The following is a 70,678-nucleotide window of genomic DNA, read 5'->3' as shown; positions in this document are numbered from 1 at the left end:
TTTTTCATTAAAAAAATTGTTACAAAAATAGCTAAAATTTGAAAAACTTTTTTTTTTTTTTTTGGTCCCGAGGAACTTACCTTAGCAGAGCAGCTGCTTCGAAAAATCGGAGACTGTTCTGGTTGAGTAACTCGGGGTTTTTGATTTTTTTTTCTATCCTGCAAATAAGTAAAAAGAAACACAAAAACGAAATCTAAAAGAATTATTTACACTCACCAGTGGGTTGCCTCCCACCAAACGTTTGGTTTAAGTCACTAGCTTGACTTGGTTTGCATATTAGGCTAAGGAAGGATCGCTTAGGGGAATTTCTTCACCCTCTGCGATTGTTGTCTCAGCAAGGTATGGCTTTATGCGTTGACCGTTGATAACAAATTCTTCCCCTTTGATGTTCAGCAACACAACAGCTCCGTGGGGGCGGACCTCTTTTAAGGTGAATGGTCCGGACCATCTAGATCGCAGCTTTCCAGGGAACAATCGTAACCTTGAGTTGAAAAGGAGAACCTGATTCTTAGGTTGAAAGTTGCGGCTGATGATCCTCTTGTCATGGTAGGCCTTAGTTCGCTCCTTGTAGATCTTAGAGCTTTCATAGGCGAGATGCCTAATTTCCTTCAGCTCGTGAATCTGCATGGATCGTCTCTCTGTCGCTAGTTTGATGTCGAAGTTGAGTAGCTTCACAGCCCAAGCTGCCTTATACTCCAACTCAACCGGCAGGTGACAAGCTTTACCGTACACCAGATTGTAGGGAGTGGTCCCGATAGGTGTTTTATAGGCTGTTCTGTAAGCCCAGAGAGCGTTGTCTAGTTTGAGCGACCAGTCCTTGCGACTCTTGTTAAATCTTTTCTGCAGGATGCTCTTGATTTCTCTGTTTGAAACTTCCACTTGTACACCACTAGTTTGAGGGTGATATGGCGTGGCTACCTTGTGTTTCACGCCGTTTTTTTTTAATAGACCTGCAAAGATCTTGTTGATGAAGTGACTACCCCCATCACTGATGACTACGCGTGGTACCCCAAATCTTGGAAAGATTATGGTTTTGAACATCTTAGTCACCACCTTTGCGTCGTTTGTGGGACTAGCTATTGCTTTCACCCACTTAGAAACGTAGTCAACTGCTACCAATATGTACTCGTTCTTGAAAGATGGTGGGAACGGTCCCATGAAGTTGATTCCCCAACAATCGAATACTTCAACTTCCAAGATGAAGTTCTGAGGCATCTCATTCCGTTTACTGATATTCCCTTGTCGCTGGCATGAGTCGCATCTAGAGAGGTAGGAATGGGCGTCTTGGAACATTGTTGGCCACCAAAAACCGGCTTGAAGGATCTTAGACACGGTTTTAAATGTCATAAAGTGCCCTGCATAAGAGGAACCATGACAGTGATAGAGGATTCCTGGAATCTCAGACTCAGATACACATCGTCGGAATATTCCATCCTTGCAACTTCGGTACAGGTAGGGTTCATCCCAATAGTAGTGTCTTGCTCCTCTTAGAAATTTCTGTTTATCATTGCCAGTGAATTTGACAGGTTCTTTCTCAGCAGCCAAATAGTTAGCGATCTCAGTAAACCATGGAAGACTGGGATATTGCTTTTTTTATTGCACAGACAAGGTATTCCAGAACGCTGGAGGAAACTGGATGGAGCGGTTGTTCTGCGACGCTTCCCAGACTGATCGAGTAGACGTGCTCGACTAGAAGGCTGTCATCAAGTGTTGTGTCTTCATCTATCTTCATTCTGGAGAGGTGATCTGCAACGCCATTCTCAATGCCCTTTTTTTCCTTGATTTCTAAGTCAAATTCTTGGAGCAGTAAGATCCATCGGAGTAGCCTTGGTTTCGCATCCTTCTTTGTCAGCAAATACCTCAATGCTGCATGATCCGTGTGCACTATCACCTTGGAGCCAACTAGGTAGGATCTGAACATTTAAAAGGCGTAAACGATTGCTAGAAGTTCGTTTTTTGTAGTTGCATAGCGACATTGAGCTTCGTCTAGTGTCCTGCTCGTGTAATAGATCATGTGAAGCTTCTTATCCTTTCGTTGGCCTAGCACAGCTCCAACCGCAAAATCGCTTGCGTCTGTCATGATCTTGAAGGGGAGCTCCCAGTCTGGTGGTTGCACGATGGGCGCTCTGACTAGAGCTCCTTTGATCGTGTGGAAGGCTGACAAACAATCGTTATCGAACTCAAATCTTGTCTCCTTGCAGAGCAGGCGAGTGAGTGGTCTTGCGATTTGGAGAAGTCCTTGATGAATCTTCTGTAAAAGCCAGCGTGTCTGAGGAAACTCCTGATTCCTTTGACTGAGTTTGGAGGTTGTAAGCTCATCATCACTTTTATCTTTGCTTTGTCAACTTCGATCCATTTTTCTAAGACTCTGTGACCGAGAACTATCCCATCTCTCACCATGATGTGACACTTCTCCCAATTCAAAACGAGATGTTTTTCCTCACAACGCTGAAGGACCCTGCACAAGTTTGACAAACACACAGAAAAGGAGTTCCAATAGACGCTAAAATCGTCCATGAAAACTTCCATTATGTTCTCAATTAGGTCAGTGAAAATAGACATCATGCAATGCTGGAATGTCGCAGGAGCGTTGCACAAACCAAACGGCATTCTCCTGTAGGCAAAAGTGTCGTAAGAACACGTGAATGTCGTCTTCTCCTGATCGTCTGGGTGTATGGGAACCTGAAAGAAACCTGAATAACCATCTAAAAAGCAGTAATATGGGTGGTTAGCCAATCTCTCAAGCATTTGATCAATGAATGGAAGCGGGAAGTGATCCTTTTGTGTGGCCATATTTAGTTTTCGAAAATCAATACACATACGGTGTCCAGTTACTGTCCTAGTGGGTATCAATTCATTCTTTTCATTAGCAACCACAGTAATCCCACCTTTCTTAGGAACAACATGAACAAGACTAACCCACTTACTATCAGAAATCACATAAATTATACCAGCTTCTAGAAGTTTCATTATCTCTTTCTTGACAACATCTTTTAGATTTGGGTTTAACCGCATCTGATGTTCTACAAAAGTCATCGATTCATCTTCTAGGTGTATTCTATGCATGCATAAATCAGGTGAAATACCGGGAATATCATCTAACGGAGTTCAGAGTTCACAATGACAGGATATGTGGAATTATGTCCAAGAAACGCATACCTGAGTCCCGCTAGAAGGGACTTTAATTCGATCTTTGGAGCCTTGAGTTCGCTCCAGGAATCATCGAGCAGGCTGGTTGGTTTGGTCGGCTTTTTAGGAGCAGTTGCTTCTTCTGGTGAAATCTGATTGCTCATCTCCCCCAGACTTAGAAAAGCGACCGCCTTCTCAATGCTTCCACACGAGTCTAGCATCTTTTCGTACCCGTCAGCATCAACGTTGCATGTGTTCTGCTCAGACTCTACTCGTATCAGGGATACTTCCAAAGGATCATCTGCGAGTATTTCTTCGATCATCCCTTGTTGAGGGGTCAAGGCGGCGTTCTCTTCGCTAATTGTGAAGTTCTGACCATCTAGCATAGGTCGTTTGAGAAGCTCATCCATCTCGAACTTCATCACAATATCTCCCAGTTGGAGATCAATTCTCCCGTTGTGGACATCAATGATTGCACCAGCTGTGCATAGGAAAGGTCGACCCAGAATGAGAGGGTCTTTTGGTTCATCTTCGAGCTCTAGAACCACGAAGTCTGCCGGAACAGTGGTGTCACCAATTTGAACTTGCAGATCTTCGAGAACACCTACTGGTAACTTGACTGATCTGTCTGCGAACACCAAAGAAATCCTAGTTGGCTTGAAATTGGTTAGTCCCATGCGTTTTGCAACTGAGTAGGGCATGAGATTCACACTGGAACCCAGATCGCATAAAAAACAAGCGAAGACTGTTTTTCCAATCTGAACAGATATGACAAATTTTCCAGGATCTTCCAATTTCCTGACTGTTCTGTTTTGAAGGACTGCGCTGCATTCTTTTGAGACCATCATGATGTCGCTGTCTACAGAGGTCTTCCCAGAGATCAGTCATTTCACAAGACTGCGCATTGAAGGAATCATCTGAATAGCATCCATGAGAGAGAACATAACATTCAACTCATCTAGCATCTTCTTGCACTTCATCTCTTCGCAATCTTTGCGTGATTTCTTAGCAGGGACTGGGTAGGGAACTTTTGGAATGTAGACGCGAGTAGGAACAGGTTGATCTTGCGTCGTGGGAGCTACTGGTTCTGCGGCTGTTGGTTGTTCCGGTTCATGATCGTCGTCGTGGACATCCTCAAGCGGAGGTTGTTCTCCATCTTTTTGTTTTCCCTTCTCTTGAGCAGTGAGCTTCTTGGGGACATGATCTGATAGATGTATTCCACTTCTCAGCTCGACTGCGTTACAGTCCTTGGGATTCTTGTATGTTTTCCCTGGGAGTGTTCCATGTTGCCTTTTTATTGTCTCAACAGTTTGAGCAATCTGAACGTCCATCTGCCTTATGTGGCTTGCTACAAAATCGTATTTGGAATTCAATTCCGTGAACATGTTGTCCATCCGAGTGTCTATCTCGGTTGTAACCTGGTTCAGTGCTTTTCCTTGAATCTGTTGCCCCTGCAGAAGTTATTGCATCATTCCCTTCAGCTCATCTGGCGGACCGCTCGCGGTTGCAGGAGCAGCCTGCGGATTATTCTGCCTGTTCTGAAATTGATTATGAGCCTGGCTGAGGATGAACATCTTCCCATTCTGATTCTGATTCTGATTCTGAAGGTATGGCTTCTGATATCCAGTGTTTTGGAAATGATTTCCCTGAGATCTGTCATTACGGTTGTCTGGATTGGTTTTGTATGAGAACAAGTGCGGGTTGTTCCTTACATTAGGGTTTGGGTGGTAGTTTTTGAACTGCCAACCCTGCCCATTGACGTAGCTGACCTCTTGCTGATCTTCTTTTGATGTCTCGGTTTCTGCTGCAGCATATGTAGTACCTGGTTCCAGATTGTCTCTTCCATGACATAGATCTGATTATGATTGTTCTTGAGTAGCATATCGACCTTAGCGGCGAGGTCATCAATCTTCCTAGTGTCCATGCTGTTCACCTTCTTGGAACGGTCAGTCTCCTCGTTTTTGTTGGACGAACTAGCTGCCATGTTCTCTATTAGCGCGTGAGCTCCTTCTGTGGTTTGAGTCATGAAATCTCCATTGCTCGCTGCGTTTAGAGCATTGCGGAACTGCCATTCCACACCATCGTAGAAGATTCCTAGGACATGGTCATCGTCAAACCCGTGATGAGGACACTCTCTGAGGGTATCATTGAACCGTTCCCACGCTTCGTTGAAAGGTTCATTAGCGAGTTGCTTGAAGGAGGAGATCTTGTTCCTTAGGGCAGCTGTTTTGGCTTTCGTGTAGAAGTGTCCCAAGAAAGCTGCTCTGACCTGTTCCCAAGAAGTTAGGGACCCTGTAGGTAATGACTTAAGCCATCGTGAAGCCTTGTCCGCTAGAGAGAATGGAAACATCATGCATTTGATGTAGTCGGGTGGGACGCCGTTTGCACGAGTGAAACTGCATATCTCTTCAAAAGCTTCAATGTGTTCCATCGGTATCTCAGCTGACAGTCCATGAAACATCTTTCTCTGGACAAGATTGATCATGCCGGGTTTTATCTCAAAGTTTTCCCTTTGACATGGTGGTGGAGCGATAGCAGAGCGCGTAGCAGGGATGTTACGCTGTAGGTTTCTCTCACCAATTGGGACAGGTGGTTCCCGCTGTGCAGCTAGTTGCTGGGCTGCGATTGTTTGCTGCAACTCTTGCATCTGTTGCATCTGCTGTTGCATCCGTTGCATAGAAGCGGCCATTTGTTCTGGAGTGCCGAAGTCGGCCATTGTTGCAGTAATTGATTTTTGTTGACGGTTGGTTCTTTCTAAGCTTACGAGTTCCTGATTTGTAAGCGAAATTAAGTCCCCTTGTGTATTGCTCCGAGTATATCTACTGGTCATGCACCTGAGTCATTAACTGCAAAAAGGATTAAACAAGTTAGAAGCTTTAGACTAAATAAATAACCAAAAAATAAAGGTAAAAAGCTGGTCCCCGTCGCAACGGCACCAAAACTTGATACACTAAAATTGGATCTTTACTACTGTCAAGTTAACAGTGTAGTTGTAATATCTTTAGATTCAATTCCAGAGGACCAGTTCACACTTTATTTTTATGGGATTAAAATTTAGCTAAAACAAAGTGGGGCTTTTTAATGAAGTAATAACTTAAATAACAAGTAACAAGATTAGGTTGTTTTGAAATGATTAAAAGGCGCTAGTCTAGGATTTCTTCTTCAGGTAATGAAATCGCAAGCCAAACAATTATTCAAGTCCAGTTTTTAACAAGTCTAAACTCGGATCACTCTGATTGAATCAATCCACTCTCGTGGTGTTGATTCCTTTGCGAGTCGGTCTTGATGCCTAAACTCTCGTTTGGATCAAGACATGATGGCAAGCCTTAGAGATCAAGTCCGATATGTTCACAATACACCCTAATATCTACATCTACTCTCGCTGACTATGGATGCAAGGCTCATTCAAATCGTGTCAAGTTATCAATTAACGGCTAGCTAAATTGATTAACTCTAATTCATGCACTAAGTGATCAGTTCAATGCAAGCAATAAGAACATATATGAATGTAGACAATCTTAAGATGACTTATTTATGCTTCAGCTAACGAATCCAAACCCTAGAACCCTAAACTAACTCGGTGACTACTCAGACATAACACAAGAACAGAGAAACATGATTTCTAAATAATACAGTATATAATTGATAGAGAAATCAGAGGGTTTAGGATAATCTTCTCTATGAGATAGATGAGGTCTTCTTCCTTACAAGTAGCAATCGCTAAAATCAAAGCTCTCTCAGGTCTTTTCTTGCGTAAAAACTAAGGTATGTCTAAAGTAATAAATATGAGACTATATATATAGGAGTCACAGTCGGCTATAGGAAAGAAATAGGAAATCTAGGGCAAATCCCGAAATATTTGGAAACTTCCTTTTTTATCTCTGTCGCTGGAGCAGACACTCAGGCCGCTCCGGTTGACTGTTCTGCGCGAAAAACTCCAAATCATATTTTTCTCTCTTCTTTTCATCTAGTTGGTCCATTTCTCATCCAATGCAACTCTAGACCTGTTATGACTCGAAAATGGACTAAAAAGACTCGATAAAACCTTGAAAACTATTAGTAAGACGTAAATATAATGTGCCATAAAACACAATATATCAAGCTAATATCCAAATTGTATGGAAAAGTTAAACATAGTTGTTATTTAAAACGGATGGTCTAATTACATTGCACCTTCTAGGTCTCTATTTTGTCAAACCCTAAATCTCATAGTTACGGAGACAAAAACTAGCCAGCGTCATTATGTATTTTTGTCATTAGTTGCTGAGTTATCAGAGTTAGTAGATTGTTTATCTATAAAGTCGCACTGATCATGTTTAACAACTTGGATCTAGCTAGTGTGAACGGCAATGCCAAAGGAATTTAAATAATTGACAAATGAAAGACAGAAATATAATATCAATCTTTTTTTATTGTAGTTTTGATATATTAAAAATCCAATGACAACGAATTACCATTCAATTTGTTGAAACATAATTAGAAATTTGTGATTTTAATTAGCCCATTCTTGTTTTTTTCGTTGTTGTTTGGTTCAGTTTTTAGATGAAAATGAACTTCAGTTCGGTTTAAAACGGTGTTAAACCGGATTGGATGACATAGTCGTTTATTGTTTACTCAATAGTCGTTTATAACACTGAATTAAAACAAAAAGTTTCAGTAAATTTGATAGATAAATTTCTTACAAATAGAATACAGATGTTCCGGTAACCAATCTCCTCAGTTGGAATACAAAATTCCAAAATTCGTCTTTCTCTTTTGGTTTTTCGTTTTTTTTTCTTTCGTATTTTCAATAATGTAGCTCATGTAATTGCTAAAAAAGAACCTTCAATGGAATTTTTCTATAATAATTGCATTTATCCACAAAGGTGGCTTCCTTTGTTTGTATTCGGATACTAAATTTTCAAGTTAATAAATTCAAATTTCGTCGAAAAAGGATACATACGTAAAAGATCTGGTCCGTTACATAAATTGCAATAATCAATCATCTTCTAGCTATAACTAACTTGTTTGAAATAAATAATGAGTATATAATATAGAAATATAACTATTCAAAATCTAATTAAATTCCTTGAAAAGAGTCAGTATAATGATCTCTGTTTCCATCCGGTACTAGTGGATTCCATAGATCCCACAAAGCACTGTTTGGAATCGTCCCTGCAGGGATCATGTTCATCGCTAATGCCGCCTGCGTTTGAGGCGTTAGCGCCACTGTAGTTGCCCCCGCCACCAATTGCAACGCGTTTGCATTTACCTCTTGTTGATTATGAAACTGTTGAGCGATTTGATAGTATTGGTGATTGATGTTACTACCTCCATCAGATATTTGGTAGTTAACGAGTCTTTGAAGATCATCAACAATTGCGTTTTCATCATCTTCTTTATTAGTTGTGGAGATCATTGGTGTGTTGCTTACACCATAAGGCATTGGACGATAAATGTTTTGATTGGCTAAAGCTATAGTGACGTCAGAATTACTGTTTGTGGTGGTTATGCTGCTACCGTCGCCAAAATATTCGGTTGAGAGCTTCTCAAGATTGTTGTTGCTGTTAAGGTTGTTGTCTGAATGATTGGATGATGATGAGTGGTGTTGTTGTTGTTGTCTTAAGGCCAAGCGGGAAGATGATGAGGTATGATTATGATGTCTTGTGGATAGAGAGCGTGGTAAGGATAGATGATCTTCTACTCCTGGCCTTTTGTACACTCGGCACAATGATATTTCAGCCTATAGTATATACATGAACACATTGATCAGAGACTTGACATATATATTAGTAACAACGTGTATACAAGACGGTGAGAAAAAAACTTGTTTCAACTATATGGCTATTTCATTGGTATACTGTATATCATTTGACGTACATACTATATTAAATTGATCACATTTTCCAATTTTAGGATTTAAGATTGGTTGATTTATACATTTTTATATTTTTAGCTGTGTGATTTATTAGCACAATATAATTTGATGTGTGAAACATACATACTTAGATTTGTAAACTTATGTCAAGCTTGGTGTTTTAGCTATCTATAATAAGAACTAATTAATTCATACACAGTTTTAGTGGATTCAAATAGCTAGTGACAACTTACAGTAGGCAACATAACGGAAAAAATAAATATTTATCAGTTCGCCATAAATATTTCAAATTTTTTTTTTTTTTTGAGCAAGTTATATAGAATATAAATCATGAATGTGAGAAATAGCAGGAACAATGTGAGGAATTGTAAGAACACTAACTTAGCCCCTGCAAAATTTAAGGTATATATGCATATAGATGTGTGAATGTCGAATGTGATACTTGTATGCCTATGTATAATATATACATGTATGTAGCTATATTATTAATGCCTTCTACTATGCATATGGGCCATGTCTATAGTAATTTAAAGAGTTCATGCGTACGGCATGAAGATACTCAGAATTTAATTAGTTCCTTCACAAGTATTTTGGATCTTATCAATCAATATCAACCCTAAAGATAAATAAACTTAATCAAATTAAGAAATAAATTCAAATTTCATTTCAATTTGTAAGGCATCAAACCTACCTAGGGTTCTCTCTCTATGTATATATATATAAAGAGTTGATGAGAGTATATATATATATATAAAGAGTTGATGAGAGTTTAGACCTTTTGGTATTTCTCGGTTTCATGGTGAGGGAGACGATACTCATTCATTATCCAACTGGTACGAGTGCCTTTAGGGGCTTTACCGGAGTAGAAGACTAGGGTTTTCTTTAACCCGATAGGCCGAGCGCTCTCTGATCTGATCATCCGATCAGCTCCAGTGGCTTTCCAATACCCAGAAGTCGTTACTCGGTTTGGTCTATCTCCATTTCTATACTTTCGATCTCTTGGCACATAGAAGTACCACTCTTTCTCTCCTATAGCCGCCATCGCTGCACATAGTACACATCTATAATCAACATTCAACAATATATAATCTTAAAATGATACCAAATCTACGACTTATTTTATTCACACACACACACACGTATATGAATATCTTATGTAGTTGTTTAGGCTAAACATTTTTATCATCAATCCAAAGATACAAAGTCTTTAAAGAATCACAGAATCAAATTATTACATAAGCATATATTATGTAGTTATGTTTAAAATAAAAAGAGGTTTGAAAGTTGATAGATATTGAAAAAGATCTGAGATTGGCATTGATATAACCTGCAAGAGACGTTAACAGTATATAAATCTTAGTATTTGTATATATGTAGATCTTGTGTTTATATAATTAGATTTCCAAATAGTGTATATCTACACGTGGAATATATATTTACCCGGAAGTTCCCAAGGATCATAGCGATAAAGATCGAGGAATGTGATGAGTTCTACATTGAAGCGTTTGCCTTCGACTTTACGGCGAAGATAAAATTCTATGAGCTCTTCTTCTGTGGGATGGAATCGGAATCCAGGCATGACCATGTCATGATCATGATCATCAGCTTCATCATCATTTTGGGCATGATTCTCGTGTCTATGAGCATCTTCTTGTACACCTTTATCACTGTTGTTGTTGACTTGGTTACTCATGGTCATGGTGCTTGTTGTGGAGGATACCATTGCCATATGTAAAAAGGAAACTATATATGTATATCTGTATGCATTTGGATTATGATGAAGATGAAAAAAAGATTAAGGGTGTGTTGGTTTTTATATCAAACAAGGGAAGAGAAAGATGAATTGAGTGGTGTTGAGTAGAGATAAGAGGAGAGCAAGGAAGATTATATAGGAATGAAACGTTGTCGTTTATATGAGTTGTGACCAAACGAGAGAGAGGGAGACTTGTCATCAAATTGAGGACAGGGTGTCCATGGTTTTGTTTTCTTAGCCATTCCTTTTGGACCTTTCTCCTCTCCAAATTTGCTCTTTCTTTACATAAAAACAAATGTCTCTCAAATTTTTTTCCTGTTAAAAAATTAATGGTTTAACAAGTCTTCGTATGATGTTGTGTTAAAGAACTTAATCGTCCACGCACGCGCACGTAAAACAAAATCACAAAACTAACTTGATTACAAAAAATATGTTATACGCTAATTGCTGTTTTAAATTGTTATTTACCCATAGTTTGAACGTGAACGTATATTGTTATTTATCCGAAGATAAGCTCCATTGCATGTGAACGTATACTGCTATAAATGAAACAAAAAAAACCAAAAATGTAACAAATCCTCCTGATAGACTCATAGTGTCCATTGGTAAAGGATGCATAACAGATCATTGTTATAGCTTGTTTAGACTAATAAAATGTAGGATGATAAACTAGAAAATACCATGTTTTGGATTATTCTTGTTATTTTACTCATTAAATGGGACAAATAATTCTGATTGGTGGCCTATATTACTTATTACTAATAAAATAATAATATTAAGAATGCTCACTATGTCACCCGTCTTAATTAAATATATTTACGCGTTTTTCTTTTGCTTCACGAACGTTCTTTTATTATTGTTTTCCGTTCATTTTCAATTATATTTTTGGCCCACCATATATATCTTCGTTATAAATTCTTTTTTTATTTCTTTTTTATTTCTTACAATTATGATTGCAAAACAGAACTCTCCAAGTTTTTTTGGCCAACAGTCTCCATGTTTCTAAAGTTAGTAAGAAGTTGAACTTACACTTTGTATTATTGTATATTAGAAACCTATATATATCAATTCTTCAAAACTTGTATATATGTTAGCACTTAGCATCTATTAATATTCAACAAAATATACTTTATTGTGCATTCGGCAGTTCGTTAAATAACAATCTTTGCCCTACTATACGTTTTAAAATTGGCTTATACCTTTTCTAAATTGTTATATAATGATTCGCGCACAAATTGTTATAATAATGTCTTTTTTGTCAACGTTTATTATAACTAAGTCTAACGTGGAAAAGTGAATGAAAAATATGAGGTTAAATGACCTTATATTATTTTTTATTTAAACCAAACGAAATACGTGAATGCATGGTTCACAACAAATTTCATAAGCTTAGTATAAATTTATGTACGTGGCGTACCAAAACTTATTCAACTGCGAAAAGATATTCATCAGGCCATATCTAAACAAGCTTCTATTTATTGGATTATTATCATGAATTAGATACGTATCAGACTTTTTGTGTAGTTGGGATCGATTTCAAATGAGGGCATACATTTTAATAATATACTAAACATTGATCCGCGCGGATATTGATTTTTACATTTTTATACATTAATATTTATTTTTCATAATTAGTGTTATATATTTTAGAAATGTCGTAATATAACTAATTATATTCAAAAGACCTGAACCAAATCAGGTAATATAATTATTTTTGGTACAAATATCCGAACCCGTTTCAGATACATTTGTTATTTAGATATTTTTAAGTTTTCTATGCATCAGAACCGAACACATCCAGACCCAAAATGATCCAACTCAAAATCCACACATAAATTTATAATATTCAAGCAGAGTCTTATGTAAAAAAACAATACCTAAAAAGAACAACACGTACCTAAATGGATAATCAATGTGAATGCCTAACTGATTTTATAAACTAATAAAAAAGACTATTTCTATGTGTTTGGCTAAATTAAGTGAAATAGAAAGAGTTTTTTATTTAGTAAAATAATTATATGGAGTAAAAAATTAAGTGACAATAAATGTAATACATTTTTATTATTTTTATTTAAGTTATTATTTTATTCACAAAAACATGCTTTTGAATTATATTTTTGGCTATTTTTCACCGATTGAAACTAAAATAAATAAAAAGTTTTAGTAAAACAAACTAAACCGAACGTTTAACCTTATGAAAAATCCAAGTATTTTACATTTTTGATTTTATAATTGACACAAAGTTAATGTTGATTAACTAATAAATAAAAATCTGCATTATTATTATTATGGTAATATAATTATGTTATGACGTATTGTTAAGATAATATAATTAATAAAATCATGGAAAGATAATTGATGTAATTATATTAATGAAATTACCGAAAATATACTATACTATTTTTTGTATATTGTTAATAACAATTCTCCTCTTCATAGCTTCTACGATTCGAGTATGACATTTCCACCCATAGAACAGAAAGATTTACCAATAGAGTTAGCAGTTTCGAATATAATTGAAATTGTGATTGTGTTGAGTGTTTATTAAAAGCTAGTACAATTATAGATTAAAATATTTTTTATATTCAACTCAAACAAAACAAGTTTCTATTTGTAGAGTATGAAAAATAATAATTTTTGATATAAAATAAAATTAAAATAAATTAATCTATTTATAAAAAAACTAATCATAAACAATTAGGATACAAAATATCAAATATATCATTCTCTCTCTTCTTTTTCATTAAAAGGCTGATTCATGATATTTGTGGACCCAAATTTTTTTTTTGAACATGTTATAAAGATTCACCTCATTTGAATCCAAACAAGATTTTTCGACCCGCATTATAACGCAGATTATATTTTTAATATCAAATTAATAAATAAAATGATACAAATTATTGGAAATTTTTTTATCAAACTTTTTAGAGTTGGACAAAATATCTGAATCTGATCCAAAAAAATATATTGAATTTGAGCCGAAATTGGTAAGAAATCCAAATAGATTCAAAATTTTGGTATACGAAGAACCGGATCTAAATCCGATCCATACCGAAATATTTTGGGTATTCAAAATAACTCAATAAAATTATACATTGAAATATATTAATTGTGTTTAGTCTAATGTACTAAAACTGTTTAAAATACTAAAAAATAATCGAAATTATCCAAAATATTTGAAAAATAATTAAAATTTTCAAAATACTCAAAACGCCAAAATATTTATTAGTTCTCTATCCAAGTAGCTAAAAGTAACTCATTTCATGTTTATCTCAAATATTTACCATAAGATATTCAAATTTATATACTGTATATTATTTTATTTTTAGATTTAAGGTATATTGAATTCTTGATTTTTATATAATGGAGCTTACATATCTAACTCCAAAAATCTGAATCGAAGCTGAACCAAAATATTAAAATAGCCGAATAGAGCTTACATATCTAACTCCATAAATCCAAAACCAAAATATATGAATCTGATCCAAAAATATATATTAAATTTGAGCCGGAATTGGTAAGAAATCCAAACAGATTCAAAATTTTGGTATATGAAAAACCAAATATAAATCTGATCCATACCGAAATATTTCAGGCATTCAAAATAATTCAATAGAATTATATATTTAAATATATTAATTATGTTTAGTTGAATGTACTTAAAAAAACTATCCAACATACTCAAAATAATCAAAATTATCCTAAATATTTGAAAATAGTTAAAATATTTAAAAATAATCATAACGCCAAAATACTTATTAGTAATTGTAGGTTATTATTGCTCAATATGATTTCAATTTCGTATAGTTGAAAAAAAATATAAAGTAAGAATAGCTACTTTTTCCTAAGAGTATCAGATTTTTCAATAGCTAATTTCATATAATTGAAAAAAATATAAAGTAATAATTTCATATTATTACAATAACTAATTTTTCACAATAATAAATTAATACACCAACTCCAATCCAAATCATTGAAAATCAAATATAATGTGATAAAATTATAAAATTTAATTTTTAAAATGATAGACAAATAGTTTCAACAATGTCATAAATAATAATTAGCACATATTATGTAACAACAAATGATGTTTAATAATATATGTTTGTTTCAATTTATATTAGATTTTCAATTTATAAAAGGGTAAGTTTATTATTTTAGTTAAAAATGACTCCTATAATATTTAAAAATTACATATGTAAAATATTTAGTTTACATTAATAAATCAACTTTATTATAATTTGTTGAATATGTATTTAGTAAAATCTTTTTCTAATTCGGAGAATCTTTAATCTTCCAACTTACGCTTTAATCTTGTTTATTTAAATCGTATGGGAGGTAATGAGATTGTTTACTTGAGGATTAGTGATAAATAGTTGTATTGTAAAGATAACTGTGCTGTAAAGGATAATGGTCCACTCATCGATATATCAGTGCCTACATTTTAAATTTTTTTTATGTTTTTATTTGGAGGCTTAACATTTACTATTATTATGGTTTGGTTGTAGCTGAAAGAGTGGATTGACAATGATCTGCAATACTAAGCCGATAAGACAAACTTAAATCCAGTTTTAGTGTTATATTATTCTTGTTTCATGTAGAAACTTTGAGTTTCTGAATTTGTTGTGTTCTTAGAGAATGTACATAATCAATTGATTCAGATTCAACTGCTTCTCACAATAGCTACCTTTGTTGCTGTCATTTTTTTGGCCGTGAGTTTTTGGGATATATCTCCTTGAAACTTTTTTTTAGAGATGAGGCGATGTTCCAATGGTGGCATTCGTATAATAGGTTTATTTTTCCTATTATAAGAGAATTTTTACCATTGGTATAATGGAACGTAAGGTTAATTCTCTTAAGTCAATTCTCAAAGATAAACAAATTTGAACGTGAAACTGGTTTTTTTATTTAATAATAATCTGTTCTGTTCAGATTTAGATGCACCATAAGAGTAAACTAATATTAAGAAACGGCCAGGGGAACACTTTTTGGAATGAGTAAAGCCGATAATGGTGATGCGTGAGATGGTTAGGCTGTAAGATATTTGTATGGTGTAGGTCTTCTACGATTCCAGAAGACTTATTTATAGGTCGAGCTTGTATATGTTACAGAAACAGTTCGTGAACATGAATAAATGAGGCGGAGTGGGAGGAGAGGTGAGGTGGAGTTTAACGACTGAATTAAAGCAGGTGTTTAAGAAAAAAGAGAAAACGTTACAGAAAATCTAATCGGAGACCTTGTCAACCGATATATGGGGTCGAAGAGGAAGGGGAAGACAAAACTGATATAACCTTGCCAAAGCAGACCACAGTTATGAAAGTAGGAAGGACCCAAAAATAACTAAAGTCCATCAATGCTTTGCACTAAACAAACCGATTTAAAAAGAATAAGAAGTTATCTCTCTGGTCGACACGTGTCGTAAAAAATGAATATAAGGGGTGAGGTGGCGCATTGTGGAACATTTCCCTTCTACTTTATTATTATAGATGTTTTAAATAGATCTAAAAGGTGTAATATCACACATGGTTAGAGGATTATATCTAGTATAAGATTTTATATAAATGGAATTGGTCTTTTTTCTAATAAAAATAAATAGGTCCAAAATTTAAATGACATATAAAAAATAAAATTTTAAATTAATAGATTTGATTAAGTTTTTTGTTTCTTTTTTCAATATATAGATCCATTGTGGAAGTTCAACAATTGAATTAAAAATTCAACAGTCCCATCGAACATGGTCTTAGTCAGGAGTTTCTATAATCATTTACGATTTACAGATTGTATACAATTAGAAAAAACTATATGGGCCATATTTTACATGTAAAAAGTGACTGGAAAATATTTTAAAAGTAAACTTGATTACCATTTCGATAATCTACAAAATGAAAATTACACAATTACTTGTGGTTTAGCAATTGATTTAACCAAGTTGTGAAGGTTAGGTTAAATCAGTCTTACGAAAAGAAAAGAAAAAAGATTCACGTGGGTTCGAGAACAAGAAGTTTAAGGATTTGAAAGAGGCTTAAGAAAGATGATACTAGAATTGGTTAAGCAATTAAAAACTTAAAAGTCTTTTATACTTACTATCAAAGAATTGGTTAAGCAATTAAAAACTTAAAAGTCTTTTATACTTACTATCAAATGTCTTGTCTTAACTAAAATCAGACACTTTTAACCAAAGCCGGATTCATTTTCCCTATAATATATTACTTTTCATGGGATTTGGTTACCCATCATCAATACAAATTATCATTGGTCATCAACTTTTTTTGCAGTTAGGTGATAAGACCATGTTTAACGCGGCAGCTTAAGTTGGGTTTTTAGATAATTAGGCAATTAAAAAAAAAGGTTTATTTACTTAAGCTACGTTTCTAATTTAAGGGCTAGAAGAACCGTTCCTTCTGGGACACACTTCACATGGAGAATGTTTCCGGAGGAGAAAATGAGAGATCGAGAAAAGCCGCTTCATTTCGACGCTTTCATCATCGTGTTCTCTCATCGACGAAGGGGAGAGAAAATCACAGTTTATTCTCCACGACGAACCAGATCGAAGAAAGTCGCCATTAATCTCGTCGACGAAGTGAAGAGAATCGCTGGTTCCTGTCCTCGACAAAGTGAAGAAACGAAACCGATTGCTTTCCTCAAAGGAACCGGTTGCTCTCCTCGACGACGAAGCAAATCGAAGAAAATCGTCGGTGGCTGTCCTCGACGACGAAGGAAATTGTCGGGCTCGGTCGAATCGAAGGTAAAGGGCTGTTAATTTTTTTGGTTGTTTGAATCCTTCAATTGGCTTAGTCAAATCGAAATAGTTTTGCATGTGAAGGATTGTGGTCTTATTGTTCGTGTGACAGTCTATGTTCTGTATACGATTTGCGTTACGGATAATGAGATTTGATTATGAGACTTGATCGTTTCCTTTATTGTCTTGATCGTTTGTGTATCAATTTGCATTTCATGTGTATTGATAGAAGTTTCTTGAGAAAGATCGTTTCCTTTACTGTATTGTAGACGTCTATTGATCATGTCTAATGAGATGTTCATGTGTATTGGTCGATAATGAGATGATCATGTGTAATGAGATGTTCATGTGTATTGCTCGTTTCAGTGTTTAGTATTGTCTAGTTATGTGGCTTGATCAATTTAAGATATAAATGTTGTGATTGTATTTGATTTGTTTCTGTTTCATTGTTTCAAATCATGGATGGAGCATGTGTACATTACCAAGGTTCCTCAAACATAATGACGAGAAGAGAGAGCAACGCAGAGCAGAGCAAAACAAGCAATACTTTTCGCTTTGATTTGTTGAATTGATTAGTGGTAGATATTGGTTGAATCTCGGTGATAAATGATTTGGTTAGGAACCTTCAGTATTAAATTGCTTTGTGATGAATGTTGCCGCTATATGTCAAGTTGAATAGGTTGCTTTGTGATAAATGGTTTAGATATATGTCATGTCTTTGTGATAAATGTTTTATGGTTGTCTATAACGTCTATTAAACACATCTTCATCTTCTCATTCTTGTAATTAATTAAACGCGGATCTGCTCTTCTTTCTTTTGTTCTGTTCTTCTCTTCCTTCTCCTGAGCTTCTCGTCCTTCTCTCTTCTTTGTACCCTTTCAGATATGGATGTCAATCCATATCGAAATTTTGTTAATCTTCTTCAAAGTCAACAAGATAGTAGCTTAGGTTTAGACTCTTCTGGTACTCATCTATTCGGCAGTGAAGCTAACGACGTTACAAACTTGGAAGAAGACACTCCTCTAAAGCGCAAGGAAAGAAGGACGTGGACGCCATCGGATGATATTGTGCTCATCAACTCGTGGTTAAACATGAGCAAAGATCCCGTTGTTGGGAATGAGCAACGGTCTGTTGCATTCTGGAAACAAATTGCAACGTACTTTTCGGCCAGTCCTAAGATTGCTGCCTGTGATAGAAGGGAGGCGGCTCATTGTAAGAAACGTTGGCATAGGATCAACGACCAAGTATGCAAGTTCTGTGGCGCCTATGAAGCTGCAACACGAGCCAAAAGTAGTGGGAAAAATGAGAATGATATTCTCAAACTGGCCCACGAAATCTTCTTTAACAACCATCATAAGAAATTCACTCTTGAACATTGTTGGAAGGAACTGCGCAATGATCAAAAGTGGTGTGATCTTTCAATTTCAAAAACTGAAGGAAGCTCAAAAAAGAGGAAGTTTGAGGACAGTTCACACTCAGCAAGTTCTCAAGCAAATGTAACCGACACTGGTGAAGATGATTATGTCACCAACCGGCCCCCTCGTGTGAAGGCTTCAAAAGGTCGTGGTAAGAAGCCAACAACTGAGCTCGAGTGTTTCTTTCAAACTTGTCTCGTTTATTTTATTAATCTTTGTTTTTATGTTTTAATTTTGAAATCTATGTTTAAAATGTTATTTTTATTATGTTTTATTTAATAAAAAATTAAATTTCTAATTAAAAAATGTTAATTTTTTTTTAAAATCCTCAAAATAAGAAATTACCATTGGAGACCCAAAATCAAGGAAGCAACTAACTAAGATTCTTAATTAGTTTTAATTAGTAAAATAATGATTAAGAGACCCAAATGGCTTAATGGGTTAATCATGCTCTAAGTATAATTTACTTCTACAAGACAATAACTAGAAATTTAGTAGTATTTCATTATTGCGCCAACTTCATTTTAAAATCAGTATAATAGCCACACTCTTATAATCATTAACCCTTCCTTCATCGCAGTTATTCTAATATATTTCGAAAACAAAAGTCGTGATGTATTTTTTTTGGTAAATAAAAGGTGATGTATCTTCCGTTGACATGGACCGACCTCTTTTAAAAAATATATAATTTGCTCTCAAATTCAAGATTCGGATCGTATCTTTCACACTCTTGTATGTTCTAAAGTTTCGATCACTGAAGAAAACATAATATTGATTTGGTTACCCATCAACACAGTCTCATTGGTCATGAGATTTAAATAGTAGGTAGTATATAATAAAATTATAATAACTTTAATAGATTTGGAAGCGTTAGTTTCTATTTGTTCCACCAACTTCATTCTTAAAGTATCTATATTATTAAAATGAAATACTTTTTGATATGGTTTGTAAATAATGAATAGCAGTATAAATGAGAATTGTTTGGAAATGTGGATAGCAGTATAAAAAAAATATAGTGTCTTTTTAATAATTTCATTAATATAATTTCATTAATTTTATTTCCATATTTTACTCAGGTTAACAATTTCACTAATTATATTACTTTAACAATATATCACATTATTAACTATATTACCATAATAATAATAGTGAAGATTTTTATTTATTAGTTAATTAATATTAACTTTGTGTCAATTATAAAATAAAAAATGTAAAATAATTTGATTTTGCATATGATTAAATGTTTGTTTTAGTTTGTTTTACTAAATTTTATTTATTTATTTTAGTTTCAATCGGTGGAAAATTATGTAGTGAAAAACATAATTCAAAAACATGTTTTTGTGAATAAAATAATAAAAATGTGTTACATTTATTGTCATTTAATTTTCGCTCCATATAATTATTTTACTAAATAAAAAAATTCTTTCTATTGGGCAATGGAATGTATGAGGAATCTAAGACAATTTACAGTTACATTTGCAACAAATTATTCTCAGTTGGTGAAGATGGTTTCAGAAACAGAAGAATTGTCAGCCTTTGCAAGTTACTTAGAAGATATAAAGGTTTTGAAGAAAAGTTTTCACAACTCAGAGCTCATTCATGTACCATGGACGCAAAATTCAAGGGTGGACAGTCTTGTACGCAGTAAAAGAAAGCAATCGTCTATTGTTATCCATATGGATGCTTAGCTACCAGTCTGGTTTGCAGAGCCTGCATGATTTTGTTTGTTGCTAACAAAAAAAAGAAAAAAAAATCTTTCTATTTCACTTAATTTAGCTAAACACACAGAAAAAGTCATTTTATTAGTTTATAAAATTAGTTAGGCATGAACATTGGCTATTTATTTAGGTATATGTTGTTCTTTTTGGCATCGTTTTTTTGTTTTAAAATTAAGCCCCGCTTGAATATTATAAATTTATGTGTGGATTTTGAGCTGGGTCTGGGCCCGAATGGATTCGGTTCTAATGTATAGGAATCTAAAAAATATCTAAATAACAAATGTATCTGAAAGTAGTTCAGATATTTGTACAAAAAATAACCATATTAACAAATTCAATACAGGTCTTTTGAATACAATTAGTTATATTACGACACTTCTTAAATATATAACACTAATTATGAAAATAAATATTAATGCAAAAAAATGTAAAAACTTATTAATATTAGTGCGGATGCGCGGATCAATCTCTAAATCTCTAGTATACTATTAATAGTCGAGCTTTTTTTAAGGACCCATCCTTGGAATTACTCATCAGCGATGTATCATCAAGTTACATGGACGGACCGTCCTTTGTATTGCATCCTTCACATTCAAAGTTTTCTTACTAGAATGTTGTAAACTGGTCTTACGTAGTCTGAAAATATATAGAGCAGTAATTATTTTTCCTTCGGAGGATTTTCTTGGCAAATTGTTTCTTAAGTCTTATATTCAGGGATCGCTGGAAAGGACAAAACTTAGGGTGAATTTTTAAATTCACCATTCTTTTTATAACCAATTAAAGTGCCAACCAGATTATTAATAAAAATAGAGTAAAACTATTAAAATTTATACAAAAAAAATCAAAAATAATTTTTTAAAAAAGATGCCACTAACAAAACCCTAAATCTTAAATTTTAAACCCTAAATCCTAAACACAAATTCTAAACCCTAAATTCTAAACCCAAACTCTAAACCCTAAATCCTAAACCCAAACTCTTGATCATAAACCCAAACTCTATACCCTAAGCCCAAATCCTAAACCCTAAACTCAAACTCTATATCCTAAACATGAATCCTAGACCATAAATCCAAACCGTAAACCCTAAATCCAAAAGGTTTGAATTTGGGTTTAAGGTTTACAGTTTGGTTTAGGGTCTAGGATTTGGGTTTAGGGTCTAGGATTTGGGTTTTGGGTTTAGGATTTGGGTTTATGATTTGGGTTTATAGTATAGGGTTTGGTTTTAGGGTTTACTATTTGGGATTAGGGTATAGGGTTTGAGTTTAGTATTTAGGGGTTTAGAATGTAAGATTTAGAGTTTTGTTAGACATCATTCTTTTTTCAACTATTTTAATTTTTTAAACTAAAATTTAATTTTTTTTTATTAATTCTCTAGGAGGCACTTTGATTGGTGGTAGGAGATGTAGTGAATTTAAAAGTTTACCGTAGGGGTAAACCTAAGTTTTGTCCCGCTGGAAAGTCACTATAGATTTAAAAGTATCGTGTAGTAATTAATCTATTTACAGTTGGCACAAAACCTATATATATATATATGACATATTCTTGGATTCACTCCCTAAGGTGAACCTAAACCAATAGGATTTTATTATTTCAAATTCGATATCTTTTAAAAAAAAAGAAACAAAATATTGTCAAATTATATTATGTTTTTAAAATTAAAAGGTAAAAAGAAATAAATAAAAAATAGTAGTAATTAAAAAATATATATTTTAAACGTCGCCAACAAAACACTAAACCCTAAAACCTAATCCCTAAACCTGAAATCCTTGGATAAACTCTAAACCCTTGGATAAATCCTAAACTCTAAATCAAAATCACTAAATACTAAAACACTCAATGGTTTAGGGTTTAGGATTTAAGGTTTAGGGTTTAGTGTTTAGTGTTTTTTTATTTAGAGTTTAGGGTTTAGGATTTAGGGTTTAAAAATTACGGTTTAGGGATTAGGATTTAGGGTTTAGTGTTTTGCTTAAAAATATTTTTTTTTTATTTTTTTTTCTGTAACTAATTTTTTTTTTCTTACTTTTTTCTTAAAACAGAATATAACTTGACAATATTTTATTTTCTTTTTTAAAAGATATCGAATTTGAAATAATTAAATCCTATTCGTTGGTTCACCCTAGAGGGTGAACCCAAGGATAACTATATATATATATATAATATTTCGTGCTATTATTCAGTTTCTCTTTCAAAAATTTGCCCTGATCCAAAAATGTTATATATAACTAAGAATTATTTATACATAATTGATAGTCAATATCCCTTATATATATATTAATTGAGGAACATTACAATATTATTTTGTAGTCACGTGTCATCACTAAGATGATTCTTATAATTTTTAGAAAAATTGGTTGGTCTATCTAAACATATATTATACATTTTATTAAACTAAATATAAAATTGATTAGTAGTGTAAAAAATAATATTATCATTTTTTTCCTCAAATAAAAGTTACAGAATTACCTAATATGGTTAACATATGACAATTAATGAATTTGAATAATAAAGATTTGATAATAATTTTTGTATCTTTTATCATTTTTTTAAATTTGATATTCTTAAAAGAAATTAAACAATCACATTAATCAAATAATATAAAAATAAATATTTTTGTATGTTATATTTAAAAAAATTTAAAACTACTATAAATTACTAATATTGTTAATGTTTCATATGTAAAAAAAATTGTGATAAATGATTTAACTTTTTATTATTATTACAACATTCAAATGATTATAAAATCATATTTATAAGAAGTTTCATTTAATAAATATTCAAATTAAATATATATATATATGTATATATATTAGTATTATTAAAAACTATATACCATATAAAAATACATAAGTATGTTAATTTCAAAATATTCATTGCAAAAGTATTGAGACCTTAATTTTTAAATTTTGAAATTTTTATTGAATTTTAAAAAATGATTATTAATTACTAAAATGAATATGGTATATAGTTTTTTGATACAACTTTTTATTAATGGTTTAATTTTTTTTGATACAAAAATATACAAATGTTAATAAAATCATATGAGTTGGAAGACTCAATTAATAAATATCTATATTAAAATATACTATATGCTTATGTCAATATCATTTAAATTAAATATATAACATATAAAATAAATATTTTTATTTCTTTACCAATAAAAATTGTTGTAAATAAACAAGAGGAATTATTTTGATTTATGTGATTACTTCAATTTAATTATATACATAATAGTTACTCGCTTCTTAATTATTCAATATATTTATTATTTCATAATATGTAATGAACAAAAAATAAATAATAATATGTAAAAATATTTTTTATATATATATATAATATTCATTATGTGTTTTCATTCCGCGCAAGACGCAGATCTTCACTTAGTCATATTGTATTAGATAGAAAAGTATCAAGTTATAGTAGTTCATGCATATATAGATGGAAACATTAACTATGGAAAGATTAACTACGGAGATAAACATTTTAACTAGGCATTTCTCACTACCAAAAATTTGAAAACATAAAAAAGAAATGAAGTAAAAACGGTTTTTTCAGTTAAGAAACTCTACTAAAATTTCGAGAGAGTCATATAATATATATATATCTATCTATTCTATTAAAAAAAACAACATGACCTATTGATATATGTTTATTCCAACAATTATTTTTCCATGTTACCTGCTTAAAAAATAAACCATATATATTGTAACCTCTCATCCTCCCTTAATTCTCGGACCCGCACGACCTATTATTTAGCCAGAACTTAAATTACAAAACCATTCATTTTATATAAAGTAAGTTACAGAAAATAAAATGTAAACGACACAACAAAATTTTTCACTTCTATAATTCTTATATATATAAAGTAAGTTACTGCCGTTGGGATTGCATAGTTGAGCCCGTTTAGACTATTTTACTAAAATATGATATTATAACTCTTTATATAAATTATGGTTTTTTATGGTACGTGTTATAATTTAGCATAACTTAAATATATATATTATTTATAGTTTGTATTGCAATATATTTTTGACAAACTAGAAAATCCAGTATATTTTATATTTCAAAATAAAGCTTCAATTTTTATGATTAGAAAGTTAATAACAAAATAGTAATCAAATTGAGACATATTTACAGGAAAAAAATCAAAAAAATTACAAACCACCACTATATCCATGTTTAAAGTGCGAGTCAAGATTTAGAATAAACAAATATGATTATAAAAAAACGGGTATGCAGGCATATAGTTACAAAGAAACGAGTGTATGCCATATAAACTTTTAAATTGCTATTATCTATTTTAAGTGTGTATCAAGATCTAGAATAGACAAATATAATTATTAAAAAAACGGGTATACATGCATATGATTACAAAGAAACGAGTGTATGCTGGATCAACTTTTAAATTGCTATTATTTTATGAAATAGATAAAATAGATTTTGATTAGAATTTATACATAAATATGATTACAAAGAAACAAATGTATGTCAGATCAACTTTTAAATTGCTATTATTTTATGAAATAGATAAAATATATTTTGATTAAAATTTATACACAAATATGATTACAAAGAAAAACAGAAATGTGATTACAAAAAAAACCTAAATATGAAAATTAAATTTTTCAAAAAACAAATTAAAACAAAAATATTTATTATATAATAAAATATTTATTAAAACAGAAATATTTATTAAAACAGAATCTAGTATATACATATATTATGTGTAGTGGTTTCAGTTAACTAAAAATAAAATATTTAATATATAATAAAATATTTATTTTAAGAAATTTGGGTAAATTTTCACCAATAAAAATGCCCTAAAACATCAAATGAGTCACCATTACACCATTACTACTATGATTTCTGTCTTTTATAAAAATGTAAGACTGCAAATTTTACAAAATCTAAAATGATAAGAATAGTCAACTCTTCACAAAACCTTCAGTTTGGCATTTGTTTCACTATTAAACATGTCAAATACATCATTTATGTTATATTTTGGTGGTTAACAGTTAACTACTAATTGGCCACTGTTTAAATCTGATTATAAAACCCTATGATGATTCAAGTGTGTATAAAAACACGAGTTAATGGTTTAAGTTTGCCAAAATTAGTTTTCGTAGCAAGTTTTTTTATAAGGTCTGAGTAATAAGAATAAAAAACCAAAATTGTAACGGCCTTGGCCCGATGAACCTTATCAAATGCTTTATCCCAAACCTTTTCGTTCAAAAGCTCTTATTAAAACTCAAATTGTCTTACATAAAACCAAACTCAACAAAACTGAAATGTCGAATAAAAACTTAAGAAGAAATGGTTGAAAGAAAGGAGTCATAAATGAAAGACTCGAGAAAACACTCCCTCTCGGCCATACCTGTAAAAAGAGGGGTGAGTACATAATACTCAGTGAGGGCAGGTTCTAGGAACCCACGAGCTCAACTCAGGAAGAGCAAACAATCACAAGTCATGAGCTAATAAGATCTATTACACAGAAACCCATACTACCCGACATGAACTAAAGACCCTACAATGCACATCCTTTTCATCTTTTCGTCCTTTTCATCAGTGGGTAGCCCCAACTAGGCTTCTACCCCATATTCTTGTGGATTGGCCACATCTCCTATGGGTGCTTCCATATTCTTGTGGATTGGCCACATCTCCTATGGATACCTAGCGAGTACTACTACCCCACATACTTTCCTTAGACTCTCTATATGATCCCTTATTCGTACTTATTCTTACATCTTTCACTTATCATTCACAACACGTCTCAACACCTTATCATCATATTCTTGTCCACCTTAACATGCCTACGTTCTTATCACTTCAACACGTACTATCGTCTAGACAAGATCAATCACAAATCATATCACACATACACACAATATCTAGATCTGATTAACAAAGGACTAAGTCCCATTGGTTACTCAACATGAGGCAAGTTCACAGCCAAGTCCTCACCTTAGCTTTTTTGCAGAAGTAGATCTGGATCTAGGTTTGGGAAACAGTCACTTCTCGAGATCTGGTTTGAGAATCGGATTCACACAAGAGAGAGATGGGTTTAGGATCTGTCATTTTCCAACGACTTCGAGCTAGAGATCTTAGTTTTACCTTTAGGGTTCAGATCTCAGTTGCTTGCACGAAACTGAATCAAGGAGGCGGCGGCTAGGAGCTCGGTTGCGGCGGCTAGCGGTTGGCTTCGCCGGCGATGGAGCGGCAGCGGCTTGAGGCGGAGGCGGCGGCGGGGTTCTGCTCGGGCAGGGCTTCGCTTGCTGTCTCTCTTGTGGCTGAACCCTAGGGAAACTTCTTCTTTTATAAGAGATGGGAGGGGTTATGTCTAGGGTTTCTTCTCCTTGGGCCTCCTGCACTTGAGTTTCCTTTTGGGCCGGGCCCGGGATGTTACAAAAATCCTAGTATTTTGAAACGAAAATGGACGTAATAATATAAACTTTTATATGGCATATGTCAAGGACAAAATCGAGAAGTTCTAAGACTGACATTTTGTATAAGACCATTATTATGTTTTAGTTTGGGATCTAGGATATACAAATTTACATTTTCTGTTAGTACAACTATTTACCATTTTCTTAGTACAATTATTCATGTTTACCATAAATAAATAGATATTTTTGAAAATATATTTTTCGTTAAAAAGCAAAAGACTATTATACATGTCTTCTATATATATATATATAATAAATAATTATTTAAATGAAAAAAACAAAAATGATATTTTTTATGTTTTTGAATTATACTTTTTAAATTCAAACTTTTTTATAATTTTTTTTTGAATTTTTCGATTTTTATTTCAAAATTTCTTTTTGAAAATCGAAAATTATTTTGAAACTATTTTAATTTTTTTTAATATTTTTAAGTATTTATTTATATATTTATTAAAATTCTAGATTTCACATTCCAAAAATCCTACTTCGCTTCTCAACTCTAAATCCTAAATCTAGATTATTTAACCTTATGGTTATAAATATTTTTTTTTTTTAAGCGAGGATAAAAATAGCTAATGTAAAGATTAAAAATGGTATTGATATTTTTTGCAATTTCCCTTCAAATATTCACATAATATATTGGGATAAGGGAGACATGCATTTCGTGGCCTGCCTTCGTGGCGTTTGTCAACCCTTTTTCTTGGCTGTTTTTGCAATTACTCAGTTATTTATATTTTGTGTATTAATATCTTATATATTTTATTTTCATTTTTTTTTTTTTGCATTTCTTACTTTTTTTATTTTCGCTATCCAGATCTAAATCTAATATCCTTCGGACCCTCTATATGGGCTAAGAGCAGTCACATACATGTACATCAGATCAAATGTGCAAAATATAAATTATATACTGCAAGAAATGTAATAAAATCTGACGGGATGTGGTAGCTCGTTTGGTAAGGATCTTGGGGGCCAATTGTCATGTTCCCGGGTTCGACGCCAGGCGGAGGGGAACTGTCCATCTTGTCATCAAATGCGGTACTGGGTGTTGGGCCTTGTCCCCAGCCCAGGTATAGCCCTCCCGGGTGAAGTGGACCGCTGCCTAACCGGACCCAGGGAATGACCCACGTAAGTGGGGAACCCTGGATTATCAAAAAAAAAGAAATGTAATAAATATGATTCAACATCTTATATCATGATGAATACTAAGGCAGTGTGCATACATGTATACGTCTTATGTCACGATGAGCCGGCCTATGAAATACTAACACTTCGAACATGATTGTTTACAAGTTGTTAGAAATGATAGGGGAAAATCAAATATCTGTCTATAATAATAAAGCAGAAGTGAAACTCTCCGCAATGCGCCACGTCATCCTTTCTACCCCATTTTGTGACATGTGTCGAGCAGAGAGAGAACTTCTTAATCTTTTTGAATCTGTTCGTTTAGTGCGAAGTATTGATGAGCTTTAGTTATTTTTGGGCCGTTCCTACTTTCATAAGTGTGGTCTGTTTTGGCAGGATTAGATCAATTTTGTCTTCTCCTTCCTCTTCGACCCCATAACCCTATCGTTTGCCATGGTCTCCGGTTAGATTTTCTGTAACGTTTTCTCTTTTTCTTAAACACCTGCTTTAATTCAATCATTAAACTTTACCTCATCTCTCCTCCCACTCCGCTTCATTTATTCAGGTTCACGAACGTTTTCTGTAACATATACAAGCTCGACCTATAAAGAAGTCTTCTGGAATCGATGAAGACCTACACCGTACATATATCTTACAGCCTAACCATCTCACGCATCACCATTATCGGCTTTACTCATTCCAAAAAGTGTTCCCCTGGCCATTTCTTAATGTTTGTTTGCTCTTATGGTGCATCTAAATCTGAACAGAGCAAATTATTATTAAAAAAAAAACCAATCTCACGTTCAAATTTGTTTATCTTTGAAAATTGACTTAAGAGATTAACCTTACGCTCCATTATACCAAAGGTAAAAGTTCTCTTATAATAGGAAAAATAAACCTATTATATGAATGCCACCATTGGAACATCGCCTCATCTCTAAAAACAGTTTCAAAGAGATATATCCCAAAAACTCGCGGCCAAAAAAATGACAGCATTAAAGGTAGCCATTGTGAGAAGCAGTTGAATCTGAATCACTTAATTATGTACATTCTCTAAGAACACAACAAAGTCAGAGTCTCAGAGTTTCTACATGAAACAAGAATAATATAACACCAAAACTGGATTTAAGTTTGCCTTATCGGCTTAGTGTTGCAGATCATTTTTAATACACTCTTTCAGTTACAGCCAAAACATAATAATAAAAAATGTTAAGCTTCCAAATAAAAACAAAAAAGATTTTAAAATTTAGGCAATGATATATTGATGAGTGGACCATTATCCTTTAAGGCACAGTTATCTTTACAATACAACTATTTATCATTAATCCTCGAGTAAAAAATTCCATAACCTGCCACAATGATTTAAATAAACAATATTTGCAAGATTAAAGAGTCTGAATTAGAAAAAGATTTACTAAGGGGGGGGGGGGGGGGGGGGGGGGGTTATTGGTTTAAGAATTCTTAAGGAATTATAAAATTTTAAGAATCCATTGTTATTGGTTTATGAATTTTTAAAATCTTTCCAAAATCCATTATCAGTGGTTTAAAGACTTTTAAATTCCATTCAAATCTTTTGTTATTGAAAAAGTTTAGTTTTTATTGATTTTGCTATTCTATTAAATTCTATGGTTATTGGGAGCTAAATTATTTATTTTTTTACTCATAAACCTAGACTTTGAAAATATCGTATCTACTCATAAGATTTCTGAAATCTGTGTAGTAATAAAAACATTCACATACCGTATGATATATTTTCTGGTTTGACCTGTGATTTTCAGAAGATCTCTTTGTCGGTTAGTTTCGTATTTGGTGTGTTCAAAGATAATCTTTCGTTTGTAAGAGTGATGCCTCAAAAAAAATATCAATGAAAATAAGACTGATAAAAATCTGTCACGTAATATAAAGATAAAAATGGCTATTTTTATAACAAAGCAAAGAGCAAACTATAATACAAAGAACCAATACTATAAAATGCATTTGCCTTCGTAAACACACCAAACAATAATACACTAGTGTCTCATCGAGATTAGTTGTTGAAAATTTCTACAATATTTTGTATATTACATTAGAAGGAGAAACATTTTGAAAACATACATTGTGCAAATACTTAATAATCAATAACAATCAATACAAATCAATACAAAATATTTGATAGAAATTTAGAAAACATTTGTTAAATCTACTAAACTTTTAAAAATCTGTCAACTTCTAAAATCACTAAACTCTTTCCAAATTCTGGTTCCAATAACCCCCTAAATGCATATTCAACCAATTTTAATAAATTTGATTTATTAATGCATACTAAATATTTGACATAAGTAATTTTTAAGTATTACATAAGTCATTTTTAACTAAAATAATAAACTTACCCTTTTATAAATTGAAAATTTAATATAAACTAAAAAAACATATATTATAAAACATCATTTGTTGTTACATAATATGTACTAATTATTATTTATGACATTGCTGAAACTATTTGTCTATTATTTTAAAAAATAAATTTTATAATTTTATCACATTATATTTGATTTTCAATGATTTTGCTTGGAGTTGGTGTATTAATTTATTATTGTGAAAAATTAGCTATTGTAATAATATGAAATTATTACTTTATATTTTTTCAACTATATGAAATTAGTTATTGAAAAATCTGATACTCTTAGGAAAAAGTAGCTATTCTTACTTTATATTTTTTCAACTATATGAAATTGAAATATAAATCAAATAAATAAATAAATCATTTTATTTTCCTTAATTTTTTTATTTAATAATTTTGTTCTCTAACAAAAATATTGTTAATGGTCAACTCAAACCAACAAAATAAAATTTACTATATGTGAGGGCTAATAAACAAGAAGCCGATAACTTCTACAAACAACATGCGATGGCTAATAAACAAGGCAATGAAGAACATGATTAGTTCACTCTAGTACAAGCCAAATCATAAGCTGGAAGGGTTATTAAGAAAATGGTTTGAAGTAACAACTTAAGAGTAGTTTTTACATCTATAGAAGAATTTTTCAGTTCTTAAAAAGATATGATTTGTATATAACATTCTTTTGATAGTTCAATAAATTTGAAATTTTATCCAAAAAAATTACCATATGATCTTAGAACAAAGCATATTATATTTATTATTTTCAATATAAATAAAGTTTCAATGATTTATAATATTTAAATATAAATATTTTTAATGTAAACTCACCCGCCCACAGGGCGGACCAACCCCTAGTATTATATATTAATTGAAAAGTATTATAACTTGTGAGCTATGCATGTGTTATCAATAAAATAATTCTTTAATTTTTTTAAAAAATATGTTGGTATATTTAAATATATATTATACTTCTCATTAAATTAACAAAAAAAATAATTAGTAATTTACAAAAAAAAATTCTTCCTTGTTTACTTATATAAAACCTACCAAAATATTTAATGTGATTAAAATATATATAACAATTAATGATTTTGAACAATAAAAATTTGATAACAATTTGTATGTATCTTCTATCATTTTAAATTTTATATTATTAAAATAAATTAAACAGTTATGATAAAATTTTAAATTTTTTATATATGTTATATTTTAAAAATGATTATAAATTATTTAAATTGTTAAAGATCTCACATTGAAATGACCATAAAATGATAATAAAAGCAAACAGATCAAATTATATGGAAGAATAGGACTGGTGTTTAGTTTTATGTCTATCTTGTGTGTGTACTCTCTCTCTCTCTCTCTCTCTCTCACTCGAAGAAAACCCTGATTGCTCCTCCTCCTTTGGGCGGCCGGCGGCGTTTTTCCTCCTCCGTGATTGCTGGTCGCCCTCCTCTCTCTATTTATGTTTCTTCTTGCCTCTCCTCTCCCTCCTCCACTTTGTTTCCTTTCTAGGTGATTATGTGTCTTTGCGCCTCCGCGCGGGTTGGATCTGGCGCGTCGGACTCGAAACTCCGGAGAAGCGCGGCGAAGGAGCGGATCCTTTAGGCGTCTAGGGTGGTGGGGGTTTAGATCTGGCGTCAGATCTGGACTTTGGTTGCGAGATCTCTCTCCTTCCTCTTGCCTTTTATGTTGGCTCTTCTCGGATGGGTGAGTAGATTCGCTTGGCTGAAAGCGTCATGGGTTCCCTTGGACGGCGGAGCTGCGGTGCTTTTCCCCCTTGCCTTGGTGATCTCCAACAATGTGCTTTAGAGCCGGTCAATCTTCCTCTCAGGGTCTTCCTCGGGTTGCTTTCGTTTCCATATCAGAAGGGTCTTCGGCGGGTTCTCCGTCGCGGGGGCGTGTGCAAGGAGATGAGTAGCTGGTCTTGTCAACCGCGGCGATTCCCTTCGGTGGCGGCGCGTGCTGAGATAGCAGGATTCAGAAGCTGATCTAGGGCTGCTTCATGACCCCTCTGCCTTAGGGTGGAGGTTGCTGTTTTTTGTCTTTCTGGTGCAGGTTTGATGGCGTGTGGCCGCTTGTGGGGGTTCCTTCTCCAATAAAGCTCGACCTTTTCATTGCAGGTGTCCTTGGTCGCGAGTGAGGCGGTCTGTTCTTAAAGGCAACAGATTAGATGGACTTAGCTAGCTGTTTTTTGACAACCCGATCATTAAGAGTTGGTCACCGGGTACGCCAATTTCTACCGGGTTCAAGCTCTCGTTTTAACTGCGGGTTTGATTTCTGTGGCAAGTGACGGTTTGGTCTCTGATGTTTCCTTTGTGTACTGTTGTTTTGCTTGTAGATAGGCTCTGTAATATTAGGTTTGAGTCTCTGGTAGATTAAATTTTGTTTGCTCTGCTCTTTGTCATCTTTGTACGTCTGTAAAAAATGAAAACTGGTAATAAACTTAACATTTTTAACAAAAAAAAAAAAAAAAATCTCGTGTGTGCTGTATGGACCGCCCAGCCAATAATGCAGCCACAAGTTTATCGTAATATTGTTTTTAAAAAAGGTTTATCGTAGAATAATTCGTCTTCTTTTGCACAAAATTACAAAATCTAACTTTTAAATTTTCAATTGTGGGGACAGATAACTTAATGCATGAATATGACCTATAGCCATCGTCAATTTATCGCTTATTTTCAAAGTAAAAACATTTTTGAAAGTACACGATATTTTCATATAACGAATCTTTCGGTGCTCAAGCACATTTGTGTGATTCCCTTCTTATGTTAATAACATTATAACAAAAAACAAACGCCCTCCGCGTTGGGTGGTATTCAAAGGAATCAATACATTGATTGTAAACTTGGTTATCAAACAATACATGAATAACCTTGTAGGACATTGTGGTCGGAGAACTCGGGCCATGAACTGTACTGAGAGAAAGAAATGGCTCTTGTATGACAAAAACATAAATAAATGAGAAAGGGGGTATCTCGTGAATCTCTTCGTCTGTTTCTTCCGTTGACTTAATTATTATCACCAGAATAATTACACTGTCCTTATTTTGTATGTTTGAAATTAAATTATTTCGGTAATATATTTTCATGTTCTTTTTGGATTTATTATTCTCTGTTTATCGTAACATCTCTGGTACATCCATCTCTTGTTCTGTCTTATTTATATGCATGTAACTTTGTCTATACTCTATACACGTGTTTTATGGAAGTTTCTCAAGAAAGTCAACGAGTTCTAAACGACAGGTTCAGTTTTGTCGGTGACATGTTACTCTATACCGATTTATGTATTGTGTATTTACTGAAATCTCTCACGGATCTTTTTTTATCGTCTTCTGAAGGTCAACGAGTATTGGAAATAATGGAAGCAAATGCAAACTGGATAATTAAGCCGGGGTGTGTTATTTTGATTTTTATGTATTTTTCTTCAAATGTCAAAATGATTAAAAAAATGCAAAAAGGATTAATCAACGTACAATATTCCTAAAGTGATCCTTTTATGTTTATAGAGTGACTGACTGTGTAGTATTTTGCATGGGGGCAGAGGAAATATTTAGTTATTATTAAATTTACAAATGCTTGATTTGAGAACGATCGATGGAATATGTTTCAAAATTTAATAAAGCTATGGTTTATTGAAAAAGAAATATTATTTTTTAGCAAAAAAAAGAAAAGAAATATTATACACTGGCCATAAACTATAATAAGATTTACGTTAAGTGGTAAAATAAGTATTAAATAAACGTAACTACAATAATTTTACTTGTACTTCTGTATGAAGAGTCCCATATACGAGGCCACAATCATATCAAACACAAGTCTGACCTATTTAGAGAAATGTATGATCTTTCATGGCAGTTAAATTCAATATTTACGAAACATACTAAATGAGAAAAAGGTGGAATGTAAAAAAAAAAAAAACGAGAGAAAGACTCGTTGCAACCGAGCCTAAAGGCAAGCGCTGCGCCGTTTTGCTACAGCTCTTACAAGGCTCGACCGAGACACGAGCATCACTGGCTCCGTGTGGTGCACGTGAGAGAGGTATCTAAAGGTCACGTGATGCTATTACAACACCTGAAGCTTCTGGTCGGTTTCTATGCGCAAATGGGATTTTATCAGTTCAGTGAGTTCGCTGCTTTCGTTTCCAAACTCTTCACGGAGTTTGATGTTCACAGTTACAGGTTTGATAAAGAAACTCAGCCCGGGATGGGTTTTTAGGGTGGTTGAAGATACGGTTAAGGAGACGGTCTTTGCGAGTTTTCAAACTATGTGACATTTATTGTATAACTAGTGGTATTCCGGCGCGTAGCGCCGGGTTCATATGTTTTGTTTTCTAATGAATTCAAAATTGTTTGTAATCATGAAATCACCAGTATCTCTAGATAAACTCTTACATCGTGTGTGTTTGTTTTTTTAGCTGTTTCATGTGATATTGCTTTGAGTTACATTTGATGGATGTTGTTGGGAGATGTTACATCTGATGGTCGATACGGGTTTCTAGTAAACATAGATTATGTTATTGTGTTTTCTAGTTGTGGGTATTCTTTCTTTTCGTTGTTCATTGGCATATATAGTTGTTTCTACTAAATAGTAAATTAGTAATTTGTTTTAGGAGAATTCTCATATGCAATTAATGTACTATATCTTCAGAAGTATTTCTGTTTCTAAATTTCCAACGTTAGTCTTCATATTGTTTTGTTGCTGATTTTGAATTGTAAATTTACTATAATGGGCTAATTATATGTTTATTTTAGGTCAATAGATGTGTACTTCCATAGTTTTACAGTCACAATGAGTATTTTTATTTTTATATAGTTTAATGAGTATATTGACACGTTATTCGTCATTCTATTATTTTCAATTTTGTATCTCTCAATTCATTTGTTTTTATATGTTTTTGACATGATTATTTTAGTATCAGTGATAAGTTCACTATCACATTATATTTATATCTATTTATTTTTGGTTTTCTAGCCATTATGTTTTTCATTGCTATGAGTAAATAATTTTATGTTGTTGATTTTCTTTTCTAAAGAATACCTAATAATGTACATTATTCTTCTTTAATATTTTATTTAGTCTAGTTTTTGATGTATATTTATTTGATTAAGTTTGTTATACTCCATAATTGTTTTATTGTTTGGATTAAGCTTTTTCATTGTATATTGAAATGTTTTGGTCTGAAATATTTTTCATATATCATCTGGTGTGTCAATTACCACTTGATGAGTCTTTCTTCTCAACCTTTCTGATTTTTTGACATTAAATGTTATGATAATAATTTTCTATATTGTATAATTTAAATTTCAGTTATATATATATATATATATATATATATATACATATGTTGTTTGGTCATCAAATTTGTTACTATGATGTGTTAACTACCATTTGATGAATCTTTCTCATTAAACTTTTTTTTAACTTTTCTGGTTCGTTGTATTCAGGATATGCAATGTATATCTTGGTCTCAATAGATTGTGCGGTTTTGTGATGTTACTTTCATAAATCATTGAGTGCTTGTTTATTTTAGAATCAAATATCTTCACCTTGTTTGCAAAATATTAATCTGCTAGCCTGCTAGGTACCTTTGAGTTCTCTGGTAGTACGTGATGGGCCAGGTGAGCTGATCATCCCAGCCAGGGATACTATGGCGATGAGATCATTTGAAGCTTCAAGTGAGTTTTTTTTATTTTGCAGAATTCTTTTTCTTAACCATATTGACTGAGAAAATGTTAGGTTGCAGTGAATATTTGTAGTGTTTCTTGTGAGGGAAACGTATGAACCGCTTGAGAAGGTGCGAGTTATGAAATTATATTCATGTTAGATGGCTCTTGTAATTACCAATGTTTATTACAGGTGACGTTTGATCTAATAGTTTGACCTGGCCCACAAAACCGGTTTGGTTTTCAAACAGATGACGTACAAATAGATGAACACTGGGAGTCGTGTTTAACTAATAATTTTGGTGGGGGCTAGAAGGAGGTAAACCAGAATGCCAAGTGTCAATGTCCATAAGTTTTCGGAGGAGAAAGTTTAAATGTTCCAGATTTTATAAATTTCGGACAATGCTGGTTTTCATGAGATTTCTCATTAAAAAGCTTTTTATTTGATGTTTAGATATATCAGTGAACATGACCTCTCAAGATCTAATGAATCACTATACCACGCCTCTGATAAAGAGTGAAACAAAAACAATGATGCTGTTCAAGTTCAGACAACCATATTTGAAGGAAATTTTATTTTATAAACAATAGACGAACTTTGTTTCCAAGTCAGAACGAAAACTAAAACCAAAGATAAATTAAAACACCAAAGAAGGTTTCATGTGAGGAAAATCTCTAAGAATTAAAAGATCAAAACAGAGGAAAAGAAAGAAAAAACGAGACTCGATGTAGCCGACTTTAAGCTTCGGTCCTCCTTAACCTCTAAAGTTATGCAATGCGTGACTTCTTACCTTCAGGCACATTCTCTGTGGGTGGATCCTTCCGATTCGAGGAACCAACCAAAACAGTAGCATCAGTTGGTTGAGGTGGAGCAGCATCACTATCTTCAACAATCCAACCACTATCACTCGTAGCTTTTTTTTCTCAGATGCATGATGGAGCATCATATCAGATGGCTTAGTTGACACTGCTACAGCTCCAGGCATGTCATCACCAGGGTGGTTATCACTTCTCTGGACATAAACAAAAAGGCAAGTAGTCAAGAGCAAAGAAGGGATGTTCAGTTCAGGTCTTAGGTATTGGAATTTATTGAGTCTGTGCACTCAGGCGATAACATCATGAACAGTCCAAGCCAAGGTAATTGAGGCCTGAATCAGAGTTGCCTGCCATAACCGAAGGTACACCACACTAAAAAACTTAGTGTTGTTTTTAAACACAAAGGTAAACTAAATAACTCAAATAGCAATTACCTAACTAAGAAAAATAATATTTAGTTTATTCTCAATTTGAAAATATATTTATTATCTCTACCTAACTAATAATTAAAATTTTCATTTTTATTATGTATAAACTTAAGGCTGGGTGATATATATAGATTTACCTGAGCTGAAAGTTGAGATGCAATTTGGGGAACCTTCTGTTTTCCAACATCTTTTTTTCATAGCAAATCCACCTATCATCCAAAAGGAAATCATTATACATTGAATCCACTTAGTTCTCTGAAAGTGCTTCCTCTAATTCTCTGAAAGTGTTCAGCCCGTGGACTGTGTGTGTTAGAGGCTTGGATGAGTGACTCCTGTAGTCCTGTTGCAGTGAGAGAGTTGAATATAAGTGTGAAAATACCAAGCGTTGTAAAGATAGTTACAAAAACAATAACCATAAGACCAACCTTATCATCCAATAGTAACATATAGACGCCCATGTGTTCAAATCAAGAATGTGCTATTCGATTTGGTTGAAGTGTTGCATTTCATCGCAGAGAACAACCTCATTTATAAGTAGAGCTTTCGTCCGCTACCTTGGAGAGAAAGGGGAATGCGATTCAATGGCAGAGAGCAAAAGAGTGGTGTTAATCAAGTAAATGCTTGCTTTAATATGACGAAATCAATGATAGTCGGAGACGTTACACGACAATGGATGAGAGGCATGGAATCTGTAGAAATCTTCACGGCGGCGAAGCCCTACAGTATCTGAAGAAGAATGAGAGAAACACTAAACCCGATACATAATTGGGCCTGAAAAAAAAAGTCAATGGAGAAGCCCAAATAGTACAAATCTATAACATAAACATGAAAGTTAAGCTTTAGTTAAAAAAAAAGAGTTGCCAGGTGTCAAAAAACGCTCACCCCTCCTTGCTGACGTGGCGGCCTGTGGAGAGAGACAAATCTCCTTTATTATAATAGATATCACTGGTGCATATGATACATCTAAATATGAGTACAAGGTATTATTATCATTGCTGTTGTTGTCTACCTGTCTGAGGTATTTATTGAGCTGAGAGTAGCTTACTACGGTACACAGAATCAGCTTGTGGAAGCAGGAGCGTCAGGCTGCTTCTCTGGGACTGCGTTTTGAAACGCAGGAAGATCATTGTATGACTCGTAACATTTTGCAAGTGTTGGGTACGGTTCCTGTACAGATCCATACAAGAGAAATAAATATTTGACCAGAAACCAAGTGAGGATTGTAAGCTCAAGGATTTGGAGCTTGACATGCTGGTGCATTAACACATAAAGAGTGTTGATTGACATGGTTCTTTGGAGTATGGCTCAGACATATTCAAAGAATGTTAAAGTTTGGCGTGTTGCTGTTGTGTTACGCATGGACGCTCAAGGATTTGGAGCTTGACATGCTGGTGCATTGACACAGAGAGAGTGTTAATTAACATGGTTCTTTGGAGTATGGCTCGGACATATTCAAAGAATGTTGAAGTTTGGCGTGTTGCTGTTGTGTTACGTATGGATGATAATGTAACACATCGACGTGGACAGAAGGAACTAGGACATGATGACGTGGAGAGTTCCCATTGGCATTTTGTTTGGACGTGAATCACAAACCAGAAGATCCTCATATCACAAATTGGAAGATTTGGTGATGCTGATTTTTAGGAAAAGAGATATTGCACAATTGGAAAGAATTGGTGGCAATATATAAGAAAGCTCAGACTTTGGATTAGGTCAAGCTTTCAACATGGGTTTTGGGGTTTCAGGATGTGAGTGATTTGTAAACGTGAGCAACATGGGTTGGTTCACGCAAAGAGTAGATTAAGAATTGGTCCGCGACAAGCCGCGTGTGGCGTTGTGTAATTCGGATTAGACAAGTCTTTTGTAAAAGATTGTTTAAGTGATTCTTAATAAAAAGACAGTTGGTCTTGAATCCTTTGTGTTCTTATTGGTTTCACCCAGCTGTGGACTTTTCAAGGATTTGGTGTGAGTGTGAGAGACAAAGATAAATGTGGTTCATGCTACCATAAAACTGATCCAGGGTTTGGAGGCATAACACGTAAAAAAAGCTATAGGCCTGAAACAATGTTGGGTACAGGAAGAAGGAAACGTACCATGTTAATCTGGAATCTGTTGATAGCTGCATGGATCTGTGGTGCTAGAAAGAGATCAGCCTGTAAAACAATGCTTCATGACTTCGAAACTTGTCAACTTGGAAGAGAGTAACAAAGAGGTTAAGAGCAAAATACCAATTACCAAGTAAACTTCATCACCAGTGGCGTATTTTCCAGTGCAGCTAACCAACAGATCCTCGAGAGCTGAAAGAGGCATATGATTAGAAAGGTCTACATAAACCTTTTTTTTATCAAAGGCAGTAATAGCAGTAAACATCCCTCAACAAGATGAGTGGTACGAAGCCGCATAAAGCATGGGATATGTTTTAAATTAAACGTTAGCACTCTTTAACCACAGTATCAACTTATGCCGATGACAAAAAAAATATTACAGAAACTGAGATGTCATACCAGTGAATCCTTTTGTGATAGCGTTATTAACCCAAGCAGTTTTCTCTTCAGCATTTGTCTTCTCCACTATATACCTCTGTTTTAAAAAAAAAACCCATTGCTTCATCTAAAACTCACAACAGTGGAATCTAAGAAACAAACATAATAAATATCATCATGTCCTCACAGCAACAGGCGTATTTTGATAAGGTTGTATGCCAGAGAACACAATACTCGCTGCCTGAAACAGAAACAAAAAAAAAAGCAGAACCGTTACACTCACTCTTTATATTTATTAAGCTAGATGGGTTTCCAACGTAAAACCAATTGGTGATTAGTGGACTGACCCTAACCCTTTATATATTACTTAATGTCCCATAGAATTCCCGATGTGGGATACATATCCGTAATACCCCTTCTCGAGATGATGGCTCTTATCGGCTAGAAATCTCGGAACTTTAGGACATTTATACTCGGTCGGTTAGAAGGGTTAATCACGACCTTTATACCCGGTCAGAAGGGTTAATTTTAATTTTTAATTAGGAGTTTAGAGTATTTAGGATCTGGACTCTGATACCATGCTAAGTTTCTTGGGCATCCAACTTAAAATCAATTGGTGATTAGTGGATTGATCCTAACCCTTTATATATTACTTAATGTCCCTTAGAATTCTCGACGTGGGATACATATCTCTAGTACTCACAATCTTAGCTGGTTACTCTTCACTAGATTCTAACTACGCAGTACCTGGTAGTTTACGGCACGTTTGTGGAGGTCGCGAGGTAAGAGAGGTGGGTCAGGATACTTCTCATCTAGATACTGTCAAAATACAAAGATTTTGATGAAATGAATCCACAAAATCACACAAGATAATGTGGCTCCTGGTTAATTATACTAATTATACTAACCATTATGATGGCAAGAGAATCAGAAACCACAACGTCTCCATCAACAAGCGCTGGTACAGCACCCATTGGATTGATTTTCAAGAATTCATCTCTCTTGAGGGGATTCACTGGTACGTACTCATATTCAATCCCTAAACACACACAATCAAACAAGACCCAGTTCAGATGAAAAAAAGATCCAGTTCAGATGAAAAGAAAAATACAATAATAATTAGAAAGACCTTTTAAAGTGAGGGCGATACGGACACGGTGTGAGCACGAGCTTTTCCAGTAAGAGTAGAGCTTCAGCTTCTCCTTCTTCTCTGCCTATCGCATGGAAAAATATATTTGGAGTGAGACGAGATTGAGTGAAGACGATGATCTGTTACATGAGAAGAGAGAAAAAGACTTAACCATGATCAAGAGATAGATTCTTCTTATTCACAGATACAAAAGCGATTGTGAGTTAAAGTTTCAAAACAAACAAAAAGCGATTGTGAGTTTGACGTAGTAGAGAGAAGAAGTGGAGAATTCGGAGACGACAACTTGATACATATCATCATCAGTCAAAAACAAAATATATTAAATACTAAATTTGAAACATTAGATTTTATATATATTAATTATTTTTAGCTACTACTGTATACTTTGGTATTTTGATATTTTTAATTTTAAATGTATTTTTAGATTTTGAATAATTTTTTAGTTTTTTCTGGTTTTGTATATGTTTTTATTTAAAATACTTCTCTCGTATACGAATGATTTTATGTTTAGATTTTATTATTGTATTTGAAAAATTGGTGTTTTAGAATATAATTATTGGACTTGTATTTCAAACTAAAATATTGAATACAATGTAAAAATATGAATGGTAAAATTTATTGGTGAAACAAAAAATATAAAAATAATCTATTTATTATTTTTTAGTATTTCCGAAAAGTTAAAACATCAAAGATTTGTATTCGGAAGGGTATATTTTAAATTTGGTATTTTAAAAAATATGTAGCCGTTGACTCGGCAAAACCATGTGCATAACATTTGATTCAAAAACTATACGTATGACTCAATGAAATTGACCAAAGTTCAATTCCATTTAAATATGATAATTTATGCAAAAAAATATTTAGCTGGTATTTAAAAAGATATATGAAAAAACAAGACAAAAATATATTGAAATAAGCCATTTTCCCGTTGGAATGAACAGCACTATTATTTAAAATACAACCATTGACTAGTCTTCCTGTTTTACTACATCGGACATATTGGGATATTATTCCACTTCGCAGTCGTTTTGCTGATGTCGTTGATACACGACGCGTTCCTAGATGCAGAGAAGGATGTCTATTTTTTTAGTTTTGGAACGACTATATTGTGAATTTGGTTATTCTTTCCCTATATATTTAATATTTCACATTCATCCAATATCGGTTCCAATAATTATATATTTGCTTCATTTTCAAATAAGATCTTCCCTATAGTACTTCATTTACAATTTTGAAATAAAAAGTGAATAATATTCTTTCAAATTTTCCCATGCCAAACCTCATGAACTTATCAATTTTGTACTAATCTTACAAGCCTTTGGATTGTAATGTTTGTGGCCTTGTGGGTTTGGGTTCTTCATATTGTGCGTTCATCATTCTTACATGAACAAATTCAATACAAGAAATTATGTTCCCCCCCCTCCCTTTCATCTACAATGTTTTTCACTTTAACTTAGCCGAAAACAATAAAAACTGTTGTGGATAAATTTTTTATACTGTCTGACCCCATTCGGAAAGGCTCCGCATCCAGGAAAACCCTTTAGGATTTTTTTTAGAGAGGTTTCAGTACCACCCCGCTGACAGAGTGTCGAACCCGCGACCTCTGGCAGTCGTGTGTGAGAATCCCTTCAGTACTGCCGCTAGGCCACCTGAGGTATCTCAAAACTGTAGTTTTGAAACACTTCTGTAGTTTTGTTGATACATATCATCATCCTCATTTTGGGTTGAACACATAGTGCTCTATATAGAAAAAGGGAATAATAAAGTCAATAATAAATAAGAAACACCAAAACATCGAAAAAGAAGAACAATGCATAAGCATCTAATTTTTGATGTTTGAGATCGTACTGTTGAAACTAAATCCTTGCAAGAATGTTCAGAACACATTTGAAATGTGATTTGTAAACAGGACGGTGCTTACTTTATTGTTAAAACTTATACATCTTCTATAATCCTCATATCCATGATCGCTTTATTCACTGCAAATTAAGTTAAATAGTTTGTTTAAAATACAGAACTGTAAGTAGGACGTTTGTTAATAGTTAATACCATGGTAAGGTGATAAGCTTGATTGAAACTTCATTGTCCAAAACAATTGAAAGTATTCTAGGATACTATCTTCAGTTTCAAGATGTCTTTTAATCTAAAATTGAAAAATAAAAAGTCGTCAAATCAAGTGCTGTAATTTGTTCTTCGTCTTGTTCATGAAAGCAAGACACAACCACAATGAGCTAGGCAACGTAGCATCTACGTTTTAACACAAACCTTTTTTTTTTTTTTTTTTTTTTTTAATAATAAATATATATTATAATTTTCATCCCAGAAGGGCATCGGACAACATCATTTTCCGATTCACCGGAGAAACATGAACCCTAGGTTACAAGTGACTTGGCTAAGCAAAATACACAGATTACATAACAAAGAGGAATTTAAGTTGAAGGAAAGAAGACTGAGAGAGCATGTTCCCTCCTCCGTTGACACCGCAGTCACCAAATCCAGATTTCGACTTCTTCTCATGACGGGGGTGTCGAGGCCCCCCAGATCCACCGCCAGTCACTATCAACGGAGCCACCCACGAAGCGTCCCGCGGCCACAAACGCCGCCTTCAGATGAAGAACGGCTCCAAAAACCCTAATTACCACTTTCTGTAACCGCTTCGCCGCCTCACAGGTCCGAGAAGTTCCGTGCTCCTCTGCTTTTGTCGACGAGGAAAGGAAGAAAAGCGAGCCGGCGAAATTCAGGACGCCATCCCATTTGTGAGATCCACCGACACCGCAGAAACAAACCCTCCTCTCGGAGCCTAACCCCAGCCCCGATGACTGACACGCGGTTCCGGTTGGGTCACCGTCGTCCTCAAACAGCGTACGCCAACCTTTCACTGTCGAGTCACCAGAGCGGCAGAATTCTTAGGAGCTTCCGCTACAGAGAGCCCACCCGAGTCGCCGAGAGAGAGAGGAGCACCTCCTAGTAGACCGGATCTTGCTTAATCCGTCTCGTAGAGCAAATTCCGATGGGGGAGAGGTCACGGTGAGCACCGACGGAGACACCGAAGATTCGCGTAACCTCCGCCTCTTACAGACGCGTTTTGGAAATTAGAGAGAAAATAAACAGTAGCGCGTGAGGCTCAACTGCCACTCAAAGGCTGACTTCGTTTTAAAAAGGTTTTAACACAAACCTGCACAATGCTTCCATGTATTTTCTAGAATACTCTTTTCTTTATCACATTACCTATGCAAAGGGAACAAGATCCTTAGTCATATTCATCCCCATCATCAACCAAAAATACTGATCAGCTATAGAACCTTTTTAAAAAAAATTGTTCCTAATGCTTCTCTCTCTATTGAATAAAATAAAAGCATATCCGATAAAAGAAACATGGGCGTGTCTTCTTCTGATAATTTGTTGTCCTGTCTTTACCCTTCAGCGGATCTGATGGTACTGTGTGATGCCTCGTTTTGGTGGTAGCTTTCTCAAGATGAAGAGGACCAAAGAGGAAGGTAATATCTCTACCAACTGTATATAAGAAACAAGGACCATCAGGTTACAATTCACAAACGTCAAAAATAAAGCTAATAATGTTCATGACATTATTTAATCATTAAGCAAAGAGAGAGAGCTTACCAGGTAATATATGAAGTTAAGAATGGGGTGATCCAACACATCAAGGTTTGCCCCCTCGTCGAAAGCAGCAAAACACATCTAAAACCATATTAAATGACACAAGCTTAGTTTCGTTAGTTGTTAAATCTTAAACTAACAACTCTAGTAAAGAAGAAAGATAATCCAATCCAACCAAGAAGGTAAGAAGAATTGGTGGATATCAACATAACGATATGTTTGTGGGTGACTTTACCATGATACATCTGATGAGGAAACACGTAGAGCATATAATTGTCACGTAACCAACCTACCATACATAAGACAGAGAAAGAGGGTGTAAACAATCGAGAAGCAGAAAGTAGTAAAGACTTTGAATGGCTACACTTAACAATTGAGGTTTCACCTCTTGCAACTTCTTGCGGCGGCCGTTAGACTCTGCTGGGAAACTTTGCAACATTAGGAAAAGCCTGCCATAAGATAGACATAAACGGATACAGAATCAAGCTTAAACGAGAGGTTATAATCATTTTCAATGGTATGCAGATGTACTCAAGGAAATCTAGTCTAGCTATAAACAAGAATGTAAGTGACTATGACTGCAAGCAAGATGGGATGGTCACAATTTGTAATCTCACAATTCAGTGGTTATTTGACTGGTAATAAGATGGGACTGTCAAATGGCAGACAGATTTACCTTCCACCGTAAAGTAGAAATCCAAGAGCAGCAAACAAGGAAGCACCTGCGATTATAAGTGTGCTAGAGACGTGAGACAATTACTACTAATTAAACATGCTTTGTGTCACATAGAAGGATTGAAGCTTAATTTACCAGCAAAGAACATCTTTGATAGGATAACCATAACTCGAACAGGCTTCCACCACAAAACCAACCAAAGAGCAATCTGAAAGCAATACAATCCCCATGACCCGACCCCACAAAAACAAAATTATAACTTTTCTCGAAATTCACAAATATCTTGAAGATTGCATGGAAATATATATATATATATACCTGAACTACATAAACAACTGCATTGATTGTGAAGAAGCCTGGCCTCAGTCCATCAGTGGATACAGCACGCGCCTGTACAAACCAAAGAGTATCTAAGTAAAACATCAAAACGAAAGAACCATATAACTAATCAGATATTACCTGATAGTAAATCTCAGCCCAGAAGAGGACTAGAAGAGCATAGGTGGTAAAGAACGCAAGACTTGGAATATCAAGCAAGATATGTTGCAGAATCTACAACACAGTCATGAAAGGATTAGCAAATTAAGAAAGCATTCGACATAATAGACCAACAACACAATGATGATAGTGAAGAGCGGCTTCACCTCTGGATGCATAAACTGCACATCTCTCCTGAAGGCAAACACCACAGCCCTGACTGCGAAAACCATACCAATGACCACAATCAAAAATACACATAGAAAACATCAAGAACACAAACAAAATCCACAATCTCGCACCAACCAACCAACCAACCAACCTCCGTTCACGACGAAATTGAGGAAGTGAAAGACCTTTTGCGTCGTCCATCCATATTCTGGAACTCTCCATTGGATTCTCACAAGTTGAATCTACCAAATAAGCAAACAAACATTCGTTTCATCGAATAATCCCTACGAGATGATTCAAAATCAATAACTACCGTACCAGAGCGACGACGGAGACGATTCCGTAGAGAAGAGCGAGAGCGTGGAAGATACGATCCTGCCAAATCGGAGACTTGTTAACGTCAGACCACCAAGACGAAGCGTCCTTGAGATCGAACGCTTCCACCGCCGGAGAAGAAGACGTCATCATCTCCGACGCGTATTGCATAATCTCCACACCGCCGATTCTCATTGATCTTTCTTTCTTTTTTTTAAGAAATCGATTGAATCCCCCTTTTTTTTTTTTTTTTTTTTTACTTTTTGGAGATAAAAAGACCTGGGTAAACGGGTGAGGACCGGTGATAGCCGGTAATTCTCTTTAGGGGGATTGAAGGAGGTGCTGAACGATGACTGACACGCTGCTCCACGTGGCACGTGTGGATAAAAGAGGAAAGCCAAGCTGGCTGATCCACGAAACATGATGGGGATATATACGCGATTTGAAATAAAAATGGAAAGTAATTATGGTTTGTGACGAGTGATTAATACCGATCTGAAATAAAAAAAGGAAAGTATATATGGTTTGTCACGAGTGATTAATTATAGTGATAAAATGGAATATATTTCCTTTGATGGACTATATTTACTTTTTTCTCATGGCAACAAAAATATACGAAACTGATCGATTTTCAAAATCACTTGATTGATTTTCTATTGGGGAAATGAAAAGATACGTAACGTTTATTTACAAAATCGCTTCATTCATCTCTACTTCTTTAATTTACCCGGTTTAAATAACAACAAAACTTAAGTTCACTGTTATGATATGAAACTTTAAATTCACTTCACTTTCTAAAAACTAATCAAAGCCTCACGTAGATTATTAAATAAAATATTAATTTTGAAAAAAAGTAATTAAAAAAATAATGTCAATTTTAACAACGTTAATACCGACAGCTAAATCTTAAATTTTAAATCATAAATTCTAGACCCTAAATTCTAGATCCTAAATCTAAACCATAACACTAAACCCAAATGGTAGACCTTAAACCCAAACTATATGTCTTAGACCCAAATTTTGGATCATAATCCCAAACTGTAAACCCTAAATCCAAACCATATACCCTATATCCAAATCATAGATCCTAAACTCAAACCCTAAACCCAAATCATAGATTCTAAACCCAAACCGTAAACCATAAATCTAAACCCTATAGCGTCTAGGTTTGGATTTAGGGTTTACAGTTTGGGTTTAGGGTCTATAATTTGGGTTTAGGGTATACAGTTTGGGTTAGAATTTATAGTTTGGGTTTATGGTCTAGGATTTGTGTTTAGGGTATACGATTTGGATTTAGGGTCTAGGATTTGAGTTTAGGGTATAGGATTTGAGTTTAGGGTATAGGGTGAGAGACATGGTGGTTAGTGCAGTGACGACTGAGTTTTAGAAGCTGAAGAAAAATAACTCCTCAAGGTGTCCATGTACTAGTAGTAAAGTACTATATGAAGTCGTACAAGAAGTGCTACGTGAAGTGAATTGTGTAGCTGATTTGAAGACTGAAATTGGAGACGACTTAGAGCTAAAGTAAAGACTACTTAGAGACTAAACAAGCTATGATTTACCTTGGAGAAAATGTAAATCATCGAGAGAAGATTTTCAAAAGACTTTGAAGAAGATTTGGAAATATTCCATAAAGGAAGATATGGTAATATTTTTTCCTTGGGAAGTTGGCTAAGGCAATCCACGAAATCTGCAAGTATAGGTAGAGAAAGACGTGCTTAGGATTAGGTACCACCTCAAAAGAATGAGTTTCAGTGCCAAATGAGAGTAGATACAAAACATAAGGGCTATGGGTCATGAGGGGATCAGAGGGGTTCTTGGGTTAGTTTGATCTAAGAACGTGTAAGGCTAGTGTCTATGTCTGTGTGTGACATGTTAGTCAATTCAGAAAAGAGTTAGTAAGACACTTTATCTATGTAAAAATAAACCTTCATTATTATCCTAATGTAGTACTTTGTGAAATAAAGAAAAGCATTGTACTTATATATATTACTCTCTGTAACAGACTCGTCTTGCACTTTCAATGGGAACCGAAATGACTCGAAAAGTGTTCTAAGAACCTTCTAAAAACGGGACACCATTTATGCTGATAACACCAATGCAAAGTCTATGTCTTATGCACCTTCAAGTCCTGGGACATAAGCATCAGAACTGTCAAAGAAAGAGCTTCAAATGAAAATTAGGAGGGATATAAAGGTGTTGGGCTAGCCAAGACAGTGAAGACAAAGATGTTTCAACGTCACTAAAGACTAAAGCTTTTCTCCAAACTTGTAAAACTGTTTCTGAAGCTCGTGCTTCTTTGTGGGAGAAAGTGGAAAAGGCTAACCACATGGCTAGGTAAGAAGTCGAAGTTGCATTGTTAATTTGATCATGCTTTAAACTGAAAACGATTTGGGTGAGGTCCATGTTCAGATGGGAGAATAATCAGAAGGTGAAATTTTGAAGGAAAACTGAGGTACGGAGCCTGAAAAAAACTCAAGAAACAAAGTCAAAGTTGATCATGTCTTCTGTTTATAATTATGTGTAATTGATGGGGGTATTCTTGATATTGCAGGTGGAAGTTGAGAAGGTGAAAGGACGACTGCAAGACCGGTTGATGAAGAGACTTGCTGCGGTAGAGTGCAAAGCAAAGGAGAAGTGACAAGCTGCTGAAGCTAAGAAGAATTGTGAAGCAACTAAAACAGAGAAACAAGCTGAACAAATCCAAGAACAGACAATGTATCTTAATTGTTGCCATATTGCTTTAGCTTTTGTTCTTAGTAGTTAGTAGTAACATTAAAATCCAATATGTTTTGGTGTTTGTTAATTCTATTAATAAAATTTGTATCTTATAACTTACGATTATTGTTTACTATTATTGTTTCACAAAACAATAAAGAAGATACAAAATTATGTCTTACAGCCACACAGAGACGAAAGAAACTCGAAGGTCAGAGTTGTTAGACAATATCAACCTCGCTACACCACGTCCTTTCGCCTCTAAACCAAAATCCATTGGTTTGTCACCACTACCGAAAGCAAACTTGTAAAATACGTCAGATTTCTTGATGGTGAAGGTACTGTCATTGCTTGACATGGATCCCGACAGGACCACTTCTTTGACTAGCGATGAACTATCTGGGACTCTCCAAAACTCGGATTCCCGCAGTGACTGGGCATTATGAACTTGATACTAAGATCTGTTGATACACGTACAACATCCGATGATAATACAAATATAATTGGTCGAGGTGGGTGTATAATTTCATCAAATATTGATACCACTCTATGTAGGCATGAAAAGGCTTTATGTCTCTTTCTTCTGTAACGGGTAATCGATGCTCTTTGCTGCAGATTGTGTACTTCGACGAGATAGGGAGCATCGGCCTGTACTGGCTCTCATGTAGAATCATACACTTCTTCATTCTCACCAAGAACAACACCGGATGATGTTATTGCAACGAGTAAGAAAGTTATCATCAACCGGAATATTGTGATTGCACCATCTGTTTTCATCTTCCTCTTTCTTTCTTTGTGCTCTTTTTGTTGAGCTTATTTGATAATGCTAATGCTTGCTACTGTATTTGTAGAGATTCGTTAGGATATAATATAATATAATATAATGGGGTTCCATACCCATTTTTTACTCGTCATGATGAACGTGCTTACATCAATTTTCCATTACAACCTGGATATAGATTACGAATTTATTTTTGTTAATAATACCTACTAATTAAGAAATAAACACATCTCAGGCAAGATCATATTAATGATTTTTTTTCTCTCCCTCTAGGTTTTTAGTCTTGTGATGGGTTACTGTTAAAGGATACATGAGATACTCATACTCCACATCAATGCCGAATATTCACAACATCAGTCATATGGATCCTTATCTTCATTACTCGGATATACTCATATCCTCTATACACGGAAACTTCCGTATATGTCTCTCTCTATAATAGGCTGACACTCCTGTATATAAATTCATATTAATCAATCACGCAAGATCAATAAGACGTAACAAAATCAAACAATGACATTTGGGTAAAATCAATATGGTACCCTTTTCTTTCTCCATTTTTGTTTTGTTATTCGGAATCTAGGGTTAATGGTGGCGACCCTTTATAATGATTTCTTAATACTCTTTTTAAAACGTTTTTTGTCGACATTTGCTTAGTGAAATCTTTCAAGAACAGGGTTATTGTTCCTTTAAGTTGAAATGGTCTCTTCTTGTTAGTTGTTACCTTACACTTAAGCTTATCTCGCTTTTGTTCTTCTTCAACAGCGAGATCTGTATCAATGAGAGACATGAAAACCAAAATGAATCCAATAGTGATCCAAGACCCTTCTAGAAACGGGACGCCGAATATGCTGACAACACCAATCCAAAGTCATGTGTCTTCTCCACCTTCAAGTCCCGGGACACAAGCATCAGCTTCTATTATGAAAACTAGGAGGGATATAATGGTATTGGCAACTGATCTTAGGACACTAAATATTGCTGCATGTGCTAGCAAAGAAGATGAAGAGAAAGGTGTTTCAACGTCAGTAAAGATTTTACTAAAGCTTCTCTCCAAGCTTGTAAAAGTGTTTCGAAGCTCGTGCTTCTGCTTGGGAGCGAAAAAAGTTAAGCACATGGATGTAAATGTGACAAAACAAGAACAAGATTGAAGCTTTTACTGCAATATACTTCCAACTTAAGAAAATACAAAGGGTTTACAATGAGCTTAAATAGAGAGCGTGGAACGATCTAGAGGGTTTCATCTTTACAGCTGCATCCTTATCATCATAGTTGTAAAGTGTATCAGTCAAGAAAAATGAACAAGAGATGGAGACAACGGTTCTCCAAGATTGTCTCTTCTCCTCTCGTATGTTCTGCTTTTCCTCTGTTCTGAGTAGAGGAGAGCTGACGCTTGGACTGTAGCATATTCACAGTTGGGCTTGCTTCAGCTTGGGCTTTAGATGACACTTTGTCGAGACCCATTAGTGTATTGTCACTAACATTCTCCCTCAAACTTAGTGGGGCTTCTTGCACACCAAATTTGCTTCTTAACTCACAGAAGGCTTTCCTTGGCAAGGATTTGGTAATTAAAAATATAGAAAAACATAAGTTGAGGAGATATAGCTAGCCTAGGCCCATTGGTATCCATCTTATATAATAAAGGAGATTTTGGTCTCTCCACATTCATCCACATCAGCAGTCACGTAGGGGCAAAACACTCCACGTGTCCATCTCTTTTACTTTATGCAGAGTAGTGTAGTCTCTGATTGTATTTATGTGCTACGTTGGTGGTGGGTTTATATTTATGTGCTACGTTGGTGGTGGGTTTATCAAAGGCAACATCACTCCACTTATTCATCGTTTACTCTCATTTTCAATTAGTAATCGAATGAAGGATTCAGTTGTTGAAATCCAAAAGAATCTGAGAGGATTTTAATTTACGCCAGCGACAAATTCAGAGACGGAGGATTTGCTGGGATGTAAAGAAGGTGAGGTAGAGGAGAAGAGAGAACTCCGGAGGGAGTGATATTGGTTGTGAATCTATCTGGCGGCGATGAAGTAGGGGACAGAGATGATTGCGATCGTGGCAGGTTTGTTGTTGATCATAACATAAGAGATTAAGTATTTTTTTTTTTTTGGTCGAAAGAGATGAGTATTTTTATGAGTGAGTGATTGAATGATTATGATGGTAGCTTATTTTGTTTGCAGTAAATTGTCAAGAGTAATACTGAACAGATTTTACCATGTCTGCACCTGCTAAGAAAAAGTTACACAGAAGCTAAGGAGAAAGATCTAATGCTTGGTAAGTTTTAAGTTTTGAAGAGCTGGTTTCAATGATCTAAACCTTATTGAATCCAAATTTTGTTTACAAGTGTGCTTGCTAAATGATTGCCCTCAAGTTGGTTGCGGCAGAAGAAGATTAAAGATATTTCTTGAGAAGTTTAATATGAATTTACCGAAATTTCGACATACTATGAAGAATAAGTGGCTACTAATTCAAAGCTTTTTTTTTAAGAATACTATGGATTACTTCTGTAAGATAGCCTTGTTTGACAACAAGGCACACTGTCTCACATAGTTACGTTTTTCTGTCTCCTTCTCAGGGATATGGGTTTCGACTTGGGTGGAGTTTTTGGCAAATTATCATCATTTAAAATGGACATATCGGACTTTGATTTCTCAAGCCCAGTCAAGAAAACCACAAAGACGAAAGAAAGGTATAGTGTGGAAGTCTAAAACAGAAAATAATTTGTTTGCCTTTTTTTTTTATGATTTTGATGCGTACGTATCCACTAAAATGAAATCATATCTATGTTAATATGAAGTAACTTAGCAATATGCTTTTCTGCAAGCAGGTTAGGCGACTTTGAACTTCATTCAAGCCCACAGAAGAAGGCAAACGAGAGTACGACGACCAAGTCCACAGATTTCAAACTCCAAAGAGTTCACTGCTACAAGAAGAATTAATAAGTTTGACTCTTTGGACTTTGGTCCAGACTTACCAACAACTAGACAAGCGGCCTCCAGGAGTCCAGAGACATATACCTATGTCAAGGAAAATAATTCAGCTGAAAACGTCTACAGAGAGTATGAGCAGCACACACTGGAAACAAGCTGATAGTATTTGCATTGCATCACTCGAATCAAGCTCCAATAGAGCATGAAAATTTCTGAGGAGGTGGAATCACCTCAACATCTAACGATGAGAGCCTCACGAGTTCATACAATGCGTGGACAACTTTAGTACACCAACATTTCACCATTGATTATACCGTATCCAAAGGTTGAAGAAAATAGACAGCATCACCTCGCCATTACATTCTTCTGAGACTGTACATACTGCAGGAAGTAGAGAAACCATTCTATGAAATATGTAGTTCTGCTGCGAAAGAAGATTCTCCTAGGGATCCAAAACAGATTGCCAACAATAAAAAGATTTCCACCACGAGATCAGGTTATGAAGCAACGAGTACAAATACACCATCTTCCAGCGATGAACAGCACAACTCACCGTAACGTCTCCCTTCTCCTCCACAGCACAACTCACTGTAACGTCTCCCTTCTCCTCTGTTTCTGGGAAGTTAGGAATTCCAAGAAAGGTGGAAAGTTTATGGGGATCGATATAGTTCTGGTAGATGAGAAGGTAAATTGCCTCTTTGGAAACATATGTTCTTAAAATCATTGGAGTTTTGCTTCCAACGTCATATTCTTTCTCTCATAGAACGAGAAGTCACTTAATCTTTTGTTACTTTCTCTTATTGTAATCGATAACTGTGTTTATAATATCTTCTTTTTTTTAAAGGATGCGGTCTACGATGATCCAGTGATCGATTAGCGTCCACCGCGTTGAACACGTTCCAACGCGAGAGGGAGGTAGTGATGAGCTGAGTTCATTTGATGTGACAGAGAGCAATCAGTACTCTCAGAGAGGTATGTAGTCTTTGTTATATCCACTCTCTGATTTGTGTCTCTCAATTTCTATTCTGGTATTTTTCGTATCTTTTTTAGCACTCATTCAGTATAAAGTTTTGGATGAATATCTAATGTTTTCTTTACAGCCAGAAAATCATGGCAAGCTCAAGCTCGGCTCTTATGAGGGTACTATGTTTCTTGGTGCGTGCTTATATTGTTTCTTTTTCTTCACGATCAGTTGTGGGTTTCAAATATAGATAAGTGTTGCCTAAAGTTTTTGTTTTGCACTTCTGTTGTGCAGATTAGTTAGACGGACTTGGCTGAAGCTATAGGTGCTTTTTGTTTTAGACGGACTTAGCTGAAGCTATAGGTGCTTCCCTCCTTCAGTCAATAAGTGATTACATATCTGACTTTGATATCTTTATGATCGGTACGTCTGCTACAAATTACGGACTTTCTCTTTATGTTTTCGTATCAACGAAACCATCTCTTTTCTACATGGTTGATTGGGCAAGTAAAATGTTGAATAGTGCAGAAAGAATAGGAAAATGTGAATAATATTTTAGTGATTGTAAATCCTTTTCTTTTTTTTTTCTCTATCTGCTTTCCAGCTTATAACTGAGAGACTAAAGCCGGTGCATGTCGAAGGATTAACAAGCACAGTGATTTCGAGTATTGCCCAACTCCAATGGAACATGGTAGTTTCATCTTGAAGTATTTGCTCTTCTCTCTCAGTTTCCTTAGCCAGTTAGTACAAATGATTATCATCATGGTCATAGACATGTCTGGTGAATCTAAGCCATCGTAAGTGTGATCAATAAAAATCAGATCTTTTCTTTCCGTCTCTTTGTTATAATTTTTGTGGTCATAGACATTTGCATTGACACTTTGTGTCCGATGTGGTGTATAACCACAGCGGTATTTCTGGAGGGGTTTCCTCGAGTCCAAAATCCGAATCAAAGGTATTTTCTCTACTTTCTTCTTTTTTTTTTTGCTTTTCGTTTTCCTCAGACTGTTGTGGTTCGTTTGTCACTAACCAGTGTCAACGCAAATTTTGTTTGTCAGATTCATGAATTCACAGAAAAGGTTCCAGCACATGGTTGATGCTTGTGGTGTGAACAAATCACTGAAGAATGTGGCTTTAAAGAAGGTGATAACGTGATCATAGAATAGGTGTGTATGAGTTACTCTGAACCTTTGTTTGTTAAGTGGTTTAAATTTGGGGATTTTAAAATTTACTGTATTTTGCGTGTATGAATAGCTGGAGTTGGTGTGGCATGACTCAACCAATGGCTCGATCAAGACTATGACACTCAGATAGATGGCCTCAATGGAAATGAACCATCTTAGTTCTCTTGTGGAGTGTTTCTTATATCGACCCTAAAAGTGAATCAGGTGTCTTTTCCAGTCAATGATTATCCAACAAGTTTCAGATCACTGAATCAATTTCTATATATGTTTTTCCTACAAAAATGAATTTATGCCTAAATAGAACAGTTCAGCTAGAAATAAACTAAATAAATTTTGTTTTTATTTTTTTTATTTGAGATGTGTTATGGTCAGCGGTTGGGGGGGGGGGGGGGGGGGGGTGTTATGTTCCAATTCTCAGTTTCATTTTGCATAATGTTGTTTTTTTTCATTTTAATTTTTTTAATAGAAATGTTTTTCCTCATTTCCTAATATGTTCCATTGCCATAATTAGTTTATTACCAAAAAGCAAATAAAAAACATATAAGAACAAAACTTCATTACACACATTTAAGTTCAGATTAGTCTCTAGAATAAAATTCAAATGTCGTTCCTTCTATATATTGTTCACATGATATTTAACAATATAACTCAATATGTTCTCTAAAGAAAACATCAATTTTACTTTATGTTTAAATTTCAACTAATTTAAATTTGTTATGACTATCGGCTTTTTATTCTACTTTTATTGAATCAATTAGTTACAACCACTTATGTTATTCCACTTTGAACTAAGCAACTTCAAAATAAAGTAATACACAGTATCAAATGGATCAGAAAAAAATATCATTTTCTTTACTAAGACCATAAAATAAATTTTAAATTTATGATGAATAAAATATACGAACTCGGCGCGTAGCGCCGGAATACCACTAGTAATTTATAAACTAAGCAAAGAAGAACTGAACAGCGAGGTAGTCTTCATTATTCAGGAAGAAAAGCAACAAAAGCCTTAGTTGGTTCAAAAACCCTAGTTTCTTCCTCCTCCTCTTCAATGTCTATGACTCGATGAGGCTCATCGTATACGCTTTGAATCTTCTCCTGAAAATGCTCTCTACTTTTTTCCTTCTGTCCCCAAAATGTATTTTATCTTGTATTGGTGATTTGTTTGATTTAGTTTTCAACTAATGTAGTGATCCTTTTTGTAGAGGAGTTTGAAACTGTTTTTTTTTTATGTATTCAAATTGAAGATTGTGAATGTGTTTTCAATATTGCTTAAAGATTATAAAACAATTAGTTTAAGATCCGTGTTTTGTGCACGATGAATATTTTTTTATACACATTATTTTTTGTATTATTATTTGTTTAACATTTTTTACATATTATAAAACAAATTAATAAATATATGTTGATAATTGAAAAACTATTAACTGTTACATGTATAATTAAATTGACACAAATATATAAATTAATTAAATCACTTTTGTTTATTTACAATCATTTTGTGGTAAATATATTTAAACAATTACTTTCTTTAGTTTGTATTGTATATGATTAAATTTAAATAATATTATCTTAGATATAATATAATATATTTTTAATGTGACTATCTATGAAATGGAACTTCCTAATCATAAGATTTTATGTTCATTTGTATTTTAACAACATTTTTAAACTACTAATAACAATTTTTTTAATGTGGACTTTTAATATTTTTAATAATTTATAATATTTTTTAAAAATTCAATGCAAATTTGAAATTTAAATATTAAGTTCTTAATCTCAAAAATTTTAAACCATTGATCACGAAATTTTCAATGTGAGACTTTTAACGGTTTTGTAATTTATAGTCGTTTTAAAAAATTCAAACATAACATATACGAAAAATATAAATTTTTTTAAGTGGTTAGTATGATTGTTTAATTTATTTTGATAATAATATATTAAACAAAAATAATTTAGGATATGTAAACTGTTATCAAATCTTTATTATTAAAATCACTAATTGTCAAATATATATTTTATTCCCTTTTGATAATTCCGTATATTTTATTTAAGGAAAGAATGAAAAATATTAGTTGTAGATTGTTAATAAATTTATAGTTAGTTTAGTAAAAAGTATATAATATATGTTTAGTGTACCAATATTTTTTTTTATAGACTTTAAATAGCACTCGAGTGATGACATGTGTTATAACTAAAGTGTTATAATGTTTCTTTAATATATAGAGGATGTGTTGCCAAACAAAAATTGAATTAAATAGGACTATTATAGTTATTGTTATGAAAGTCAGACATTTCCAACGCCGAAAATGTTGAAATAATTAAAGATGTGGGTTCCACTGTCACTATTTGCACAGTAATTTTTCTTCTATAAATACGGAGTTTTCGATCATTTGTAAAAACACGATTACACCATCCCTTCTCCTTTAATAACACATCCTCTCTTCTTATCAGTGTTATCTTCTTCGTACGGGTATAAAATTTTGCCCTTATTTAAATTCCTGCGATATAATAAAATTTCAGTTCTTTTATAACACGTTATCAGCACGATCACTCTGCGATTCGGTAAAATTTATTTGTATCATTTATACCCTGTTATAATGGTCGGTATACCACCTCTACTATTTTTTATATCATGTTATAATGACCGGAATACCGCCTATATTATTTACTAGTAATTTAATTTATTTATTGGTCGGCAGAGCCGCCTCATATTCTGTTTATTATTTATTGGTCGGCCGAGCCGCCTCATATTCTGTTTATTATTTATTGGTCAGCTGAGCCGCCTTATATTCTGTTTATTATTAATTGGTCGGCCGAGCCGCCGTATAATTTATTTATTACTCTGCATTGATCGGCTGAGCCGTCGTATAATTTATTTTATTGTCATATTTTTTTTACTTTTATGAAATTTTATAGATTTGATTGACCGTTTAATACGATATTTTCAGAATAATTTTTGGTGCACTCGATTTAACCCCAACGGTCACAAAGAAATTTTTTTCAAAAATTTCCCCTTTCTCCAACGGTTATGAACAGTGTTTTTCACCTATAAATACAACTCATTTTCACTCCATTTCATCATCCAAAACATTTCATCTTCTCTCAAAAATTTCAAATCGCTCTCCTCCGATTTTCCATTTCAAGAAAGATGATTCGCGCACTTTTGTTTTTATGTGCCATTTTTATTTGTGTTTCTATTTATGGTTTATTCGTTGGAGAATTTACTCCGAGTGAATTTAAGATGAATATCGGTTTAATTTTCTTTACATCGCTTCTCCTTGTAATTGCTTGTATGATTAATGTAAACGGTTTTTAAATTATGAAGTTCTAATAAAATTATTATTTTGTGTTTTAGAAATACAAATGGCAAACATCGAGAAACTCCAGTTCCCGGCTCTGAAAGTAACCGGCGAAAATTATGTCAGATGGGTCACAAATGTGAAACCTTATCTTGTAATAAAAAAGATAACCGAAGCGATAGAAGTCGGTAACAAATCGCCACCCGAGCATATAGCCGAAGCGATTATCTTCCTGAAGAAGCATTTAGATGAGAATCTAACTCACGACTATGGAGACGTTGAGGACCCAGCCGTACTATGGCAAGCCTTGAAAGATAGGTTCGATAATCAAAAGGAAATCAATCTCCCTCACGCTCTTGAAGAGTGGAAAACCCTGAGGTTTCAGGATTTCCAAAGGGTTAGAGATTACAATTCCACTATCTTGAGGATAGTTGCACAATTAAAATATTGTGGTAACCCTGTCACCGAAGCAGAAATGCTTGACAAGACATATAATACTTTCCACAAAGAACACAACGTCTTATCCCGAATTTACAGAAAATGTGGGTACACCAAATTTTCTGAATTGATGGTAACACTCATGTTGGCTGAAAAGAACGATGAGTTACTAATCAAAAACCATAATTCCCGACCTACGGGAGCCAAGGCATTTCCCGAAGTGAATGCTACGGCGGTAGAATATTCGGGAAGGAGAAACCAGACCAACCGAGGTCGTGGTCGGCGTTTCAACAACAAACGTGGAAAGCCTTACTATCCTAAAAGTATTAGATCTAACAAATGGGTTAGATCTGAACAACCTCCTAAAGGCAAAGAAACCGAAGAGGATACCACAAAGAAAAGTGAGACTGTATGTTACAGATGTGGATGTAAGGGACATTGGTCCCGTACCTGTCGTACTCCCCCACATTTGTGCAAGTTATATCAAGAGTCCATAAAAGGAAAGGCTAAAGAGGTGAACCTCACAGAAAATGTTGAAGGGACTTCATACCTTGAATCCTCCGACTTCGCTAATGAGCTGGACTAGATTACTCCTGAAGAGAATCGAAATGCCTATGATAAGAGTATTGAATAGTTTTCAGTATTACCATGTATAATTATTACATTTCTTGTTTTAAACAAATAATGATGTTTTAACATCACCTTAATGTATAATTATTGTGTTTTTCCTTATATGAATGAATTTTATGTTTCCTTTTATATTTATGACAATTTCAGAAATGGATCAGAATGGTAATGAAGCAAAATCCAAGAAACGGATTCGTGAAATATGCATACCAGATAGTGGAACAACGCACACTATTCTGAGACAAAAGAGATATTTCTCTGATATAAAACCAACAAGAATTGTCGTCAATACAATATCAGGTCCTGCAGACGTGATTGAAGGAACTGGTAAAGCAAACTTTACTTTACCGAATGGAACAAAATTTTCCATAAATAATGCTCTATATTCTCCAAGTTCTAAAAGGAATTTGTTGAGTTTTAAAGACATATATCTTCACGGATATGATACTCAGTCTGCAACTGAGGATGGAAAGAAATACATGTATGTAACTTCTGAGAAATGTGGCAGAAAACACATATTGGAAAAGTTTCCAGAGCTTCCTTCGGGGTTACATCATACTTATATCGATGAGATCGAATCAAATCTTGTAGTAGAACGGAACCCAGAAGAGTTCACGTTATGGCATGATCGCCTTGGCCACCCAGGAACTACAATGATGCGTAAAATCATAGAAAGTTCACATGGTCATCCACTGAAAATCCAGGAGATTTCTCAAGGGAATAAAATGACATGTGTTGCATGTTCTCTAGGAAAATTGATCGTAAGGCCATCGCCAACCAAAATCGATAAAGAATCACCAAAGTTCCTTGAAAGAATTCAAGGCGATATATGTGGACCTATACACCCACCTTGTGGACCATTCCACTATTTTATGGTATTAATTGACGCATCCAGTAGATGGTCACACGTTTGTCTATTATCATCTCGAAATGTGGCATTTGCGAGATTTCTAACTCAGATAATCAAACTGCGAGCACAGTTTCCTGATTATACTATTAAAAGAGTTAGACTAGACAACGCTGGTGAATTCACATCCCAAGCATTCAATGACTATTGTATGGTAATGGGAATTGAAGTTGAACATTCGGTTGCTCATGTTCATACGCAAAATGGTTTGGCTGAATCTTTAATTAAGCGTCTGCAATTGATTGCAAGACCATTGATCATGAGATCAAAACTTCCAACCTCTGTATGGGGACATGCCATTTTGCATGCAGAAGCACTCATTCGGATCAGACCGAGTGCATACCATAAGTATTCCCCACTACAGTTAGCGTTTGGTCGAGAACCAAACATTTCCCACTTTAGAATCTTTGGTTGTGCGGTATATGTGCCTGTAGCACCACCACAACGTACAAAGATGGGACCACAAAGAAGATTGGGAATATATGTTGGTTTTGATTCCCCATCAATTATAAGATACCTAGAACCACAGACTGGTGACGTCTTTACAGCACGTTTTGCTGATTGTCATTTTGACGAAAATGTATTCCCAGTTCTAGGGGGAGAAAACAAAAATGTTGGAAGTGATATAAAATGGAGTGTACCATCATTGTTATATCTTGATCCTCCTACTAAAGAGTCAGAACTAGAAGTTCGACGAATTATGCATTTACAGAGTATAGCTAACCAGCTACCTGATGCATTTGTAGATACCAAGACGGTAACTAAATCTCATATACCAGCTGCAAATGCTCCTGCTCGTATCAAAATGCCAAATGAACAAGAAAAGGAGGATGACACACGAGAGCCAAAAACACGCCTGAAGCGTGGTAGACCTGTTGGTTCTAAGGATAAGAATCCTAGGAAACAGAAGAAAGCTGAAATATATGATGCACCCAAAATAGCAGAAAATATTTTGGAAGAAATAAATGATAAGGATTCTGATGAATCAGAGCATCATGAATCAGAGCATCATGAATCGAAAGATAATCATGAGATTTCTATTAATTACATCCATAATAAAAGGATATGGAATAGAAATAAACAAAATGACCTTGATGATGCTTTCTCATATATTGTGTCAAGTGAAATAAATGAAGAAATCGATGATCCAGAACCAAAATCTGTCTATGAATGTCAAAAGAGACATGATTGGGAACAATGGAAAAATGCAATACAAGCTGAACTTGATTCGCTTAATAAACGAAAAGTATTTGGATCTATTGTGCTCACACCTGCAGATGTGAGACCAGTTGGGTACAAATGGGTTTTCGTTCGAAAGCGAAATGAGAAAAATGAGATTACGAGATACAAAGCTCGTCTAGTGGCTCAAGGTTTTTCTCAAAGACCTGGAATCGATTATGAAGAAACGTATTCTCCAGTTATGGATGCCATTACATTTAGATTCTTGATGAGTCTAGCAGCTGATAAAAATCTAGAGATGCGTCTCATGGATGTTGTTACAGCTTATCTATATGGATCATTAGATACTGATATCTACATGAAAGTTCCTGATGGATTTAAAATGCCAGAAGCATTAAGTTCCAAACCTAAAGATGTATGTGCAATAAAATTGCAAAGATCATTATATGGGTTAAAGCAATCTGGACGTATGTGGTATAATCGTCTCAGTGATCATTTAACAAAAGAAGGATATGTGAATGATCCTATATGCCCATGTGTTTTCATCAAGAAAACAATATCCGGATTTGTAATAATCGCGGTATATGTTGATGATCTTAACATCATCGGAACTCAAAAGGAAATACAAAAGGCATCAGACTATCTCAAAGGAGAATTTGAGATGAAAGATCTTGGACAGACACAGTATTGTCTTGGCCTACAAATAGAACATTCACAAAATGGTATATTTGTGCATCAATCCACATACACTAAAAGAGTGTTGAAACGATTTAACATGGATAAATCAACTCCTCTTAGCACCCCGATGGTCGTTAGGTCACTTAATATTGAAAGTGATCCATTTAGACCACCTGAGGAGAAAGAAGAGATACTTGGTCCAGAAGTACCATATCTAAGTGCAATTGGAGCGCTGATGTACCTTGCAAATTGTACACGGCCTGATATATCATTTGCTGTGAATCTTTTGGCAAGATTCAGCTCATCTCCAACTCGAAGACATTGGAATGGGATTAAACATGTTTTTCGTTACCTCCAAGGGACCATTGATTTGGGCTTATTTTATCCTAAAAGTTCAAAAGGTCAAATGGTTGGTTTTGCAGATGCAGGATATCTTTCAGATCCACACAAAGCCCGATCGCAAACAGGATACGTTTTTACGATCGGAGGCACTGCTATATCTTGGCGTTCCCAGAAACAAACGCTCGTGGCTACTTCTTCAAATCATGCTGAGATCATTGCACTCCATGAAGCAAGTAGAGAATGTGTATGGCTGAGATCAATGAGCCGACACATCTGTTCAAGCAGCGGGATTGGCGAAAATACGGAGCCAACTATTCTATATGAAGATAACGCGGCATGTGTTGCTCAAACGAAGGAAGGATATATCAAAAGCGATAGAACGAAGCATATTCATCCGAAGTTCTTCTCATACACTCAAGAGCTCGTGAAAAAGAAAGAGATTGAAGTAAGATATGTCCAATCATGCGACAATGCAGCTGACCTCTTCACAAAATCACTTCCGACTTCGATATTCAGAAAACATGTTCGTAACATTGGAATGCGTCATCAGAAGGATCTATGACTGCTCATTCGAGGGGGAGCTTACGTAGTTGTACTCTTTTTACCTTACTATGGTTTTTCCCATTGGGTTTTCCTAGAAAGGTTTTTAACGAGGCAACAAAGACGTTAAGCGAGAGCGGAGAGTGACACCGGTCCCCAAGGGGGAGTGTTATGAAAGTCAGACATTTCCAACGCCGAAAATGTTGAAATAATTAAATATGTGGGTTCCACTGTCACTATTTGCACAGTAATTTTTCTTCTATAAATACGGAGTTTTCGATCATTTGTAAAAACACGATTACACCATCCCTTCTCCTTTAATAACACATCCTCTCTTCTTATCAGTGTTATCTTCTTCGTACGGGTATAAAATTTTGCCCTTATTTAAATTCCTGCGATATAATAAAATTTCAGTTCTTTTATAAACTTTAAATAGCACTCGAGTGATGACACGTGTTATAACTAAAGTGTTATAATGTTTCTTTAATATATAGAGGATGTGTTGCCAAACAAAAATTGAATTAAATAGGACTATTATAGTTATCAAATTTTGTTTTTTTTTTTTTACATCAAAAGGCTAATTATCAATTTATTATGTATTCACTTAAACATTAGTTTATATGCGAGTTTAAAATTTTTTTTAAAAAAAATATAAAAATAGTCCCTTGTTAGTTTCGGGCAGATGTCTTGTGAGAGTCTCCGAAACTGACTGGCTCGGAAAGAGGTGTGGGAGTCTGGATCCAGGTTCGGAGATCTCTTACAGCGTACCGATTAGCTCAGGTTCGGATTCCCTCTTTGTCCACGGTATGAATAGCCGTTAGTTAATCTCTCTCTGACTAGTAAACTCAAAGCTACGACGATCCAATTTCTAGATGAATCTGCAACTTCTGGAGCCGAATTTGTGATTAAAAAAAAGATGGTTGATTCTTACCAAATCGATCTTGATTTTCGAATCTGTCTATGTATTTGGCCAGTTTAGGGTTTGAGATGGGAGCTAGGGTTCAAGTGCAGCACTACAATTTGGGATCGGCTGATTCATACATCGGTAGCTCTCTACACGATCTCAACTCCGTTGATGGTCCCCCGAGAGATATCGGAGGCGCCGTTGTTCGTGACGGCGACAGCTTGGACAACGACGGCCATTCCTCTTCCGCGGTGTGTACAAATTTCTCAACTTTTTAGGGTTTATAGCTCAATTTAGTTTCTAAGAAATGAATTGAAGTTGTGGGTTTCACATGTTTAGTCTAAAGCTTTATTTTGTGTTTTCGAGAAATAGCTAGGCACTAGTTTGTCGCGTCGCTCTCAATATCCCTATGCGGTGGTGGTTATAGAGGATTAATGTTTCGACAGGCATCGTAGAACGCCTAGACAGAGCTTTTAAAAACTCGGTTTGAAAAATTTGTTTTGAACGCCTAGATCCAATTTTCCTAAACCGATTTTTAGAACACTAGGAGCTATGCCTGGGCGTTCGGGTCGGGTTCGGGCCGGTTCTTTTCGGGTTCGGGTCTTTCGGGTCCTAAATATTTAGACCCAATAGGTACTTAGAAATTTTCGGTTCGGTTCGGTCGGTTCTTCTCTGGTCCGGGTCGGTTCGGGTCTATAATTAAAATACCCATAACTTTTCGGGTCCATATCGGGTCCGGGTCGGGTTCGAGTATTTAGGATCTGAAAAAGACATGACATACCTAGTTCTATCAAATTTAGTTGATATTTGTCATATATATCTAAAATTTTACAAAATAACTTAAATGAAACTATTAATAATTAAAATAAAACATTTTTAAATTCTAAATTTTACCTTTTAAAGCTTCATATTACTTAAACAATATTACAAAATAATAACAAATGTTGTTAACAAAAGATATTTCAACTAAATCATAAAATAATATGTATAAAATAGAACACAAAAATATCATAGTTTTAGATATACATGTTTTTAAGTCGTGTACAAATCGGTTCTTACCGGGTTGAGTCTATTCGGATCGGGTTTTTTCGGGTCCGGGTCTATTCGGGTCGGTTCTTTTCGGTTCTGGGTCTATTCGGGTAAAACAATTTTAGACCCAAAAGGTACTTGTAAATTTTCGGTCCGGGTCAGGTATTTTTGGGTCGGTTCCGGTTCGGGTTTTCGGGTCCAGGTTAAAATGCCCAGGCCTACTAGGAGCTTTGTAGGAATTATTGATTAGGCAGGCTCATAATCGGTTTGAACGCCTGAACCGATTTTTAAAGATATCGGTTCAGTATATTTGTTTCGCTTAGGCCTGATTTGCTGCTTAGCCGCCTCGTGGACCGATTTTTAGGACTTTGGTCCTGAGAGGTATTCAATGGCTTTGGCTTATGTCTCGTTTCAGGACTATCTGCATATCATATCTCAGCTCTAGGGTCTATGAGTAGCTTTAGCTAAATGAACTGAACTTATGCAGAACTGTATGCACGAATCATACACAAACTCTCTGCAAATCCACAATGACGGAGTTGAAGAAGGTGGATCTAACATGGATAACAAGGAGCCTTCAGGAACTTCTTACAATATGTTAACCATTGAAGGTAATAAAGATCATCTCCATCTTTTGACTTAGGAGAAGCTTCTTGATTCTTTATCTTGTTTTTATTTCAGATGTTTCACCAATTGAATCAGCACGAGGGAGGTTTCTCCAAATCATCGTGGATTACTTTATTAGCCAACATGTGGTTGAAGTCTGTGAGAACAAGCGTGATCATGAAACCGATTCAGGTAGTAGTAATAAATCCAAGAGGAAGTCGGATGATACACAGTATGAAGGTGACCCGAGTTTTGCATTGCCGTTGATGTATATTGCAAATTTATACGAGACTTTGGTTGGTGAAGCAAATGTGAGAGTTGGTTCACTGAATGGTATAAGGGAGAAGACGCTTGGGGTTGCTCTTGAAGCAGCAGGTGGCTTGTATAGAAAACTAACCAAGAAGTTTCCCAAGAAAGGTATTTGTATTTGATTAGTTTTGAGCAGTGTTCCGAGGCAAATCGGTCATAACAGAAACTATTTTCTTAAATCTGATTTATGCAGACTTTAATCCGTTTAAAATCGATCTAAATATGTTAAACTAAACAATAATGTTAAATCTAATTTCTAATTTTTATATATCTAATTTTTATAATTCATCAAAATAATTTTATAATTAAACCAAAAAACCAAAAAAAAATTAATATAAATGTTAAATATTAAAAATAAATCAGTAATTCCTTAACATTTCTTGAAAACTGGTTTGGAGGGTTTGTATGTGTGATTGTCCTTATTCATTTACAGGTACTTGCATGTACAGAAGAAGAGAACTTGCAACATCACTTGAAACAAGGACAAGGTTTCCAGAATTGGTAACACATGGAGGAGAGAAACGAGTTCGGTTTGTGGTGGTGAATGGTTTGGATATTGTTGAAAAGCCGGATGATATACCGGTTGAAGATGCTGAATGGTTGGATCATCAGTTTATAGTACTATTGTTCAATTGTATGTGAATGGTGAATCATCAGTATATATAATTGGATATTGTCACTGTAGGTTTAAGCGATTAACAGGCCGCAATGAAGTAGCTGTCTCCGCTAGAGATTATAAATTTTATTGCCCTCGACACAAGCATAGGCGTGTTAATAGTTCTGCCTGCAGCATCCATGGCTTGCCTGTAAGACCAATCAACACACGTTTTTCTGAGTTCAAAAAACAAAGTGACATTGTTATTTTTTTTGTTTTCATTGTTAAGCAGACATTTCCAGGTATGGATCCATCGACTTTAGCTACTGTTAGTGAAGTAAGTACATACTCCTTCCAAATCTCCTAATACCCTTGCAGCAATGATCTTGAGCTCATCATGTTTTATCATATGATAATTGCAGGATCAACAACAACAACAACACACTCCTTCTCCTTCCAAACATCACATGTCATCTATGTCTCATCATCCTCATCAGTATCACCAATCTATTCACCAGAGCCACCACCAACATCATCAATCTATTTACCAAAATCAACACGCAGCCACACATTTTCCCGGTCAAAACCATCAATGCGACCCTGAACTGTCTCAAGCCCAACACCAGTCACCATCTATTTCGCAGCACATGGCTTGCTTGCAGCCCCTCACCGGAGGCCATGTCATGGTACAAATCTTCCAGAACTCAAACTCAAAACTACCATTTAGATAATTTCAGATCATCATATATGTTTATCTTGTTTTCCCATAGGCAACTGGTCCTGTGAAATTCTGTGACCAATGTGGAGCACAGTACCTGAGAGAAACCTCCAAGTTCTGCTCAGAGTGTGGTGCCAAGAGGCTTGGGATATAGCAGAGACAGATTTGAATCTCGTTTAAGTTATAAATTGACAAGAAGATTAGTGTTTCAGGTTGAAAAGAGGGAATGAAGTATGTATGAGCTGGCTAATTACTGACCTCTGAAGTAGTTGATTAAAACTCTGTTAGTCTCTGATCTTGGGAAATGCAAATTTGTAAGCCTTTACATATGCTTATGGCTATGTCAAAACGTATATAACCAAAACAATGAAAATAGTGTAATTTTGAGGAATATTCACAGTATGCTTATCCCCTTCCATGGAGCATTGATTGATCATATATGGAAGGAAAAAAATGTGGTTGCCCAAGAGTTAGCCTGTAGTGTCATTAGAGACCGGCACTACCAATCCTACATATAGCTCAAAGAGACCTCACTTGGCTCAAAAGTCTTCTTCTTTCTGAAGCTCAAACCTAATCCTATCTGATTGGTGTCTGCTGGCATGGTTTATTATTAGTCTTTCTTGCTTTCTTTTGAACTTCTTTCAACTTTGGTTTGATTTCCTTAGTCTCTGACTTTTTGGGTTTGTAATATTCTAAGACCTATATGGTCTTTACTTTGAGGTAATTTTAAAACAGTGTTAAAAAATAGGCTGAGCACAAACCCTATTGATCACCGAGTCTCTCTAGAAACCTAATGTGTTCATCAGCCGCTAAAGTAACATTAAAATCTTCCAATATGATCAGTGGGATATTGAAATCCACCAAATAGTTTCAAACATTCTTAAATTTTTCCCAAAAAAAACATTTGATGCTGGCGAAAATGGAAAACGTACAAACAAAGTACATGTAAACTTCGCAGATGCACCTTCCCGTGGTTATCGAGAATTGATTAGCAGGGCGCGCCGGAGAATTGGGTTAAGCGAAACGTTATGTAATTTGTAAGTTGGATTATTTTGTTCAAGTCGATTTGTAATCAAATTAATACCTTATCCCCGATTTCGAGTTTAATAAATAAAGAGAACACTTCGAGACGAATTCGTTGATATTATAAACAAAATGTGCTGAGGACTCTTGTAAAGATGTCACAAAAATTGGATCAGATCAAACTTACCAAAGGATTTATGTGCAGTTCACGTAATTATATTCATAGTTATTGATATAATGGTTTAGCTAGCTGTGACAATTCATAAACCAAATGTTATTACGTTTGCTATATTGTTGAAGTTACATGTATTCCATGCAGAGAACGATACTCCCATATTATTAGTACTTCCGTCTTACAGAAACTTCTTGCTCTTTTCTAAAAGGGAAAAACACATGGCTTCTGTAAGATCTTATTTTTATCACCCCAGGGGCGGAGGCAGTGTTTAAGGAGTAAGCTGACCCACTATTTTTTAAAATATATTTTATTTTTATTTAAGAAAATTTTAAATATTTACTTTTACTTAAAATTTTGTTTTATTGCTTAATGAAAGTTGGACACCAGTAAAAAAAACAACCTCAGTACAAAAAGTTTTTGCTCCGCCACTCACTCTAAACATCTGGAAACACTTGGCTCTTTAAGTTCTTATTTCTAGAAACACTTGGTTATTGCTCCAACATCTATGAACATAAAAACATAAAGTATTTTATAGTAGCTGTATAATTATCTATAATCATCAGCCTACTACTACTTCATACATACCAGTCACCTAGTATTAATAACCCGGTTTGATCAGAATCATCGAATTAACGTAATTAGATATCTATGTAGATGCATCTTGATTTTCTTTAAAAAAAACAAATATTAGAATTTAACATTACAATAAAACCAAAAACACACAAATCAAAGACTTATTCAAGAACACATAAAACACACACACAAGCACAGTACAACATGGTACTGTACGAATATTAGATAGAAAGAAACAAACATGAGACGAGATGATGGATTGAAGATTTTGAGTTATGAGTCTCGATCGATGGATGGATCAGCAATGTCTGGTGCAGTAGCAACGACGACGGAACCCACGGCATTTGCCTCCATGAAAACCTTCGTTGTGGCACACATTTGCGCAGTTGTGTCTGCTCACACAAAGACCCCTGAACTTATGGCTCTTCGACTCACACGTGCGTGCCTCCACGGTGACTGGACCCATCCCTATACAAAACGAACACATACTAAAACACTTTCTTTAGACCATAGCTTAGTTTCATGTTCTCATGCAGGATGTCCTATTTATCTTCAAAGTTTATGGAAGAACGAGTATGTTCGCTAAACAACACAACCAAAGCCCATAGTCAACTGAATTCGTGTGGGGATGAGAAGGGATAAAAACCAATTTTTTCTAAGAGCATTCACAGAATAATCGTCAGAAAACATGAATAATTATATATATGTGGATTTATAGTAGATCCACAAATATAAATATGTTATTAAACGATTAAACATATTTGCATGCATACATGCATAGTTAGATATTAAGGTGTAGGAGCAATGAACCTGAAGCAACGAATATCATGAACATGAGGAGAACAGCTGAGATCAAACGCAAAGAAAGCTTCATTTTGAAAGAGGGGAAGAAAGTTTAAGAGAGAGCGAGAGTTGGAAAAGGGAACAATTGTTAAGTGCGTGGTGAGCTAATGAGGAAGGTGGCACTATAAAAGGGACTATAAAGCGGTATAAGAACGATCGAGAATATTGATTACTTTATTACGTAATCGAGTTTTTTAGTATTTAGTTGATATGTTTGAATGTATTTTTATAAAACCATAGTGAAAGGTATATCTTTTTGAACCATTATCAAATTTGAGATTCCCTATTGATTGTTGCCACAGTGGTGTGACGACGTTTTGTCGATTTTCTCTTTATTTTCCTTGCTTTTCACATTAGCTAGGTGTTAATGAATTTTTTTAATCTAATTTATATTTAAAAAATAAATTTTGTTAAATATTATAGATTTTACTATTTTCTTACTAATATTTAATATAAATTTGATATATATTAAAAGACAATTCTCTTAAATAGATCTTTTTTTAGTGTTTGTCACAAAAATAGACTTCAAAAACTAAAATGACCAAAATAACATTTTTTATTTTGAATTTTAACTTTTTTTTTATTTTTAAACCCTTAACCCCAACCCATTAACTCTAAACCCTAATGTCTAGATTAATTAACCCTAGGGGTATAAGTGTATATTTAATTCTTTTGATAAAATATTTAAGTATATTTTGGTCATTTTTATTTTTAAAATCTATATTTGTGACAAAAACTTTCTTAAGTATATCCGAGGGAATTTCTCTATATTAAAAGATTGTAAATTTTTTTGAAAGCTTTAGTAATACAAATTGTATAATTATACAAAAATAATAATATTTCGAAATTTAAAATGTTATATATGAATATATTTATTTTATAGATAATGTATGAGTTATTACCATATTTTAAAAAAGTTTATCAAAAAGAAATATCAATATTAAATGTAATATA

General features: G+C 34.4%; 6 protein-coding genes, 1 long non-coding RNA gene and 1 other non-coding gene across 39 annotated transcripts; 4 read left to right on the top strand and 4 right to left on the bottom strand.

The window, feature by feature from the left end:
• The first annotated feature begins 5,243 nt into the window (after window positions 1-5,243).
• On the top strand, window positions 5,244-5,350 carry LOC125593668. Its single transcript, XR_007329568.1, has one exon. It is a non-coding gene; the product is annotated as a small nucleolar RNA R71 (small nucleolar RNA).
• Window positions 5,351-8,026: 2,676 nt separating this feature from the next.
• LOC106416726 (NAC domain-containing protein 35) lies at window positions 8,027-11,127 on the bottom strand. The gene is made up of 3 exons (XM_013857643.3): window positions 10,427-11,127; window positions 9,762-10,030; window positions 8,027-8,851 (listed from the first exon to the last, which is right to left on the bottom strand). Exons 1-3 carry the CDS (start codon window positions 10,713-10,715, stop codon window positions 8,189-8,191), a joined length of 1,221 nt encoding a protein of 406 aa, XP_013713097.1. The 5' UTR covers window positions 10,716-11,127; the 3' UTR covers window positions 8,027-8,188.
• Window positions 11,128-18,362: 7,235 nt separating this feature from the next.
• On the top strand, window positions 18,363-32,696 carry LOC125592553 (glutathione S-transferase T3-like). Its single transcript, XM_048767785.1, has 2 exons — window positions 18,363-19,069; window positions 32,612-32,696. The coding sequence occupies exons 1-2, from the start codon at window positions 18,363-18,365 to the stop codon at window positions 32,694-32,696; spliced, it is 792 nt and encodes a 263-aa protein (XP_048623742.1).
• Window positions 32,697-36,778: 4,082 nt separating this feature from the next.
• LOC106416510 (glutathione S-transferase Z1) lies at window positions 36,779-41,425 on the bottom strand. Of its 22 annotated transcripts, none has more exons than XM_048768533.1 (14): window positions 41,247-41,425; window positions 41,075-41,159; window positions 40,854-40,984; window positions 40,693-40,764; window positions 40,133-40,186; window positions 39,967-40,042; window positions 39,698-39,759; window positions 39,556-39,615; window positions 38,508-38,629; window positions 38,345-38,425; window positions 38,126-38,188; window positions 37,888-38,012; window positions 37,600-37,802; window positions 36,779-37,381 (listed from the first exon to the last, which is right to left on the bottom strand). In XM_048768533.1, the coding sequence occupies exons 1-9, from the start codon at window positions 41,247-41,249 to the stop codon at window positions 38,522-38,524; spliced, it is 651 nt and encodes a 216-aa protein (XP_048624490.1). In that variant the 5' UTR covers window positions 41,250-41,425; the 3' UTR covers window positions 36,779-37,381; window positions 37,600-37,802; window positions 37,888-38,012; window positions 38,126-38,188; window positions 38,345-38,425; window positions 38,508-38,521. The 22 variants fall into 22 exon arrangements, with proteins under 22 accessions (XP_048624490.1, XP_048624489.1, XP_048624487.1 ...); XM_048768532.1 differs by having other exon boundaries at window positions 38,345-38,407; window positions 38,472-38,629; window positions 41,247-41,424; XM_048768530.1 differs by having other exon boundaries at window positions 38,126-38,233; window positions 38,345-38,366; window positions 38,472-38,629; window positions 41,247-41,424.
• A 2,865-nt stretch (window positions 41,426-44,290) lies between these two features.
• Window positions 44,291-46,614, bottom strand: LOC106419860 (tobamovirus multiplication protein 3-like). The gene is made up of 11 exons (XM_013860702.3): window positions 46,356-46,614; window positions 46,189-46,279; window positions 46,034-46,086; window positions 45,849-45,941; window positions 45,708-45,779; window positions 45,525-45,597; window positions 45,390-45,435; window positions 45,099-45,162; window positions 44,949-45,002; window positions 44,717-44,794; window positions 44,291-44,608 (listed from the first exon to the last, which is right to left on the bottom strand). The coding sequence occupies exons 1-11, from the start codon at window positions 46,545-46,547 to the stop codon at window positions 44,516-44,518; spliced, it is 909 nt and encodes a 302-aa protein (XP_013716156.2). The 5' UTR covers window positions 46,548-46,614; the 3' UTR covers window positions 44,291-44,515.
• A 1,675-nt stretch (window positions 46,615-48,289) lies between these two features.
• Window positions 48,290-55,284, top strand: LOC106351860. Of its 2 annotated transcripts, none has more exons than XR_007328628.1 (11): window positions 48,290-51,923; window positions 52,042-52,135; window positions 52,206-52,550; window positions 52,689-53,476; window positions 53,636-53,763; window positions 53,892-53,946; window positions 54,047-54,175; window positions 54,357-54,549; window positions 54,662-54,707; window positions 54,811-54,918; window positions 55,007-55,284. It is a non-coding gene; the product is annotated as an uncharacterized LOC106351860 (long non-coding RNA). The 2 variants fall into 2 exon arrangements; XR_007328629.1 differs by having other exon boundaries at window positions 48,292-51,923; window positions 52,437-52,550.
• An 8,268-nt stretch (window positions 55,285-63,552) lies between these two features.
• LOC106416565 (uncharacterized protein At2g02148) lies at window positions 63,553-67,503 on the top strand. Of its 10 annotated transcripts, none has more exons than XM_013857499.3 (9): window positions 63,553-63,729; window positions 63,924-64,104; window positions 65,370-65,493; window positions 65,564-65,905; window positions 66,231-66,396; window positions 66,483-66,603; window positions 66,685-66,729; window positions 66,815-67,078; window positions 67,163-67,503. In XM_013857499.3, exons 2-9 carry the CDS (start codon window positions 63,937-63,939, stop codon window positions 67,262-67,264), a joined length of 1,332 nt encoding a protein of 443 aa, XP_013712953.1. In that variant the 5' UTR covers window positions 63,553-63,729; window positions 63,924-63,936; the 3' UTR covers window positions 67,265-67,503. The 10 variants fall into 10 exon arrangements, with proteins under 10 accessions (XP_013712953.1, XP_013712949.1, XP_013712951.1 ...); XM_013857495.3 differs by having other exon boundaries at window positions 66,682-66,729; XM_013857497.3 differs by having other exon boundaries at window positions 63,602-63,729; window positions 63,929-64,104; window positions 66,682-66,729.
• A 1,456-nt stretch (window positions 67,504-68,959) lies between these two features.
• On the bottom strand, window positions 68,960-69,830 carry LOC106417637 (defensin-like protein 1). The gene is made up of 2 exons (XM_013858413.3): window positions 69,692-69,830; window positions 68,960-69,349 (listed from the first exon to the last, which is right to left on the bottom strand). Exons 1-2 carry the CDS (start codon window positions 69,753-69,755, stop codon window positions 69,180-69,182), a joined length of 234 nt encoding a protein of 77 aa, XP_013713867.1. The 5' UTR covers window positions 69,756-69,830; the 3' UTR covers window positions 68,960-69,179.
• Window positions 69,831-70,678: the final 848 nt, after the last annotated feature.

The sequence above is a fragment of the Brassica napus genome, chromosome C9, assembly GCF_020379485.1.
Source record: "Brassica napus cultivar Da-Ae chromosome C9, Da-Ae, whole genome shotgun sequence".
NCBI lineage: Eukaryota > Viridiplantae > Streptophyta > Magnoliopsida > Brassicales > Brassicaceae > Brassica > Brassica napus.
This window is presented reverse-complemented; position numbering and strand designations above follow the sequence as displayed.

What these genes read in the sequence shown, in the direction of transcription:
- LOC106416726 (XM_013857643.3), bottom strand. Translation starts at nt 10,715, where the DNA reads ATGGCAATGGTATCCTCCACAACAAGCACCATGACCATGAGTAACCAA. An exon ending in TGATCCTTGGGAACTTCCGG is followed by an intron (nt 10,031 to 10,426) that starts GTAAATATATAT and finishes TACTATGTGCAG; the next exon opens with CGATGGCGGCTATAGGAGAG. An exon ending in AAACCGAGAAATACCAAAAG is followed by an intron (nt 8,852 to 9,761) that starts GTCTAAACTCTC and finishes TATATACTATAG; the next exon opens with GCTGAAATATCATTGTGCCG.
- LOC125592553 (XM_048767785.1), top strand. Translation starts at nt 18,363, where the DNA reads ATGGATGTCAATCCATATCGAAATTTTGTTAATCTTCTTCAAAGTCAA. An exon ending in AAGCCAACAACTGAGCTCGA is followed by an intron (nt 19,070 to 32,611) that starts GTGTTTCTTTCA and finishes TTTCTGGTGCAG; the next exon opens with GTTTGATGGCGTGTGGCCGC.
- LOC106416510 (XM_022696903.2), bottom strand. An exon ending in ATTCTCTTGCCATCATAATG is followed by an intron (nt 40,765 to 40,853) that starts GTTAGTATAATT and finishes GTATTTTGACAG; the next exon opens with TATCTAGATGAGAAGTATCC. An exon ending in ACAGATTCCAGATTAACATG is followed by an intron (nt 38,630 to 39,555) that starts GTACGTTTCCTT and finishes GGATCTGTACAG; the next exon opens with GAACCGTACCCAACACTTGC.
- LOC106419860 (XM_013860702.3), bottom strand. Translation starts at nt 46,547, where the DNA reads ATGAGAATCGGCGGTGTGGAGATTATGCAATACGCGTCGGAGATGATG. An exon ending in TCGTCTCCGTCGTCGCTCTG is followed by an intron (nt 46,280 to 46,355) that starts GTACGGTAGTTA and finishes CTTATTTGGTAG; the next exon opens with ATTCAACTTGTGAGAATCCA. An exon ending in ATCAAAGATGTTCTTTGCTG is followed by an intron (nt 45,436 to 45,524) that starts GTAAATTAAGCT and finishes TTATAATCGCAG; the next exon opens with GTGCTTCCTTGTTTGCTGCT.
- LOC106416565 (XM_048768522.1), top strand. Translation starts at nt 63,910, where the DNA reads ATGTATTTGGCCAGTTTAGGGTTTGAGATGGGAGCTAGGGTTCAAGTG. An exon ending in CAATATGTTAACCATTGAAG is followed by an intron (nt 65,494 to 65,563) that starts GTAATAAAGATC and finishes TTTTTATTTCAG; the next exon opens with ATGTTTCACCAATTGAATCA. An exon ending in CTTTAGCTACTGTTAGTGAA is followed by an intron (nt 66,730 to 66,814) that starts GTAAGTACATAC and finishes TGATAATTGCAG; the next exon opens with GATCAACAACAACAACAACA.
- LOC106417637 (XM_013858413.3), bottom strand. Translation starts at nt 69,755, where the DNA reads ATGAAGCTTTCTTTGCGTTTGATCTCAGCTGTTCTCCTCATGTTCATG. An exon ending in CATGATATTCGTTGCTTCAG is followed by an intron (nt 69,350 to 69,691) that starts GTTCATTGCTCC and finishes CGTTTTGTATAG; the next exon opens with GGATGGGTCCAGTCACCGTG.